The sequence below is a fragment of the Eucyclogobius newberryi genome, unplaced genomic scaffold (genome assembly GCF_026437365.1).
Source record: "Eucyclogobius newberryi isolate DKJ021-1_F unplaced genomic scaffold, fEucNew1.0.hap1 SCAF_2, whole genome shotgun sequence".
Classification (NCBI taxonomy): domain Eukaryota; kingdom Metazoa; phylum Chordata; class Actinopteri; order Gobiiformes; family Gobiidae; genus Eucyclogobius; species Eucyclogobius newberryi.
This window is the reverse complement of record NW_027315834.1, coordinates 49,206,828-49,267,775: the sequence shown is the minus strand read 5'-3', so window position 1 is coordinate 49,267,775 and position 60,948 is coordinate 49,206,828. Positions and strand designations below refer to the sequence as shown.

The 60,948-nt window shown below is 47.7% G+C and overlaps 1 protein-coding gene across 1 annotated transcript; it reads left to right on the top strand.

Annotated features, from left to right (window-relative positions):
• The first annotated feature begins 15,457 nt into the window (after positions 1–15,457).
• Positions 15,458–32,928, top strand: mbd2 (methyl-CpG binding domain protein 2). Its single transcript, XM_072453329.1, has 7 exons — positions 15,458–15,747; positions 22,448–22,601; positions 23,847–23,987; positions 26,378–26,468; positions 28,739–28,913; positions 30,860–30,978; positions 32,153–32,928. Exons 1-6 carry the CDS (start codon positions 15,638–15,640, stop codon positions 30,966–30,968), a joined length of 780 nt encoding a protein of 259 aa, XP_072309430.1. The 5' UTR covers positions 15,458–15,637; the 3' UTR covers positions 30,969–30,978; positions 32,153–32,928.
• Positions 32,929–60,948: the final 28,020 nt, after the last annotated feature.

The following is a 60,948-nucleotide window of genomic DNA, read 5'->3' as shown; positions in this document are numbered from 1 at the left end:
CAGTCGTGTCTCCAGCCGTGTCTCCAGCCGTGTCTCCAGTTGTGTCTCCAGCCGTGTCTCCAGTCGTGTCTCCAGTCGTGTGTCCAGTCGTGTCTCCAGCCGTGTGTCCAGCCGTGTCTCCAGCCGTGTCTCCAGTCGTGTGTCCAGTCGTGTCTCCAGTCGTGTCTCCAGTCGTGTCTCCAGTTGTGTCTCCAGTCGTGTCCCCAGTCGTGTCTCCAGTCGTGTCTCCAGTCGTGTGTCCAGTCGCGTCTCCAGCCGTGTCTCCAGTTGTGTGTCCAGTCGTGTCTCCAGCCGTGTCTCCAGTTGTGTCTCCAGTCGTGTCTCCAGTCGTGTCTCCAGCCGTGTCTCCAGTCGTGTGTCCAGCCGTGTCTCCAGTCGTGTCTCCAGTCGTGTCTCCAGTCGTGTCTCCAGTTGTGTCTCCAGCCGTGTCTCCAGCCGTGTCTCCAGCCGTGTCTCCAGTCGTGTCTCCAGTCGTGTGTCCAGTTGTGTCTCCATTTGTGTGTCCAGTTGTGTGTCCAGCCGTGTCTCAAGTCGTGTCTCCAGTGGTGTGTCCAGTTGTGTCTCCAGCCGTGTGTCCAGGCTTGTGTCCAGCCGTGTGTCCAGCCGTGTCTCCAGTCGTGTCTCCAGTCTTGTCTCCAGTTGTGTCTCCAGTTGTGTCTCCAGCCGTGTCTCCAGTCTTGTCTCCAGTCGTGTCTCCAGTCGTGTCTCCAGCCGTGTCTCCAGTCGTGTGTCGTGTCTCCAGTCTTGTCTCCAGCCGTGTCTCCAGTCTTGTCTCCAGTCGTGTCTCCAGTCGTGTCTCCAGCCGTGTGTCCAGCCATGTCTCCAGTTGTGTCTCCAGCCGTGTCTCCAGTCTTGTCTCCAGCCGTGTCTCCAGTCGTGTCTCCAGTCGTGTCTCCAGTCGTGTGTCCAGTTGTGTCTCCAGCCGTGTCTCCAGTCGTGTCTCCAGTGGTGTGTCCAGTTGTGTCTCCAGCCGTGTGTCCAGGCTTGTGTCCAGTCGTGTGTCCAGTCGTGTCTCCAGCCGTGTCTCCAGTCGTGTGTCCAGTTGTGTCTCCAGTCGTGTGTCCAGTTGTGTCTCCAGCCGTGTCTCCAGTCGTGTGTCCAGTTGTGTCTCCAGCCGTGTCTCCAGTCGTGTCTCCAGCCGTGTGTCCAGGCTTGTGTCCAGTTGTGTCTCCAGTCGTGTGTCCAGTCGTGTCTCCAGCCGTGTCTCCAGTCGTGTGTCCAGTTGTGTCTCCAGTCGTGTGTCCAGTTGTGTCTCCAGTCGTGTCTCCAGCCGTGTCTCCAGCCGTGTGTCCAGGCTTGTGTCCAGTCGTGTCTCCAGTCGTGTGTCCAGTTGTGTCTCCAGTCGTGTCTCCAGCCGTGTCTCCAGCCGTGTCTCCAGTTGTGTCTCCAGTCGTGTCTCCAGCCGTGTCTCCAGTCGTGTCTCCAGTCGTGTCTCCAGTCGTGTCTCCAGTCGTGTCTCCAGCCGTGTCTCCAGTCGTGTCTCCAGTCGTGTCTCCAGTCGTGTGTCCAGTCGTGTGTCCAGTCGTGTCTCCAGTCGTGTCTCCAGTCATGTGTCCAGTCGTGTCTCCAGTCGTGTCTCCAGTCGTGTGTCCAGTCGTGTCTCCAGTCGTGTCTCCAGTCGTGTCTCCAGTCGTGTCTCCAGCCGTGTCTCCAGCCGTGTCTCCAGTCGTGTGTCCAGCCGTGTCTCCAGCCGTGTCTCCAGCCGTGTCTCCAGTCGTGTCTCCAGTCGTGTGTCCAGTCGTGTCTCCAGTCGTGTCTCCAGTTGTGTCTCCAGTCGTGTCTCCAGTCGTGTCTCCAGTGGTGTGTCCAGTTGTGTCTCCAGCCGTGTGTCCAGGCTTGTGTCCAGCCGTGTGTCCAGTCGTGTCTCCAGCCGTGTCTCCAGTCGTGTCTCCAGTCTTGTCTCCAGTCGTGTCTCCAGTTGTGTCTCCAGCCGTGTCTCCAGTCTTGTCTCCAGTCGTGTCTCCAGCCGTGTCTCCAGTTGTGTCTCCAGCCGTGTCTCCAGTCTTGTCTCCAGTCTTGTCTCCAGCCGTGTCTCCAGTCTTGTCTCCAGTCGTGTCTCCAGTCGTGTCTCAGGCCGTGTCTCCAGTCTTGTCTCCAGCCGTGTCTCCAGTCGTGTCTCCAGTCGTGTGTCCAGTCGTGTCTCCAGTCGTGTCTCCAGTCGTGTCTCCAGCCGTGTCTCCAGTCACGTGTCCAGTTGTGTCTCCATTTGTGTGTCCAGTTGTGTGTCCAGCCGTGTCTCCAGTCGTGTCTCCAGTGGTGTGTCCAGTTGTGTCTCCAGCCGTGTGTCCAGTTGTGTCTCCAGTCGTGTCTCCAGCCGTGTCTCCAGCCGTGTGTCCAGGCTTGTGTCCAGTCGTGTCTCCAGTCGTGTGTCCAGTTGTGTCTCCAGTCGTGTCTCCAGCCGTGTCTCCAGCCGTGTCTCCAGTCGTGTGTCCAGTTGTGTCTCCAGCCGTGTCTCCAGCCGTGTGTCCAGCCGTGTCTCCAGCCGTGTCTCCAGTCGTGTGTCCAGTCGTGTCTCCAGTCGTGTCTCCAGTCGTGTGTCCAGTCGTGTCTCCAGTCGTGTCTCCAGTCGTGTCTCCAGTCGTGTCTCCAGTCGTGTCTCCAGTCGTGTCTCCAGTCTTGTCTCCAGTTGTGTCTCCAGTTGTGTCTCCAGCCGTGTCTCCAGTCTTGTCTCCAGTCGTGTCTCCAGTCGTGTCTCCAGCCGTGTCTCCAGTCGTGTGTCGTGTCTCCAGTCTTGTCTCCAGCCGTGTCTCCAGTCTTGTCTCCAGTCGTGTCTCCAGTCGTGTCTCCAGCCGTGTCTCCAGTTGTGTCTCCAGCCGTGTCTCCAGTCTTGTCTCCAGCCGTGTCTCCAGTCGTGTCTCCAGTCGTGTCTCCAGTCGTGTGTCCAGTCGTGTCTCCAGCCGTGTCTCCAGTCGTGTGTCCAGTTGTGTCTCCAGTCGTGTGTCCAGTTGTGTCTCCAGCCGTGTCTCCAGTCGTGTGTCCAGTTGTGTCTCCAGCCGTGTCTCCAGTCGTGTGTCCAGTTGTGTCTCCAGCCGTGTCTCCAGTCGTGTCTCCAGTGGTGTGTCCAGTTGTGTCTCCAGCCGTGTGTCCAGGCTTGTGTCCAGTCGTGTGTCCAGTCGTGTCTCCAGCCGTGTCTCCAGTCGTGTGTCCAGTTGTGTCTCCAGTCGTGTGTCCAGTTGTGTCTCCAGTCGTGTCTCCAGCCGTGTTTCCAGCCGTGTGTCCAGTTGTGTCTCCAGTCGTGTCTCCAGCCGTGTCTCCAGCCGTGTGTCCAGGCTTGTGTCCAGTCGTGTCTCCAGTCGTGTGTCCAGTTGTGTCTCCAGTCGTGTCTCCAGCCGTGTCTCCAGCCGTGTCTCCAGTCGTGTCTCCAGTCGTGTCTCCAGCCGTGTCTCCAGTCGTGTCTCCAGTTGTGTCTCCAGCCGTGTCTCCAGTCGTGTCTCCAGTCGTGTCTCCAGTCTTGTCTCCAGTTGTGTCTCCAGTTGTGTCTCCAGCCGTGTCTCCAGTCTTGTCTCCAGTCGTGTCTCCAGTCGTGTCTCCAGCCGTGTCTCCAGTCGTGTGTCGTGTCTCCAGTCTTGTCTCCAGCCGTGTCTCCAGTCTTGTCTCCAGTCGTGTCTCCAGTGGTGTGTCCAGTTGTGTCTCCAGCCGTGTGTCCAGGCTTGTGTCCAGTCGTGTGTCCAGTCGTGTCTCCAGCCGTGTCTCCAGTCGTGTGTCCAGTTGTGTCTCCAGTCGTGTGTCCAGTTGTGTCTCCAGCCGTGTCTCCAGTCGTGTGTCCAGTTGTGTCTCCAGCCGTGTCTCCAGTCGTGTCTCCAGCCGTGTGTCCAGGCTTGTGTCCAGTTGTGTCTCCAGTCGTGTGTCCAGTCGTGTCTCCAGCCGTGTCTCCAGTCGTGTGTCCAGTTGTGTCTCCAGCCGTGTGTCCAGGCTTGTGTCCAGTTGTGTCTCCAGTCGTGTGTCCAGTCGTGTCTCCAGCCGTGTCTCCAGTCGTGTGTCCAGTTGTGTCTCCAGTCGTGTCTCCAGTCGTGTGTCCAGTTGTGTCTCCAGTCGTGTCTCCAGCCGTGTCTCCAGCCGTGTCTCCAGTTGTGTCTCCAGTCGTGTCTCCAGCCGTGTCTCCAGTCGTGTCTCCAGTCGTGTCTCCAGTTGTGTCTCCAGCCGTGTCTCCAGCCGTGTCTCCAGTCGTGTCTCCAGCCGTGTCTCCAGTCGTGTCTCCAGTCGTGTCTCCAGTCGTGTGTCCAGTCGTGTGTCCAGTCGTGTCTCCAGTCGTGTCTCCAGTCGTGTGTCCAGTCGTGTCTCCAGTCGTGTCTCCAGTCGTGTGTCCAGTCGTGTCTCCAGTCGTGTCTCCAGTCGTGTCTCCAGCCGTGTCTCCAGCCGTGTGTCCAGCCGTGTCTCCAGCCGTGTCTCCAGCCGTGTCTCCAGTCGTGTCTCCAGTCGTGTGTCCAGTCGTGTCTCCAGTCGTGTCTCCAGTTGTGTCTCCAGTCGTGTCTCCAGTCGTGTCTCCAGTGGTGTGTCCAGTTGTGTCTCCAGCCGTGTGTCCAGGCTTGTGTCCAGCCGTGTGTCCAGTCGTGTCTCCAGCCGTGTCTCCAGTCGTGTCTCCAGTCTTGTCTCCAGTCGTGTCTCCAGTTGTGTCTCCAGCCGTGTCTCCAGTCTTGTCTCCAGTCGTGTCTCCAGCCGTGTCTCCAGTTGTGTCTCCAGCCGTGTCTCCAGTCTTGTCTCCAGTCTTGTCTCCAGCCGTGTCTCCAGTCTTGTCTCCAGTCGTGTCTCCAGTCGTGTCTCAGGCCGTGTCTCCAGTCTTGTCTCCAGCCGTGTCTCCAGTCGTGTCTCCAGTCGTGTGTCCAGTCGTGTCTCCAGTCGTGTCTCCAGTCGTGTCTCCAGCCGTGTCTCCAGTCACGTGTCCAGTTGTGTCTCTAGTCGTGTGTCCAGTTGTGTCTCCAGCCGTGTGTCCAGTTGTGTCTCCAGTCGTGTCTCCAGCCGTGTCTCCAGCCGTGTGTCCAGGCTTGTGTCCAGTCGTGTCTCCAGTCGTGTGTCCAGTTGTGTCTCCAGTCGTGTCTCCAGCCGTGTCTCCAGCCGTGTCTCCAGTCGTGTCTCCAGCCGTGTCTCCAGCCGTGTCTCCAGTTGTGTCTCCAGCCGTGTCTCCAGCCGTGTCTCCAGCCGTGTGTCAAGCCGTGTCTCCAGCCGTGTCTCCAGTCGTGTGTCCAGTCGTGTCTCCAGTCGTGTCTCCAGTCGTGTGTCCAGTCGTGTCTCCAGTCGTGTCTCCAGTCGTGTGTCTAGTCGTGTCTCCAGTCGTGTCTCCAGTCGTGTCTCCAGTTGTGTCTCCAGTCGTGTCTCCAGTCGTGTCTCCAGTCGTGTCTCCAGTCTTGTCTCCAGTTGTGTCTCCAGTTGTGTCTCCAGCCGTGTCTCCAGTCTTGTCTCCAGTCGTGTCTCCAGTCGTGTCTCCAGCCGTGTCTCCAGTCGTGTGTCGTGTCTCCAGTCTTGTCTCCAGCCGTGTCTCCAGTCTTGTCTCCAGTCGTGTCTCCAGTCGTGTCTCCAGCCGTGTGTCCAGCCGTGTCTCCAGTTGTGTCTCCAGCCGTGTCTCCAGTCTTGTCTCCAGCCGTGTCTCCAGTCGTGTCTCCAGTCGTGTCTCCAGTCGTGTGTCCAGTTGTGTCTCCAGCCGTGTCTCCAGTCGTGTCTCCAGTGGTGTGTCCAGTCGTGTGTCCAGTCGTGTCTCCAGCCGTGTCTCCAGTCTTGTCTCCAGCCGTGTCTCCAGTCGTGTCTCCAGTCGTGTCTCCAGTCGTGTGTCCAGTTGTGTCTCCAGCCGTGTCTCCAGTCGTGTCTCCAGTCGTGTCTCCAGTCGTGTGTCCAGTTGTGTCTCCAGCCGTGTCTCCAGTCGTGTGTCCAGTTGTGTCTCCAGTCGTGTGTCCAGTTGTGTCTCCAGCCGTGTCTCCAGTCGTGTGTCCAGTTGTGTCTCCAGCCGTGTCTCCAGTCGTGTGTCCAGTTGTGTCTCCAGCCGTGTCTCCAGTCGTGTCTCCAGTGGTGTGTCCAGTTGTGTCTCCAGCCGTGTGTCCAGGCTTGTGTCCAGTCGTGTGTCCAGTCGTGTCTCCAGCCGTGTCTCCAGTCGTGTGTCCAGTTGTGTCTCCAGTCGTGTGTCCAGTTGTGTCTCCAGTCGTGTCTCCAGCCGTGTTTCCAGCCGTGTGTCCAGTTGTGTCTCCAGTCGTGTCTCCAGCCGTGTCTCCAGCCGTGTGTCCAGGCTTGTGTCCAGTCGTGTCTCCAGTCGTGTGTCCAGTTGTGTCTCCAGTCGTGTCTCCAGCCGTGTCTCCAGCCGTGTCTCCAGTCGTGTCTCCAGTCGTGTCTCCAGCCGTGTCTCCAGTCGTGTCTCCAGTTGTGTCTCCAGCCGTGTCTCCAGTCGTGTCTCCAGTCGTGTGTCCAGTCGTGTCTCCAGTCGTGTCTCCAGTTGTGTCTCCAGTCGTGTCTCCAGTCGTGTCTCCAGTGGTGTGTCCAGTTGTGTCTCCAGCCGTGTGTCCAGGCTTGTGTCCAGCCGTGTGTCCAGTCGTGTCTCCAGCCGTGTCTCCAGTTGTGTCTCCAGTCTTGTCTCCAGTCGTGTCTCCAGTTGTGTCTCCAGCCGTGTCTCCAGTCTTGTCTCCAGTCGTGTCTCCAGCCGTGTCTCCAGTTGTGTCTCCAGCCGTGTCTCAAGTTGTTTCTCCAGTCGTGTCTCCAGTCGTGTCTCCAGTCTTGTCTCCAGTCGTGTCTCCAGCCGTGTCTCCAGTCTTGTCTCCAGTCGTGTCTCCAGCCGTGTCTCCAGTTGTGTCTCCAGCCGTGTCTCCAGTCTTGTCTCCAGTCGTGTCTCCAGTCGTGTCTCCAGCCGTGTCTCCAGTTGTGTCTCCAGTTGTGTCTCAGGCCGTGTCTCCAGTCTTGTCTCCAGCCGTGTCTCCAGTCGTGTCTCCAGTCGTGTGTCCAGTCGTGTCTCCAGTCGTGTCTCCAGTCGTGTCTCCAGCCGTGTCTCCAGTCATGTGTCCAGTTGTGTCTCCAGTCGTGTCTCCAGTCGTGTGTCCAGTTGTGTCTCCATTTGTGTGTCCAGTTGTGTGTCCAGCCGTGTCTCCAGTCATGTGTCCAGTTGTGTCTCCAGTCGTGTCTCCAGTGGTGTGTCCAGTTGTGTCTCCAGCCGTGTGTCCAGTTGTGTCTCCAGTCGTGTCTCCAGCCGTGTCTCCAGTCGTGTCTCCAGCCGTGTCTCCAGCCGTGTCTCCAGTTGTGTCTCCAGCCGTGTCTCCAGTCGTGTCTCCAGTCGTGTGTCCAGTCGTGTCTCCAGCCGTGTGTCCAGCCGTGTCTCCAGCCGTGTCTCCAGTCGTGTGTCCAGTCGTGTCTCCAGTCGTGTCTCCAGTCGTGTCTCCAGTTGTGTCTCCAGTCGTGTCCCCAGTCGTGTCTCCAGTTGTGTCTCCAGTCGTGTGTCCAGTCGCGTCTCCAGCCGTGTCTCCAGTTGTGTGTCCAGTCGTGTCTCCAGTCGTGTCTCCAGTTGTGTCTCCAGCCGTGTCTCCAGCCGTGTCTCCAGTTGTGTCTCCAGTCGTGTCTCCAGTCGTGTCTCCAGCCGTGTCTCCAGTCGTGTGTCCAGCCGTGTCTCCAGTCGTGTGTCCAGTCGTGTCTCCAGTCGTGTCTCCAGTCGTGTCTCCAGTTGTGTCTCCAGCCGTGTCTCCAGCCGTGTCTCCAGCCGTGTCTCCAGTCGTGTCTCCAGTCGTGTGTCCAGTTGTGTCTCCATTTGTGTGTCCAGTTGTGTGTCCAGCCGTGTCTCAAGTCGTGTCTCCAGTGGTGTGTCCAGTTGTGTCTCCAGCCGTGTGTCCAGGCTTGTGTCCAGCCGTGTGTCCAGCCGTGTCTCCAGTCGTGTCTCCAGTCTTGTCTCCAGTTGTGTCTCCAGTTGTGTCTCCAGCCGTGTCTCCAGTCTTGTCTCCAGTCGTGTCTCCAGTCGTGTCTCCAGCCGTGTCTCCAGTCGTGTGTCGTGTCTCCAGTCTTGTCTCCAGCCGTGTCTCCAGTCTTGTCTCCAGTCGTGTCTCCAGTCGTGTCTCCAGCCGTGTGTCCAGCCATGTCTCCAGTTGTGTCTCCAGCCGTGTCTCCAGTCTTGTCTCCAGCCGTGTCTCCAGTCGTGTCTCCAGTCGTGTCTCCAGTCGTGTGTCCAGTTGTGTCTCCAGCCGTGTCTCCAGCCGTGTCTCCAGTGGTGTGTCCAGTTGTGTCTCCAGCCGTGTGTCCAGGCTTGTGTCCAGTCGTGTGTCCAGTCGTGTCTCCAGCCGTGTCTCCAGTCGTGTGTCCAGTTGTGTCTCCAGTCGTGTGTCCAGTTGTGTCTCCAGCCGTGTCTCCAGTCGTGTGTCCAGTTGTGTCTCCAGCCGTGTCTCCAGTCGTGTCTCCAGCCGTGTGTCCAGGCTTGTGTCCAGTTGTGTCTCCAGTCGTGTGTCCAGTCGTGTCTCCAGCCGTGTCTCCAGTCGTGTGTCCAGTTGTGTCTCCAGCCGTGTGTCCAGGCTTGTGTCCAGTTGTGTGTCCAGGCTTGTGTCCAGTCGTGTCTCCAGTCGTGTGTCCAGTTGTGTCTCCAGTCGTGTCTCCAGCCGTGTCTCCAGCCGTGTCTCCAGTTGTGTCTCCAGTCGTGTCTCCAGCCGTGTCTCCAGTCGTGTCTCCAGTCGTGTCTCCAGTTGTGTCTCCAGTCGTGTCTCCAGCCGTGTCTCCAGTCGTGTCTCCAGTCGTGTCTCCAGTTGTGTCTCCAGCCGTGTCTCCAGTCGTGTCTCCAGTCGTGTCTCCAGTCGTGTGTCCAGTCGTGTCTCCAGTCGTGTCTCCAGTCGTGTGTCCAGTCGTGTCTCCAGTCGTGTCTCCAGTCGTGTGTCCAGTCGTGTCTCCAGTCGTGTCTCCAGTCGTGTCTCCAGCCGTGTCTCCAGCCGTGTCTCCAGTCGTGTGTCCAGCCGTGTCTCCAGCCGTGTCTCCAGCCGTGTCTCCAGTCGTGTCTCCAGTCGTGTGTCCAGTCGTGTCTCCAGTCGTGTCTCCAGTTGTGTCTCCAGTCGTGTCTCCAGTCGTGTCTCCAGTGGTGTGTCCAGTTGTGTCTCCAGCCGTGTGTCCAGGCTTGTGTCCAGCCGTGTGTCCAGTCGTGTCTCCAGCCGTGTCTCCAGTCGTGTCTCCAGTCTTGTCTCCAGTCGTGTCTCCAGCCGTGTCTCCAGTTGTGTCTCCAGCCGTGTCTCCAGTCTTGTCTCCAGTCTTGTCTCCAGCCGTGTCTCCAGTCTTGTCTCCAGTCGTGTCTCCAGTCGTGTCTCAGGCCGTGTCTCCAGTCTTGTCTCCAGCCGTGTCTCCAGTCGTGTCTCCAGTCGTGTGTCCAGTCGTGTCTCCAGCCGTGTCTCCAGTCACGTGTCCAGTTGTGTCTCTAGTCGTGTCTCCAGTTGTGTCTCCATTTGTGTGTCCAGTTGTGTCTCCAGCCGTGTGTCCAGTTGTGTCTCCAGTCGTGTCTCCAGCCGTGTCTCCAGCCGTGTGTCCAGGCTTGTGTCCAGTCGTGTCTCCAGTCGTGTGTCCAGTTGTGTCTCCAGTCGTGTCTCCAGCCGTGTCTCCAGTCGTGTGTCCAGTTGTGTCTCCAGCCGTGTCTCCAGTCGTGTCTCCAGCCGTGTGTCCAGGCTTGTGTCCAGTTGTGTCTCCAGTCGTGTGTCCAGTCGTGTCTCCAGCCGTGTCTCCAGTCGTGTGTCCAGTTGTGTCTCCAGCCGTGTGTCCAGGCTTGTGTCCAGTTGTGTCTCCAGTCGTGTGTCCAGTCGTGTCTCCAGCCGTGTCTCCAGTCGTGTGTCCAGTTGTGTCTCCAGTCGTGTGTCCAGTTGTGTCTCCAGTCGTGTCTCCAGCCGTGTCTCCAGCCGTGTGTCCAGGCTTGTGTCCAGTCGTGTCTCCAGTCGTGTGTCCAGTTGTGTCTCCAGTCGTGTCTCCAGCCGTGTCTCCAGCCGTGTCTCCAGTTGTGTCTCCAGTCGTGTCTCCAGCCGTGTCTCCAGTCGTGTCTCCAGTCGTGTCTCCAGCCGTGTCTCCAGCCGTGTCTCCAGTCGTGTCTCCAGCCGTGTCTCCAGTCGTGTCTCCAGTCGTGTCTCCAGTCGTGTGTCCAGTCGTGTGTCCAGTCGTGTCTCCAGTCGTGTCTCCAGTCGTGTGTCCAGTCGTGTCTCCAGTCGTGTCTCCAGTCGTGTGTCCAGTCGTGTCTCCAGTCGTGTCTCCAGTCGTGTCTCCAGTCGTGTCTCCAGCCGTGTCTCCAGCCGTGTCTCCAGTCGTGTGTCCAGCCGTGTCTCCAGCCGTGTCTCCAGCCGTGTCTCCAGTCGTGTCTCCAGTCGTGTGTCCAGTCGTGTCTCCAGTCGTGTCTCCAGTTGTGTCTCCAGTCGTGTCTCCAGTCGTGTCTCTAGTGGTGTGTCCAGTTGTGTCTCCAGCCGTGTGTCCAGGCTTGTGTCCAGCCGTGTGTCCAGTCGTGTCTCCAGCCGTGTCTCCAGTCGTGTCTCCAGTCTTGTCTCCAGTCGTGTCTCCAGTTGTGTCTCCAGCCGTGTCTCCAGTCTTGTCTCCAGTCGTGTCTCCAGCCGTGTCTCCAGTTGTGTCTCCAGCCGTGTCTCCAGTCTTGTCTCCAGTCTTGTCTCCAGCCGTGTCTCCAGTCTTGTCTCCAGTCGTGTCTCCAGTCGTGTCTCAGGCCGTGTCTCCAGTCTTGTCTCCAGCCGTGTCTCCAGTCGTGTCTCCAGTCGTGTGTCCAGTCGTGTCTCCAGTCGTGTCTCCAGTCGTGTCTCCAGCCGTGTCTCCAGTCACGTGTCCAGTTGTGTCTCTAGTCGTGTCTCCAGTTGTGTCTCCATTTGTGTGTCCAGTTGTGTGTCCAGCCGTGTCTCCAGTCGTGTCTCCAGTGGTGTGTCCAGTTGTGTCTCCAGCCGTGTCTCCAGCCGTGTCTCCAGCCGTGTGTCCAGGCTTGTGTCCAGTCGTGTCTCCAGTCGTGTGTCCAGTTGTGTCTCCAGTCGTGTCTCCAGCCGTGTCTCCAGCCGTGTCTCCAGTCGTGTCTCCAGCCGTGTCTCCAGCCGTGTCTCCAGTTGTGTCTCCAGCCGTGTCTCCAGCCGTGTCTCCAGCCGTGTGTCCAGCCGTGTCTCCAGCCGTGTCTCCAGTCGTGTGTCCAGTCGTGTCTCCAGTCGTGTCTCCAGTCGTGTGTCCAGTCGTGTCTCCAGTCGTGTCTCCAGTCGTGTGTCCAGTCGTGTCTCCAGTCGTGTCTCCAGTCGTGTCTCCAGTTGTGTCTCCAGTCGTGTCTCCAGTCGTGTCTCCAGTCGTGTCTCCAGCCGTGTCTCCAGTCGTGTCTCCAGTCGTGTGTCCAGTCGCGTCTCCAGCCGTGTCTCCAGTCGTGTGTCCAGTCGTGTCTCCAGTCGTGTCTCCAGTTGTGTCTCCAGCCTTGTCTCCAGCCGTGTCTCCAGTCGTGTCTCCAGTCGTGTGTCCAGTCGTGTCTCCAGCCGTGTGTCCAGTCGTGTGTCCAGTCGTGTCTCCAGTCGTGTCTCCAGTCGTGTGTCCAGTCGTGTCTCCAGTCGTGTGTCCAGTTGTGTCTCCAGTCTTGTCTCCAGCCGTGTCTCCAGCCGTGTCTCCAGTCGTGTCTCCAGTCGTGTGTCCAGTCGTGTCTCCAGCCGTGTCTCCAGTCGTGTGTCCAGTCGTGTCTCCAGTCGTGTCTCCAGTCGTGTCTCCAGCCGTGTCTCCAGCCGTGTCTCCAGTCGTGTCTCCAGTCGTGTCTCCAGCCGTGTCTCCAGTTGTGTGTCCAGTCGTGTGTCCAGTTGTGTCTCCAGTCGTGTCTCCAGCCGTGTCTCCAGCCGTGTGTCCAGGCTTGTGTCCAGTCGTGTCTCCAGTCGTGTGTCCAGTTGTGTGTCCAGCCGTGTCTCCAGTCGTGTCTCCAGGCTTGTGTCCAGTCGTGTCTCCAGCCGTGTCTCCAGTCGTGTGTCCAGTTGTGTCTCCAGTCGTGTCTCCAGTCGTGTCTCCAGCCGTGTCTCCAGTCGTGTCTCCAGTCTTGTCTCCAGCCGTGTCTCCAGTCATGTCTCCAGTCTTGTCTCCAGTCTTGTCTCCAGTCGTGTGTCCAGTCGTGTCTCCAGTCATGTGTCCAGTCGTGTCTCCAGTCGTGTCTCCAGTTGTGTCTCCAGTCGTGTCTCCAGTCGTGTGTCCAGTTGTGTCTCCATTTGTGTGTCCAGTTGTGTGTCCAGCCGTGTCTCCAGTCGTGTGTCCAGTCGTGTGTCCAGTTGTGTCTCCAGTCGTGTCTCCAGCCGTGTCTCCAGCCGTGTGTCCAGTTGTGTCTCCAGCCGTGTCTCCAGTCGTGTCTCCAGCCGTGTCTCCAGCCGTGTGTCCAGTTGTGTCTCCAGCCGTGTCTCCAGTCGTGTCTCCAGTCGTGTGTCCAGCCGTGTCTCCAGTCGTAAGAGTCCAGATATATATATATATATTAATATATATATATATATTGTATATATAAATATATATATATATATATATATATATATATATATATATATATACATATATTATATATATAATAGATATATATATATATTAATGATACGTTTGTCCCGATGTGAGAGTCAAACCTGGGTTTGAGGCTGAAGGATCATGGTGTGGACATGGACAGACGCTCTCGCCATCGTTTCCACAGTGACGGGATCTGAGGACTGTGTGACATTGAAGCGCGATTTGGACCCGAGGAGCTCCTCCCCACGCCCGAAGAACCTGAGGAGAACCTGAGGAGAACCTGAGGAGAACCTGAGGAGAACCTGAGGAGAACCTGAGGAGAAGAGAGAACCTGAGGAGAACCTGAGGAGAACCTGAGGAGAACCTGAGGAGAAGAGAGAACCTGAGGAGAACCTGAGGAGAACCTGAGGAGAACCTGAGGAGAACCTGAGGAGAAGAGAGAACCTGAGGAGAACCTGAGGAGAACAGAGAACCTGAGGAGAACATGAGGAGAAGAGAGAACCTGAGGAGAACCTGAGGAGAACCTGAGGAGAACCTGAGGAGAACCTGAGGAGAAGAGAGAACCTGAGGAGAACATGAGGAGAAGAGAGAACCTGAGGAGAACCTGAGGAGAACCTGAGGAGAACCTGAGGAGAACCTGAGGAGAACTTGAGGAGAACCTGAGGAGAACCTGAGGAGAAGAGAGAACCTGAGGAGAACCTGAGGAGAACCTGAGGAGAACCTGAGGAGAACCTGAGGAGAACCTGAGGAGTACCTCAGGAGAAGAGAGAACCTGAGGAGAACCTGAGGAGAACCTGAGGAGAACCTGAGGAGAAGAGAGAACCTGAGGAGAACCTGAGGAGAACCTGAGGAGAAGAGAGAACCTGAGGAGAACATGAGGAGAAGAGAGAACCTGAGGAGAACCTGAGGAGAACCCGAGGAGTACCTGAGGAGAAGAAAGAACCTGAGGAGAACCTGAGGAGAACCTGAGGAGAAGAGAGAACCTGAGGAGAACCTGAGGAGAACCTGAGGAGAACCTGAGGAGAAGAGAGAACCTGAGGAGAACCTGAGGAGAAGAGAGAACCTGAGGAGAACCTGAGGAGAACCTGAGGAGAACCTGAGGAGAAGAGAGAACCTGAGGAGAACCTGAGGAGAACCTGAGGAGAACCTGAGGAGAAGAGAGAACCTGAGGAGAACCTGAGGAGAACCTGAGGAGAACCTGAGGAGAACCTGAGGAGAACCTGAGGAGAAGAGAGAACCTGAGGAGAACCTGAGGAGAACCTGAGGATAACCTGAGGAGAACCTGAGGAGAAGAGAGAACCTGAGGAGAACCTGAGGAGAACCTGAGGAGAACCTGAGGAGAACCTGAGGAGAACCTGAGGAGAAGAGAGAACCTGAGGAGAACCTGAGGAGAACCTGAGGAGAAGAGAGAACCTGAGGAGAACCCGAGGAGAACCTGAGGAGAAGAAAGAACCTGAGTAGAACCTGAGGAGAACCTGAGGAGAACCTGAGGAGAACCTGAGGAGAAGTCCTCTCTCTGCACTCAGGGGTCCTCTCTCTGCACTCAGGGGTCCTCTCTCTGCACTCAGGGGTCCTCTCTCTGCACTCAGGGGTCCTCTCTCTGCACTCAGGGGTCCTCTCTCTGCACTCAGGGGTCCTCTCTCTGCACTCAGGGGTCCTCTCTCTGCACTCAGGGGTCCTCTCTCTGCACTCAGGGGTCCTCTCTCTGCACTCAGGGGTGCCTTGTGTTCAAACTTGAACCTTTAGGGCGGAAGTTGTCATCAAATTTGTAATCTTGGCTGTGATTGGCCAATACAAGGGTGAGTTCGTTTTGATCTAACGCGTTACAAACGTGGGTTTGAGTCCAGGACGCCCCGTCATAGAGGACATGGTCCACTCGGACTCACTGTCCCCAGCGTCCCCCGGGACATGGGAGGAGTCTCCTGGAGGTGTGAGGTGAAGACCCTCCTGACAGACTCCCACAATGCACTTGGACCAAGTCTGTCCGGCTTCCTCCTCCACCAGAGGATCCAACTCACCACCAGGTGGTGCTCTACAGCTCCGCCCCTCTCTTCACCCGAGTGTCCAGGACACAGGCCGGAGGTCAGAGGTCAGAGGACACGACAACAAAGTGGATCATTGACCTCCTGTGTCCTGGTGTCATGTGACCTGATGGACCTTGTGCTTGAACATGGTGTTTGTTCTGGACGATCCGTGACTCAGACGTCCAGTAACTGACCGCTCAGGTTCAGGTCGGGGCTCCGCCCCTCTCCAGGAGTCACCGTCATTGTCCACGTGGGCGTTGAAGTCCCCCAGTCGAACAACAGAGTCCCCGGTCAGTGCACTGTCCAGTTCCCCTCCCAAGGACTCTGAGAAGACCGTGTCCTCTGCCCGGCTGTCCCCCCGGCTGTCCCACCTGACCCTCTCTTCCACTGAAACAGATCAACTTAAGGACATTTTTATAACACTGATGTAAAAAAAGTGTTAAAAAAATAAAATCGGTCAGTTTCAGTTGTTTCTTTTGTTCCCGTTTTAACCGAAACGATCACGAAATTACGTGAACAAACACGTGACACTGAAAATAAGGATTTCAAAACGAAATAAATACGTTTGTTTGAAGCTGTTTGATGAGACGCGGCTGACGTCATCGCGTCAGGGCGCGCGCCTCTTGTGTACGTGCCGTGCGTGGGTGACGCAGAGGGCGTGTGCGCGTGCGCGCCTACGTCATCGCGCCGTCGCTTCCAGATCAGATCAGCGCGGATCAGCCGTTACACCTCAGCGCGGAAAAACAGCCTAAACGGGACTAAACGGGACAAAACCGAGCCGAAGCGGACCGACCGGGACCAAACACGAGCGTAGAGGCAAGTTTGATCCGTGTGTGACCGGAACCGGACCAGAACCGAGCCAAGTTTGTGAACTTGTACCGGAAATACGCCACGGAACCGGGCGGAGAGAGAGCGGGGTCTGAGAGCGACTGCAACCGGGCCGAAGTGTGACCAGAACCGGGCCGAAGTGTGACCAGAACCACCGGGCCGAAGTGTGACCAGAACCACCGGGCCGAAGTGTGACCAGAACCACCGGGCCGAAGTGTGACCAGAACCACCGGGCCGAAGAGTGACCAGAACCGGCTCGGAACTTGGCTGTGGACCTCAGTGTTTCATGTCCAACTTTTAACCAGTTTATTCTCCTGGTCCAGTCCTAGTCCCGGGCTAAAGCCGAGTATAACCGGTCCAGACCCGGTCCAGACCCGGTCCAGATGGAGAAGAGGAGGACCGAGTGCCCGGCGCTGCCCCCCGGGTGGAAGAAGGAAGAAGTGATCCGTAAGTCGGGCCTGAGCGCCGGGAAGAGCGACGTGTATTATTACAGGTAATAATCCAGTTATTACAACATTTACTCATATTAAAGTTATCTTTTCAAAATAAGTCATTTCAAGTTTCTTCCTGTTCCACTTTTGGAGGTTATTAATAAAAGCATGTTTTTTTTTTTTGCCAAAGCTGAATATAAAATGATAAAAGCAGAATTAGTTTGTGAAAAGTTCAAATCAATAACTTCAAATGAAAAAATATAAAAGTGTTAAACTGTGAGTCAGAGCCAGACACAGGAAGTGACATCATCAGCGCTGGTTTCACTTTGATTCTGAGTCAGTTTGAGAAATACTTCAGCCTTTACGGGAACACAAGTCCCCACAGGACCCCACAGGACCCACAGGACTCCACAGGACCCCACAGGACCCACAGGACCTGACAGGACCCCACAGGACCTGACAGGACCCCACAGGACCCACAGGACCTGACAGGACCCCACAGGACCTGACAGGACCCCACAGGACCTGACAGGACCCCACAGGACCTGACAGGACCCACAGGACCCCAAAGGACCCACAGGACCTGACAGGACCCCACAGGACCCCACAGGACCCACAGGACCCCACAGGACCCCACAGGACCCCACAGGACCCCACAGGACCCACAGGACCTGACAGGACCCCACAGGACCTGACAGGACCCCACAGGACCCCACAGGACCCACAGGACCTGACAGGACCCCACAGGACCCCACAGGACCCCACAGGACCCCACAGGACCTGACAGGACCCCACAGGACCCCACAGGACCCACAGGACCCCACAGGACCCCACAGGACCTGACAGGACCCCACAGGACCCCACAGGACCCCACAGGACCCCACAGGACCTGACAGGACCCCACAGGACCTGACAGGACCCCACAGGACCCCACAGGACCCACAGGACCTGACAGGACCCCACAGGACCCCACAGGACCCCACAGGACCCCACAGGACCTGACAGGACCCCACAGGACCCCACAGGACCCCACAGGACCCCGCAGGACCAGACAGGACCCCACAGCAGGGTATCGCGGTATCGCAAAATGCGACGCAATTTCTCTCAAATGCGATGCGTTCGTCAGAAAAAAGTGCTTTTGTGTCGCAGCTTTTGCGATTCAAAAATGTGTTCAATTGTATCACCAAAGCGCCTAAAAGTACTGATCACTGTCAATCCATCGTCAATAATGTCATGACACATGTAGGACGCTGTGTGGACATGACACATGTGGACGCTGTGTGGACATGACACATGTGGACGCTGTGTGGACATGACACATGTAGGACGCTGTGTTGTCATGACACATGTAGGACGCTGTGTGAACATGACACATGTAGGACGCTGTGTGGACATGACACATGTGGACGCTGTGTGGATATGACACATGTAGGACGCTGTGTGGACATGACACATGTAGGACGCTGTGTTGTCATGACACATGTAGGACGCTGTGTGGACATGACACATGTAGGACGCTGTGTGGACATGACACATGTAGGACGCTGTGTGGACATGACACATGTAGGACGCTGTGTGGACATGACACATGTAGGACGCTGTGTTGTCATGACACATGTAGGACGCTGTGTGGACATGACACATGTAGGACGCTGTGTGGACATGACACATGTGGACGCTGTGTGGACATGACACATGTGGACGCTGTGTGGACATGACACATGTGGACGCTGTGTGGACATGATATGTAGGACGCTGTGTTGTCATGACACATGTAGGACGCTGTGTGGACATGACACATGTAGGACGCTGTGTTGTCATGACACATGTTGGACGCTGTGTTGTCATGACACATGTAGGACGCTGTGTGGACATGACACATGTAGGGCGCTGTGTTGTCATGACACATGTAGGACGCTGTGTTGTCATGACACATGTAGGACGCTGTGTGGACATGACACATGTAGGGCGCTGTGTTGTCATGACACATGTAGGACGCTGTGTTGTCATGACACATGTAGGACGCTGTGTTGTCATGACACATGTAGGACGCTGTGTGGACATGACACATGTAGGACGCTGTGTTGTCATGACACATGTAGGACGCTGTGTGGACATGACACATGTAGGACGCTGTGTGGACATGACACATGTAGGACGCTGTGTTGTCATGACACATGTAGGACGCTGTGTTGTCATGACACATGTAGGACGCTGTGTGGACATGACACATGTAGGACGCTGTGTTGTCATGACACATGTAGGACGCTGTGTTGTCATGACACATGTAGGACGCTGTGTTGTCATGACACATGTAGGACGCTGTGTGGACATGACACATGTAGGACGCTGTGTTGTCATGACACATGTAGGACGCTGTGTTGTCATGACACATGTAGGATGCTGTGTGGACATGACGAGTCCCGCTGCTGTCTCAGATCGAGTCTGAAAGTGGGAGGAGCCACAGGTAAAGTTAGCGTCACAGATTCAGACTCTGAGGTCAGAGGTCAATAGCTCCTAAACACAAAAGTCTTTGCAGATCATTCACATAAACACTCATATTTACACTGCAGTGACACGACCTCGTTTTGGGCTCAGTGAATCACACGGATCTGAATGTGCAGAGCAGAGAGCTTAGGGACCGTCATCAAATAGCAAAACGATAAATGGAAACATTTTATAGCTGGAATGGAAAGTGAAATAGAGCGGTACAATTTGAATAACACATAAAATACAACATGATGGAAACACCACAGCAACCTTTATTTTTCCATCAGAAGCTTAACACATATTTTTTGTGGGTGTAAAGACAATTAATATGTAAATGAGACTCATGCAAATAGTCATCTGATGATGATGATGATGATGATGATGGTGATGATGGTGATGATGAGGATGATGGTGATGATGATGATGAGGATGATGATGGTGATGATGATGATGATGAGGATGATGGTGATGATGAGGAGGAGGATGATGATGATGGTGATGATGAGGATGATGATGGTGATGATGGTGATGGTGATGATGGTGATGATGAGGATGATGGTGATGATGATGATGAGGATGATGATGGTGATGATGATGATGATGAGGATGATGATGGTGATGATGAGGAGGAGGATGATGATGATGGTGATGATGAGGATGATGATGGTGATGATGGTGATGGTGATGATGAGGATGATGGTGATGATGATGATGAGGATGAGGAGGATGATGATGATGGTGATGATGGTGATGGTGATGATGGTGATGATGAGGATGATGGTGATGATGATGATGATGAGGATGATGATGGTGATGATGAGGAGGAGGATGATGATGATGGTGATGATGAGGATGATGATGGTGATGATGATGAGGATGATGATGATGAGGATGAGGATGATGATGATGGTGATGATGATGAGGATGATGAGGATGATGAGGATGAGGATGATGATGATGATGAGTAAATGAGGCCATATGACTTTGTGTTGATTAATTTCTTCAACAACTAATTTTATTTAGTTATATTCTGTTTAAAAAAAAAAGTTTTAAAAGTTCATTTGTTAGGATTTTTTTTAAATATAATGTTTACAAATACATTTTAAATAAATAATCGTGTTTATATCAATGGAAAATATTGATTGTTAGTCACTTTCGTGTTTTGCTATGCAATTATCAAATTGCTAAATATATTTGAAAAAATTAACGGATTGTTTAGCAGCTGCTGCACAAGCGAAAATCCTTAATCTGACCCCTGCACATGACCCCACATGACCCCACATGACCTGACATGACCCCTGCACATGACCCCACATGACCTGACATGACCCCTGCACATGACCCCACATGACCCCACATGACCTGACATGACCCCTGCACATGACCCCACATGACCCCACATGACCTGACATGACCCCTGCACATGACCCCACAGGACCCCACATGACCTGACATGACCCCTGCACATGACCCCACATGACCCCACATGACCTGACATGACCCCTGCACATGACCCCACATGACCCCACATGACCTGACATGACCCCTGCACATGACCCCACATGACCTGACATGACCCCTGCACATGACCCCACATGACCCCACATGACCCCTGCACATGACCCCACATGACCCCACATGACCTGACATGACCCCTGCACATGACCCCACAGGACCCCACATGACCTGACATGACCCCTGCACATGACCCCACATGACCCCACATGACCTGACATGACCCCTGCACATGACCCCACATGACCTGACATGACCCCTGCACATGACCCCACATGACCCCACATGACCTGACATGACCCCTGCACATGACCCCACATGACCCCACATGACCTGACATGACCCCTGCACATGACCCCACAGGACCCCACATGACCTGACATGACCCCTGCACATGACCCCACATGACCCCACATGACCTGACATGACCCCTGCACATGACCCCACATGACCCCACATGACCTGACATGACCCCTGCACATGACCCCACATGACCTGACATGACCCCTGCACATGACCCCACATGACCCCACATGACCCCTGCACATGACCCCACATGACCCCACATGACCTGACATGACCCCTGCACATGACCCCACAGGACCCCACATGACCTGACATGACCCCTGCACATGACCCCACATGACCCCACATGACCTGACATGACCCCTGCACATGACCCCACATGACCCCACATGACCTGACATGACCCCTGCACATGACCCCACAGGACCCCACATGACCTGACATGACCCCTGCACATGACCCCACATGACCCCACATGACCCCACATGACCTGACATGACCCCTGCACATGACCCCACATGACCTGACATGACCCCTGCACATGACCCCACATGACCCCACATGAACTGACATGACCCCACAGGACCCCACATGACCTGACATGACCCCTTTACATGACCCCACATGACCTGACATGACCCCACAGGACCCCACATGACCCACATGACCTGACATGACCCCTGCACATGACCCCACATGACCTGACATGACCCCACAGGACCCCACATGACCTGACATGACCCCTGCACATGACCCCACGTGACCTGACATGACCCCTGCACATGACCCCACATGACCTGACATGACCCCTGCACATGACCCCACATGACCTGACATGACCCACATGACCTGACATGACCCCTGCACAGGACCCTACATGACCTGACATGACCCACATGACCTGACATGACCCCTGCAATGGACCCCATATGACCTGACATGACCCCATATGACCTGACCCCACAGGACCCAACATGACCTGACATGACCCCACATGACCTGACATGACCCCACAGGACCCCACATGACCTGACATGACCCACAGGACCCCACATGACCTGACATGACCCCACAGGACCCCACAGGACCCCACATGACCTGACATGACCCAACATGACCTGACATGACCCCTGCACAGGAACCCACATGACCTGAAATGACCCCTGCACATGACCCCACATGACTTGACATGACCCCACAGGACCCCACATGACCCACATGACCTGACATGACCCCTGCACATGACCCCACATGACCTGACATGACCCCACATGACCCACCTGACATGACCCCTGCACAGGACCCCACATGACCTGACATGACCCCACAGGACCCCACATGACCTGACATGACCCCTGCACAGGACCCCACATGACCTGACATGACCCCACAGGACCCCACATGACCTGACATGACCCCTGCACAGGACCCCACATGACCTGACATGACCCCACAGGACCCCACATGACCTGACATGACCCCTGCACAGGACCCCACATGACCTGACATGACCCCTGGTCTCTCTCTCTGGTCCCTCTCTGGTCTCTCTCTCTGGTCTCTCTCTGGTCTCTCTCTCTAGTCTCTCTCTGGTCCCTCTCTGGTGTCTCTCTGGTCTCTCTCTGGTCTCTCTCTAGTCTCTCTCTGGTCCCTCTCTGGTGTCTCTCTGGTCTCTCTCTGGTCTCTCTCTGGTCTCTCTCTGGTCTCTCTCTGGTCTCTCTCTGGTCTCTCTCTGGTCTCACCTGGTCTCTCTCTAGTCTCTCTCTGGTCTCTCTCTGGTCTCTCTCTGGTCTCTCTCTGGTCTCACCTGGTCTCTCTCTAGTCTCTCTCTGGTCTCTCTCTGGTCTCTCTCTGGTCTCACCTGGTCTCTCTCTAGTCTCTCTCTGGTCTCTCTCTGGTCCTTCTCTGGTCTCTCTCTGGTCTCTCTCTAGTCTCTCTCTGGTCTCTCTCTGGTCTCTCTCTGGTCTCTCTCTGGTCTCTCTCTGGTCTCTCTCTGGTCTCTCTCTGGTCTCACTCTGGTCTCTCTCTGGTCTCTCTCTGGTCTCTCTCTGGTCTCACTCTGGTCTCTCTCTGGTCTCTCTCTGGTCTCTCTCTGGTCTCTCTCTGGTCTCACCTGGTCTCTCTCTGGTCTCTCTCTGGTCTCTCTCTGGTCTCTCTCTGGTCTCACCTGGTCTCTCTCTAGTCTCTCTCTGGTCTCTCTCTGGTCTCTCTCTGGTCTCACCTGGTCTCTCTCTAGTCTCTCTCTGGTCTCTCTCTGGTCCTTCTCTGGTCTCTCTCTGGTCTCTCTCTAGTCTCTCTCTGGTCTCTCTCTGGTCTCTCTCTGGTCTCTCTCTGGTCTCTCTCTGGTCTCTCTCTGGTCTCTCTCTGGTCTCACTCTGGTCTCTCTCTGGTCTCTCTCTGGTCTCTCTCTGGTCTCTCTCTGGTCTCACCTGGTCTCTCTCTGGTTTCTTTCAGTCCGTCAGGTAAAAAGTTCCGTTCGAAGCCTCAGCTGGTGAGGTTCTTGGGTTCTTCGTTGGACTTGTCGTGTTTCGACTTCAGGACGGGAAAAGTGTCTGGAAAACTGCACAAGAGTAAACAGAGGACGAGACATGACCCCGGAGTCTCTAAGGTGACGACCTTTCACCTCCTGCACATCACACACATGACCCCGGAGTCTCTAAGGTGACGACCTTTCACCTCCTGCACATCACACACATGACCCCGAAGTCTCTAAGGTGACGACCTTTCACCTCCTGCACATCACCCACATGACCCCGGAGTCTCTAAGGTGATGATCTTTCACCTCCTGCACATCACACACATGACCCCGGAGTCTCTAAGGTGACGACCTTTCACCTCCTGCACATCACACACATGACCCCGGAGTCTCTAAGGTGACGACCTTTCACCTCCTGCACATCACACACATGACCCCGGAGTCTCTAAGGTGACGACCTTTCACCTCCTGCACATCACACACATGACCCCGAAGTCTCTAAGGTGACGACCTTTCACCTCCTGCACATCACCCACATGACCCCGGAGTCTCTAAGGTGATGATCTTTCACCTCCTGCACATCACACACATGACCCCGGAGTCTCTAAGGTGACGACCTTTCACCTCCTGCACATCACACACATGACCCCGGAGTCTCTAAGGTGACGACCTTTCACCTCCTGCACATCACACACATGACCCCGGAGTCTCTAAGGTGACGACCTTTCACCTCCTGCACATCACACACATGACCCCGGAGTCTCTAAGGTGACGACCTTTCACCTCCTGCACATCACACACATGACCCCGGAGTCTCTAAGGTGACGACCTTTCACCTCCTGCACATCACACACATGACCCCGGAGTCTCTAAGGTGACGACCTTTCACCTCCTGCACATCACACACATGACCCCGGAGTCTCTTAGGTGACGACCTTTCACCTCCTGCACATCACACACATGACCCCGGAGTCTCTAAGGTGACGACCTTTCACCTCCTGCACATCACACACATGACTCCGGAGTCTCTAAGGTGACGACCTTTCACCTCCTGCACATCACACACATGACCCCGGAGTCTCTAAGGTGACGACCTTTCACCTCCTGCACATCACACACATGACCCCGGAGTCTCTAAGGTGACGACCTTTCACCTCCTGCACATCACACACATGACCCCGGAGTCTCTAAGGTGACGACCTTTCACCTCCTGCACATCACACACATGACCCCGGAGTCTCTAAGGTGACGACCTTTCACCTCCTGCACATCACACACATGACCCCGAAGTCTCTAAGGTGACGACCTTTCACCTCCTGCACATCACCCACATGACCCCGGAGTCTCTCCATGATATTCTAATGTTTCCTGTTTCAGAGCGGGAAACCAGACCTGAACACAGCTCTTCCCATCAGACAAACAGCCTCCATCTTTAAACAACCCGTCACCAAGGTAACCAGTCACCCTGACAACAAGGTGAAGAGCGACCAGCAGAGGGCGACAGAGCAGCCCAGGCAGGTGAGGCATCATGGGTAATGCAGGTGAGGCATCATGGGTAATATAGGTGAGGCATCATGGGTAATGTAGGTGAGGCATCATGGGTAATGTAGGTGAGACATCATGGGTAATGCAGCTGAGGCATCATGGGTAATGTAGGTGAGGCATCACGGGTAATGCAGGTGAAGCATCATGGGTAATGCAGCTGAGGCATCATGGGTAATGTAGGTGAGGCATCATGGGTAATAGGTGAGGCATCATGGGTAATGTAGGTGAGGCATCATGGGTAATGTAGGTGAGGCATCACGGGTAATGTAGGTGAGGCATCACGGGTAATGTAGGTGAGGCATCATGGGTAATGTTGGTGAGGCATCATGGGTAATGTAGGTAGTAGTCTTGTGCAGGTGCAGCAGTCTTGTGCAGGTGCAGTAGTCTTGTGCAGGTGCAGTAGTCTTGTGCAGGTGCAGCAGTCTTGTGCAGGTGCAGTAGTCTTGTGCAGGTGCAGTAGTCTTGTGCAGGTGCAGTAGTCTTGTGTAGGTGCAGTAGTCTTGTGCAGGTGCAGTAGTCTTGTGCAGGTGCAGTAGTCTTGTGTAGGTGCAGCAGTCTTGTGCAGGTGCAGCAGTCTTGTGCAGGTGCAGTAGTCTTGTGCAGGTGCAGTAGTCTTGTGCAGGTGCAGTAGTCTTGTGCAGGTGCAGCAGTCTTGTGCAGGTGCAGTAGTCTTGTGCAGGTGCAGCAGTCTTGTGCAGGTGCAGTAGTCTTGTGCAGGTGCAGCAGTCTTGTGCAGGTGCAGTAGTCTTGTGTAGGTGCAGCAGTCTTGTGCAGGTGCAGTAGTCTTGTGCAGGTGCAGTAGTCTTGTGCAGGTGCAGTAGTCTTGTGCAGGTGCAGCAGTCTTGTGCAGGTGCAGTAGTCTTTGCAGGTGCAGTAGTCTTGTGCAGGTGCAGTAGTCTTGTGCAGGTGCAGTAGTCTTGTGTAGGTGCAGCAGTCTTGTGCAGGTGCAGCAGTCTTGTGCAGGTGCAGTAGTCTTGTGCAGGTGCAGTAGTCTTGTGCAGGTGCAGTAGTCTTGTGCAGGTGCAGCAGTCTTGTGCAGGTGCAGTAGTCTTGTGCAGGTGCAGTAGTCTTGTGCAGGTGCAGTAGTCTTGTGCAGGTGCAGTAGTCTTGTGCAGGTGCAGCAGTCTTGTGCAGGTGCAGTAGTCTTGTGCAGGTGCAGTAGTCTTGTGCAGGTGCAGTAGTCTTGTGCAGGTGCAGTAGTCTTGTGCAGGTGCACAAGAAACAGGAGTGAGGGGCCACGGGCCATACAGGAGTGAGGGGCCATACAGGAGTGAGGGGCCATACAGGAGTGAGGGGCCACACAGGAGTGAGGGGCCACACAGGAGTGAGGGGCCACACAGGAGTGAGGGGCCACACAGGAGTGAGGGGCCACACAGGAGTGAGGGGCCATACAGGAGTGAGGGGCCACACAGGAGTGAGGGGCCATACAGGAGTGGGGGGGGGCATACAGGAGTGGGGGGCCATACAGGAGTGGGGGGGCCATACAGGAGTGAGGGGCCATACAGGAGTGAGGGGCCACACAGGAGTGAGGGGTCACACAGGAGTGAGGGGCCATACAGGAGTGAGGGGCCATACAGGAGTGAGAGGCCACACAGGAGTGAGGGGCCATACAGGAGTGAGGGGCCATACAGGAGTGAGGGGGCCACACGAGTGAGGGGCCATACAGGAGTGGGGGGGGCATACAGGAGTGAGGGACCACACAGGAGTCAGGGGCCACACAGGAGTGAGGGGCCACACAGGAGTGAGGTCCTGTGTGGCCACACAGGAGTGAGGGGCCACACAGGAGTGAGGGGCCACACAGGAGTGAGGTCCTGTGTGGCCACACAGGAGTGAGGGGCCACACAGGAGTGAGGGGCCACACAGGAGTGGGTGCTGACCAGCAAAGACTCAAAACACAGAGTCGTCCAGTGGATGGTGATGTCATAAATTGGGTTAAGTCTTTCTAAAGGTCAGAGGTGGCGCCAATAAGAGAACGTTTCAGTTTTTGTACGTTTAATTTGTCTCCAGACCTTGGACAAATATCATGATGAACATGCATCATATGGAGTTTGTAAAGTTCTGGTTTGGTCAAATATAATAGAAAATCATCTGCAGCAACTTTATGTTCCGTCCAGTCGACTGTAAAACTGTGAATTGATTTTAATCGTCTCATAAATTTGGCCAATGGTTCAAACACAAAGCAAATATGAGGAGAGACCAGGCACAGCCCTGTCTGACCCCTCTGTCCACAGTCAGTGAGTCTGTCATGTGACCATTAAAAGCACAACATTATAAACAGCAGAAACTGAAGAAACAGAAGAAGTTTGTTCTTTGCACTTTCATCTTCATCTTTTGATTTGTTTGTTGTTTGTTGTTTGTTGCAGTTGTTTTGGGAGAAGAGACTGAAAGGCCTGAGGTCTTCAGACGTCACACAAGAACCTGTGAGGACCTTCCACCTGCCGTCAGGACTGCAGTGTGAGTACTGCTCGTGCTGCAGCATCACTATGTTCATATACATTTACACACTTTCACCTTCAAACGTGACATTCCATTCTAATGTCATAACTATCAAATCAAATCAAATCAATTTATTTTTGTAAGGCCCAAAATCACAACAACAGTTGCCTCTGAGGGCCACAACTACTGTAGTATTAAATATCTTTATGAAATATTTCCTTTAAGTAAAAGTGTCTCTGATCTGGATGTTTGAGAGTGGTGCAGGTGCAGCTGGTACAGCAGGTGCAGCAGGTGCAGCAGGTGTAGCAGGTGCAGCTGGTACAGCAGGTGCAGCAGGTAAAGCAGGTGCAGCAGGTGAAGCAGGTACAGCAGGTGCAGCAGGTGCAGCAGGTGCAGCAGGTACAGCAGGTACAGCAGGTACAGCAGGTGCAGCAGGTGCAGCAGGTGCAGCAGGTGAAGCAGGTACAGCAGGTGCAGCAGGTGAAGCAGGTGTAGCTGGTACAGCAGGTGCAGCAGGTGCAGCAGGTAAAGCAGGTGCAGCAGGTGCAGCAGGTAAAGCAGGTGCAGCAGGTGCAGCAGGTAAAGCAGGTGCAGCAGGTGAAGCAGGTGTAGCTGGTACAGCAGGTGCAGCAGGTGCAGCAGGTGTAGCTGGTACAGCAGGTGCAGCAGGTGCAGCAGGTGTAGCTGGTACAGCAGGTGCAGCAGGTGTAGCTGGTACAGCAGGTACAGCAGGTGCAGCTGGTGTAGCAGGTGCAGCAGGTGCAGCAGGTGAAGCAGGTGTAGCTGGTACAGCAGGTGCAGCAGGTGCAGCAGGTGCAGCAGGTGAAGCAGGTGTAGCTGGTACAGCAGGTGCAGCAGGTGAAGCAGGTACAGCAGGTGCAGCAGGTGAAGCAGGTACAGCAGGTGCAGCAGGTGTAGCTGGTAAAGCAGGTACAGCAGGTGCAGCAGGTGAAGCAGGTACAGCAGGTGCAGCAGGTGAAGCAGGTACAGCAGGTGCAGCAGGTGTAGCTGGTAAAGCAGGTACAGCAGGTGCAGCAGGTGAAGCAGGTACAGCAGGTGCAGCAGGTACAGCAGGTACAGCAGGTGCAGCAGGTGAAGCAGGTACAGCAGGTGCAGCAGGTGTAGCTGGTACAGCAGGTGAAGCAGGTACAGCAGGTGCAGCAGGTACAGCAGGTACAGCAGGTGCAGCAGGTGAAGCAGGTACAGCAGGTGCAGCAGGTGTAGCTGGTAAAGCAGGTACAGCAGGTGCAGCAGGTGAAGCAGGTACAGCAGGTGCAGCAGGTGAAGCAGGTACAGCAGGTGCAGCAGGTGTAGCTGGTAAAGCAGGTACAGCAGGTGCAGCAGGTGAAGCAGGTACAGCAGGTGCAGCAGGTGTAGCTGGTACAGCAGGTGCAGCAGGTGCAGTTGGAGTGTTTGTGATTTGCCACTTTTACTTTCCTTTTTTTTATAATTAGGTGTTTAAATTTTTCTTTATGATGAACTTTTAACAAAAAATTTAGAAACATTAAAAACAACAAAAACAAAACAAGAGCAGAGAGAATGACAGACATGAATCAATAAAAACTGAAACAAACGTCTCTCTTTGTCCACAGAAAACTCTAACCCATTTTAAATGTTATAATTGTCATGACTTGGTTTAATTTCTTGGTGAAAATCACTCGTTATTTATAAAAACCTATAAAAGTCCTGTTTTTCTATCAATGTTCTTATCCATTTTGATGAAAATGCATCACATTAGTTATGTAAATGTAAATATAACAGAACAACATCTGAAACAGGCAACTTTATGTTCCGTACCATCGATTGTAACTGTGAATTGTTTTTGATTGTCTAATGAATTGGGCCAATTGTTCCAAATACAGAGCAAACATGAGGAGAGACCAGGCACAGCCCTGTCTGACCCCTCTGTCCAGAGCAAACATGAGGAGAGACCAGGCACAGCCCTGTCTGACCCCTCTGTCCAGAGCAAACATGAGGAGAGACCAGGCACAGCCCTGTCTGACCCCTCTGTCCAGAGCAAACATGAGGAGAGACCAGGCACAGCCCTGTCTGACCCCTCTGTCACTCTCTGCTCTACATGTGATGATGTCATCAGACCTTTAAACACATTTTAACACAGTAAAAGTGTAAATCTGTCTTTGTTACTTTAGGTCTTTATTTGCTTTAGAGTCGGTTTAGTCCAGACAAACGTCTCATGAGACAAATACAATGACATGACACTACTGCAGTCTGTCTCCCACAGGGGGCGTGGCTCTGGGAGGGCATCTGACTGTGTGTGTGCTCCTCAGGCATCGGGCCGGCCCCGTCCCAGGACTGTCTGCTCTGGGCCATCGCCTCGGCCCTTCACCTGAGCTCGGGGCCCATCAGTGGACAAAGCTCCAGCGCCGAGAAGAACCCGAGCGTCTGGACCAACACCACCCAACCACCATGTCGAGGCTTCACTGTGACCGAGCAGCACATCAGGTCTGAACTAGGCTGAACCAGGCTAAACCAGGTCTGAACCAGGCTAAACCAGGTCTGAACCAGGTCTGAACCAGGCTAAACCAGGCTGAACCAGGCTAAACCAGGTCTGAACCAGGCTAAACCAGGCTAAACCAGGCTGAACCAGGCTGAACCAGGTCTGAACCAGGTCTGAACCAGGCTAAACCAGGCTGAACCAGGCTAAACCAGGTCTGAACCAGGCTAAACCAGGTCTGAACCAGGCTGAACCAGCCTAAACCAGGTCTGAACCAGGCTAAACCAGGCTAAACCAGGTCTGAACCAGGCTGAACCAGGCTAAACCAGGTCTGAACCAGGCTAAACCAGGTCTGAACCAGGCTGAACCAGGCTAAACCAGGTCTGAACCAGGCTGAACCAGGCTAAACCAGGCTAAACCAGGCTAAACCAGGTCAAAACCAGGCTGAACCAGGTCTGAACCAGGCTGAACCAGGCTAAACCAGGTCTGAACCAGGCTAAACCAGGGCTGAACCAGGCTAAACCAGGCTAAACCAGGTCTGAACCAGGCTGAACCAGGCTAAACCAGGGCTGAACCAGGCTGAACCAGGCTAAACCAGGCTGAACCAGGCTGAACCAGGTCTGAACCAGTCTGAACCAGGCTGAACCAGTCTGAACCAGGCTGAACCAGGCTAAACCAGGTCTGAACCAGGCTAAACCAGGTCTGAACCAGGCTAAACCAGGCTGAACCAGGCTAAACCAGGTCTGAACCAGGCTGAACCAGCCTAAACCAGGTCTGAACCAGGCTAAACCAGGCTAAACCAGGTCTGAACCAGGCTGAACCAGGCTAAACCAGGTCTGAACCAGGCTAAACCAGGTCTGAACCAGGCTGAACCAGGCTAAACCAGGCTGAACCAGGCTAAACCAGGCTAAACCAGGCTAAACCAGGTCAAAACCAGACTGAACCAGGCTGAACCAGGTCTGAACCAGGCTGAACCAGGCTAAACCAGGTCTGAACCAGGCTAAACCAGGGCTGAACCAGGCTAAACCAGGTCTGAACCAGGCTGAACCAGGCTAAACCAGGGCTGAACCAGGCTGAACCAGGCTAAACCAGGCTAAACCAGGTCAAAACCAGGCTGAACCAGGCTGAACCAGGTCTGAACCAGGCTGAACCAGGCTAAACCAGGTCTGAACCAGGCTAAACCAGGCTAAACCAGGTCTGAACCAGGCTAAACCAGGCTGAACCAGGCTAAACCAGGTCTGAACCAGGCTGAACCAGCCTAAACCAGGTCTGAACCAGGCTAAACCAGGCTAAACCAGGTCTGAACCAGGCTGAACCAGGCTAAACCAGGTCTGAACCAGGCTAAACCAGGTCTGAACCAGGCTGAACCAGGCTAAACCAGGTCTGAACCAGGCTGAACCAGGCTAAACCAGGCTAAACCAGGCTAAACCAGGTCAAAACCAGACTGAACCAGGCTGAACCAGGTCTGAACCAGGCTGAACCAGGCTAAACCAGGTCTGAACCAGGCTAAACCAGGGCTAAACCAGGGCTGAACCAGGCTAAACCAGGCTAAACCAGGTTGAACCAGGCTAAACCAGGTCTGAACCAGGCTGAACCAGGCTAAACCAGGTCAAAACCAGGCTGAACCAGGTCTGAACCAGGCTGAACCAGGTCTGAACCAGGCTGAACCAGGCTAAACCAGGTCTGAACCAGGCTAAACCAGGCTAAACCAGGTCTGAACCAGGCTGAACCAGGCTAAACCAGGTCTGAACCAGCCTGAACCAGGCCTGAACCAGGCCTAAACCAGGACTAAACCAGGACTAAACCAGGTCTAAACCAGGACTAAACCAGGCCTAAACCAGGTCTAAACCAGGACTAAACCGGGACTAAACCGGGACTAAACCGGGACTAAACCGGGACTAAACCGGGACTAAACCAGGACTAAACCAGGACTAAACCAGGTCTGTGTCTTCAGGGAGCAGGAGCAGGTAGTGAACCAGGTTCGCCGCAGTTTGGAGGAGGCCCTCACCGCAGACTCTTTGGCCCGAAGCGCCGAGAGCACGAGAGAGAGAAGAGCACGCTGACCAATCACAGGTGAGCTCCTGCTGACCAATCACATAACATTGTATAATACATTGTGTTGTTTAAAGACACAACATGAAGCTATTGTCAGGAATCATTACATCCAACATGTGAGGGACATGTGAGGGACATGTGAGGGACATGTGAGGGACATGTGAGGGACATGTGAGGGACATGTGAGGGACATGTGAGGGACATGTGAGGGGCATGTGAGGGACATGTGAGGGGCATGTGAGGGACATGTGAGGGACATGTGAGGGACATGTGAGGGACATGTGAGGGGCATGTGAGGGACATGTGAGGGGCATGTGAGGGGCATGTGAGGGACATGTGAGGGACATGTGAGGGGCATGTGAGGGGCATGTGAGGGACATGTGAGGGGCATGTGAGGGACATGTGAGGGACATGTGAGGGGCATGTGAGGGACATGTGAGGGACATGTGAGGGGCATGTGAGGGACATGTGAGGGGCATGTGAGGGGCATGTGAGGGACATGTGAGGGACATGTGAGGGGCATGTGAGGGACATGTGAGGGACATGTGAAGGAATGAAGGAAACCAGGACTAAACCAGGACTAAACCAGGTCTAAACCAGGTCTAAACCAGGACTAAACCAGGTCTAAACCAGGACTAAACCAGGACTAAACCAGATCTAAACCAGGACTAAACCAGGTCTAAACCAGGTCTAAACCAGGTCTAAACCAGGACTAAACCAGGTCTAAACCAGGTCTAAACCAGGACTAAACCAGGTCTAAACCAGGACTAAACCAGGACTAAACCAGGACTAAACCAGGTCTAAACCAGGTCTAAACCAGGACTAAACCAGGACTAAACCAGGTCTAAACCAGGACTAAACCAGGACTAAACCAGGACTAAACCAGGTCTAAACCAGGACTAAACCAGGTCTAAACCAGGTCTAAACCAGGTCTAAACCAGGTCTAAACCAGGACTAAACCAGGTCTAAACCAGGTCTAAACCAGGACTAAACCAGGTCTAAACCAGGTCTAAACCAGGTCTAAACCAGGTCTAAACCAGGACTAAACCAGGACTAAACCAGGTCTAAACCAGGACTAAACCAGGTCTAAACCAGGACTAAACCAGGTCTAAACCAGGTCTAAACCAGGACTAAACCAGGTCTAAACCAGGTCTAAACCAGGTCTAAACCTTCTCTTTTTTCTTTGTCACAGGAACGTTTTCATCTTAATCAAAAACAAGGACAAAACCTACAGCCTTAAACCTGACCTGCCACTTCAAAGAGGCTCCGCCTTCTTCGCCCAGGCTCCACCCCCATCACACAGACTCCATCCCCTGGTCGCCACGGAGATGAGAAGAGAATTCAGCCACAGGATGGAGCACAAACGCAGACTCGTGGTTCTGAAGAGTTAGACACGCCCCCTTTTCCACTCCTAACACTTTGGATGAACTTGGACACGTGTTGGACATGTGTTGAACTTGGACACGTGTTGGACATGTGTTGGACACGTGTTGAACTTGGACACGTGTTGGACTGTGCACGTGGAGCTCCTCCAGGGTCGTGAAGACGCCACAGAAAAAGTGTTAGAAAAGACGTGACGTGACTGTGAAAAGCTCCGTGACCTTTGACCTTTGGACCAGTTTTAAAATGTTCTTTGGGTTCGTCAGAATCAGGTCGAAGTGAGAATAATCCTCAGCCAGAAATAAAAATGTTAATAACAATAATAATCCAGAAACGCCGTTGACTTTGTCCTTAAACGATGCATTTATATTCAAACTGAATCATTTTGATGCCAAGCACTTCTCAACCAATCAGAGCTCAGGACAGACAGGAGGCGGGGCTTAGTGTGTCATTTTAATAGATTTATACAAATGTGTGTTTTACTTTTGCTGCTTTGGTTCATCAGGGTTTTGATTCGATCATGAATTAATTATGAAACATATTTAAATATGATATAAAATAAAAGTGTCGACTGTAGTAAAAGCACAACTTTGTCACACAAATGAAGTCTTTTATTATGAAACATGATGAAAGCTGCGCTCTGATTGGCTGCGTTCTTCCCGTTTGCTGTTTGGCTGGAGCAGTGCATCATGGGAGTGCCACACTGGGGTCATTCTTTCATCTCACACTTGGTGGTGGTCAGCCACAACTGCCCTGGGGCGGTTTGACGGACACAAGGCTGCCAATCTGCCACACCCACTGCCACACCCGCTGCCACACCCACCGCCACACCCACTGCCACACCCGCTGCCACACCCGCTGCCACACCCACCGCCACACCCACCGCCACACCCACTGCCACACCCACTGCCACACCCGCTGCCACACCCGCTGCCACACCCACCATCACACCCACTGCCACACCCACCGCCACACCCACTGCCACGCCCGCTCGTTTTCCTCATGAACTGTTTCGCTCTCGACGAAAGACGGTTTCAGACACTTCTCTAAACTTCTGACCTCTGACCTCTGACCTCTGCTCCCACTGGAGGTCCTGGTGATGGTGGGGGGGCTGTGGGCTGTTACTGCTCCACCTCCTGTAGACAGACTCCTCCCCCTCCCAGATGAGCCCGATGAGGGCGGTGTCGTCATGGCGATGAGGGTGGTGTCGTCATGGTGATGAGGGTGGTGTCGTCATGGCGATGAGGGCGGTGTCGTCATGGCGATGAGGGCGGTGTCGTCATGGAGATGAGGGCGGTGTCGTCATGGCGATGAGGGCGGTGTCGTCATGGTGAAGAGGGTGGTGTTGTCATGGTAATGAGGGCGTGTTGTCATGGTGATGAGGGAGGTGTCGTCATGGTGATGAGGGTGGTGTCGTCATGGTGATGAGGGGGTGTTGTCATGGTGATGAGGGCGGTGTCGTCATGGTGATGAGGGCGGTGTTGTCATGGTGATGAGGGTGGTGTCGTCATGGTGATGAGGGGGTGTTGTCATGGTGATGAGGGTGGTGTCGTCATGGCGATGAGGGAGGTGTCGTCATGGTGATGAGGGGGTGTTGTCATGGTGATGAGGGCGGTGTCGTCATGGTGATGAGGGGGTGTTGTCATGGTGATGAGGGTGGTGTCGTCATGGCGATGAGGGAGGTGTCGTCATGGTGATGAGGGGGTGTTGTCATGGTGATGAGGGTGGTGTCGTCATGGTGATGAGGGGGTGTTGTCATGGTGATGAGGGTGGTGTCGTCATGGTGATGAGGGCGGTTTCGTCATGGCGATGAGGGGGTGTTGTCATGGTGATGAGGGCGGTGTCGTCATGGTGATGAGGGGGTGTTGTCATGGTGATGAGGGTGGTGTCGTCATGGTGATGAGGGCGGTTTCGTCATGGCGATGAGGGGGTGTTGTCATGGTGATGAGGGCGGTGTCGTCATGGTGATGAGGGCGGTGTCGTCATGGTGATGAGGGCGGTGTCGTCATGGTGATGAGGGTGGTGTCGTCATGGTGATGAGGGGGTGTTGTCATGGTGATGAGGGGGTGTCATCATGGTGATGAGGGTGGTGTCGTCATGGCGATGAGGGTGGTGTCGTCATGGTGATGAGGGGGTGTCATCATGGTGATGAGGGCGGTGTCGTCATGGCGATGAGGGCGGTGTCCTCGGTGTCGTCATGGCGATGAGGCCTCCTGCTCCTGTTATTCCTCCTACAAGTGTTAAAAGGTCGTTTTATTTCTTCTCCAGTTCCCTCAGAAAACTTCCCTTTCACAGATCTACTTCCTGTTTTGTGCAGAGTACTTCCTGTTTGAGGTTTGTTGCTTCACAGGAACAGAAACAACCTTTTTCTTCTGGTGTCCGACATTTTATTTTATTTTTACAGGATTATTATGATGATTATTTATTTAGCGCTTTTCCACCTTCAAAGAGCTTCACTTGAGCGTGAAGTGTCTTGCCAAAGGACTTGAGAGTTTCTCTAGCGCCTCCTGTGGCGCCTGGTATTACTGCAGACTCATGTACTGACCTTAGCTTCAGAGAGAGTTCAGGTGTTTGTTCAGACTCACAGTCAATTTATTTTGTAACGCTCAAAATCACAGCAGCAGTTTCCTCTGAGGGTGACAGTGGAGGCCACAGGTCTGAAGACCTCCTGTCTGGTACCACAGGTCTGAAGACCTCCTGTCTGGTACCACAGGTCTGAAGACCTCCTGTCTGGTACCACAGGTCTGAAGACCTCCTGTCTGGTACCACAGGTCTGAAGACCTCCTGTCTGGTACCACAGGTCTGAAGACCTCCTGTCTGGTACCCCAGGTCTGAAGACCTCCTGTCTGGTACCCCAGGTCTGAAGACCTCCTGTCTGGTACCACAGGTCTGAAGACCTCCTGTCTGGTACCACAGGTCTGAAGACCTCCTGTCTGGTACCACAGGTCTGAAGACCTCCTGTCTGGTACCTGTGCCTAAGACACCGCGCCCCAAAGACCTCAACAGCTTCAGGCCGGTGGCTCTCACGTCCCACCTGATGAAGACACTGGAGCGGCTGGTCCTGGACCACCTCCGCTCCACCGTGAGCTCAGCCATGGACCCGCTGCAGTTTGCATATCGGTCTGGCATCGGAGTGGAGGACGCCGTCATCTCCTGCTGCACCGCTCTCTCTCTCACCTGGAGAAGCCTGGCAGCTCTGTGAGGATCCTGTTCTTTCATCTCTCCAGCGCCTTCAACACCATCAGCTCCTGAGGGACAAGCTGGAGACGGCTCCTGAGGGACAAGCTGGAGACGGCTCCTGAGGGACAAGCTGGAGACGGCTCCTGAGGGACAAGCTGGAGACGGCTCCTGAGGGACAAGCTGGAGACGGCTCCTGAGGAGTATGACCTGCAGAGTGGATCCTGGACTACCTCACAGACCGACCCCAGTTTGTGAGAGACTGTGTCTGACACTCGGACCTGCAGTGTGAGGGACCTGCAGTGTGGGGGACCTGCAGTGTGGGGGACCTGCAGTGTGGGGGACCTGCAGTGTGGGGGACCTGCAGTGTGTGGGGGACCTGCAGTGTGGAGGACCTGCAGTGTGGGGGACCTGCAGTGTGGAGGACCTGCAGTGTGGGGGCGCCCCAGGGAACTGTCCTCGCGCCCTTTCTCTTCACCCTTTACACTGCAGACTTCAGACACGACATGGACAGCTGTGTCCTGCAGAAGTTCTCTAACGACTCTGCCATCATCGGACTCATCACGGACGATGATGTGGAGGACAGAGGACAGAGGACAGAGGACAGAGGACAGAGGACTGGAGCAGGACTTTGTGGAACCACCTCCTCATCAACGCGGGGAAGACCAAGGAGATGGTGGTGGATTTCCGCAGACGCCACCCCACTGCCCCCTCACCAGTGAACATCCAGGGACGGGACATTGAGAGAGTGGACTCATACAAGTACCTGGGTGTTCATCTGAACCACAAACTGGACTGGACTCATAACACAGACGCACTGTACAGGAAGAGCCAGAGTCGGCTCTACCTCCTGAGGAGACTCAGGTCTTTTGGAGTGACAGGGCCACTCCTGACAGGGCCACTCCTGACAGGGCCACTCCTGACAGGGCCACTCCTGAAGACCTTCTCCTCCTCTGTGGTGCATCAGCTCCTGTAGGTGTGGTCTGCTGGAGCAGCAGCATCACAGAGAGGGAGAGGAAGAAGCTGGACACAGCTCCGTCCTGGGCTGTCCTCTGGACTCGGTGCAGGAGGTGGGGGACAGAAGGGTCCTGGCTAAACTCACATCTATGCTGGACCATGAGTGTCCCCCCCTGCAGGACACTCTGTCCCCTGCAGGACACTCACTCTGTCCCCTGCAGGACACTCTGTCCCCTGCAGGACACTCACTCTGTCCCCTGCAGGACACTCACTCTGTCCGCTGCAGGACACTCTGTCCCCTGCAGGACACTCTGTCCCCTCTGGAGAGCAGCTTCAGTGACTGATCCACCCTCGCTGTGTGAAGGAGACGTTTCACGTCCTTCTGCTGCTGTCACTCTACAACAAACACTGTTCGTCCTGAACACTCACAATTACTGACGTGACACATGCAATGGTATTTATTTATTTTTAGGCCTGAGCGCCACAAGCTGCGAGAGGCCTATTAATCTCGTAACTTTCGCACTTTCGCTCTCTACATTCTGGCTATTTCCCTTTTCTAAAATAAAAGAATGTGCGCGTCAGCGCCCCCAAATGTACCAAAAATGCATTGAGAGATGGGAAATGACCCAAAAAATTCTGATGGTAGAATCATGAAATTTGGCGCAGAGGTAGATGGCGACAAGAGAAGTAAAAAATATTATTACGGCAACGCCGTCCGCCCAACCAAATGTCGGCCATATTGCTTCAAAAATGGCTAAACATGACTCGGGAGTTTTTCCAGACGTGGTACTTTTATGAACTCCTCTCAGGGCGTTGGCTCTAAAAAGCTGAAATTGTGTGAAAATGGTGCTGAGAAGTGGGACATCAAAAGTTATTCAAATGACTTTGACCCTGTCACAGTTTCTGTGGGTTTGGGCGAAGCCACAAACTGTAGCTAGAATTTCATAAATCTCCCAAATTTAACATTTCTGCCGTTTGCACAGATAAAGTCCAAATTGCGTCAAATTAGAATCAGTTGTTAAACTCTTTGCCCTAAACCTACTTGAAGTGAAATAAATTAATTTGGCGCCACAGCGCCCCCTACAGAGTTTATATGGAGGTTAAATGTTTAGTTTTGCAAAATTTTATGAAATTTGACACAAAACTCAATTTTGGCCCCATCAAAAAGTCAATGACTCATGTCATAATTGTTATATCGTTGCCGTAGCGATGACCGAAACCTCCCATGTTATTCCAATGGGGAAATCGCCAGAACATGTTTACACTTTAGACTTTCACAAACTCCTCCCCCTCAGGGCGTTGACTCCTCCCCCTCAGGGCGTTGACTCCTCCCCCTCAGGGCGTTGACTCCTCCCCCTCAGGGCGTTGACTCCTCCCCCTCAGGGCGTTGACTCCTCCCCCTCAGGGCGTTGACTCCTCCCCCTCAGGGCGTTGACTCCTCCCCCTCAGGGCGTTAGACATATGAACCTGATGAAATGTGGTGAGACTCATGTTCAGGGGTAAAAGTTATTCACATTTTTATTGTAAGAGTCACGTGTCTGTGCGGCTTCATTCTGCTGAGAATTCAGAATAAAATTGCTTTTTGATGTAAAACAAAGAGAAGATGTGACAGCGTCACAGATTCAGCAGTAGGCGTAATAAAAGGACAATTGGGGCGCGTTAGCCACGCCCCCTCCTCTTGCGGCGTGGCGGCGGCGTGGCGAGGGACGATCATAGCCGCTTGCGGCTATATTTTATTTCATCTTTATTATTTTCCCCTCCATCCCTTGTTGGGAAATGGGAGTTTTTCTAATAAGAGTGTTTTTCAAACTTATATAATTGATCTGTTCTTTTCCTCTGGATCTACTGCGTTGCAACAATGAAATTTCATCATGTCTGGATAATAAAGGAATATCTTATCTTATCTTAATCTAGACGTTACAAATGCAGGAGACGTTTCAGCTTCACTTTTAGGCCGGATTCTTCTGATTTGATCTTTATTACACAGATGAAAGAGTCTGTTTTATGAGTTTTAAATGAGACTCTGAGGTTTCTAACTATAGAACTTCCAGTTACTCGAGTGTCACATGACCGTTCAGGGGGCGTGTCATCGCTGAGGAGATAAAACCTGTTGTAGCTCACGGTGCTCTAAGGTTCGTTTAGCGCCTCGTTCCCTCTGAACTGTCACAAATTGGTCCCTCTTCTGTTCCTGGTCCAGTCCCGGCTGCACAGGAGGCCCTCAGGGGCTGGTCTTAGCCTCGCTAGTTTTAATCCATGAAATACTGAACAAAGTGAGATGTGTTTATGAGGCTGAAATAATTTAATTTGTGGATTAACGATGGAAAGTAGCGAATGAAAAACTCTGAAAACACGATACACTCACAAAGGAAGTGATGTCACAAAGGAAGTGATGTCACACAGGAAGTGACGTCACACAGGAAGTGATGTCACACAGGAAGTGATGTCACACAGGAAGTGATGTCACACCGGAAGTGATGTCACCGGGAAAAAAAGCAGCAGCGTAACAGTCTGGACAGTCAATACTGATGACATGAAGGGTCAATGGGAAAGAGAGGCGAGAGCAGGAGACAGACTGTTGGAGAGGATGTGGCAGCAGGAGACAGACTGTTGGAGAGGATGTGGCAGCAGGAGACAGACTGTTGGAGAGGATGTGGCAGCAGGAGACAGACTGTTGGAGAGGATGTGGCAGCAGGAAGCAGACTGTTTGGGCCTCATGTTTCATGCAGACAGACTCAGTGGATACTTTTGATGGTGAGATAAAAGACCATCACAAAGAAATAGATGATACAAACAAAACAAAGGATCAAGGACTGGACAGAGAGAGGGACAGACATCAGGCAAATGGAACAAATAATATCCAGACTTCATTTGGAAATGGACAAATTAACAGACTTTGGACCAAATGAGACTCTTATTTGAATTTAAGTGTTCCGATGACTTCATTTCTCTTATTGAGTGTGTGCTGATGTCATAAAGCTGCTGATGTCATCAAGCTGCTGATGTCATAAAGCTGCTGATGTCATCAAGCTGCTGATGTCATAAAGCTGCTGATGTCATCAAGCTGCTGATGTCATAAAGCTGCTGATGTCATAAAGCAGTCAGACTTTATAACAAAAACTGTTAGTCCTGAACACTCGTAATACTGACCTAACCATGTGCAATTCTGTCATATGTGCAATTACTGTTGGAATTCATGTGCAATCCATGTGCTGTCGTGATCACATGACATGGTATTTATGTATTTATTTATTTATTTGTCTATGGGAGTTTTTTTTATAGGAGATCTTCTACTGAAAGTGTTTTTCAGACTTCCTATAAGTGATCTGTTCTTCTGTATCTACCTCTGTATCTACCTGCGTTGCAACAATGAAATTTCCCCATGTGGGACAATAAAGGAATATCTTATCTTATATGTTCTTGTGTGTTTCACCTCTTTACGATCGCTCTCACCGTCTCAGGGGCTGTTGCTTTAGGGGCTGTTGCTTTAGGGGCTGTTGCTTTGGGGGCTGTTGCTTTGGGGGCTGTTGCTTTGGGGGCTGTTGCTTTAGGGGCTGTTGCTTTAGGGGCTGTTGCTTTAGCGGCTGTTGCTTTAGGGGCTGTTGCTTTAGCGGCTGTTGCTTTAGGGGCTGTTGCTTTAGGGGCTGTTGCTTTAGGGGCTGTTGCTTTAGGGGCTGTTGCTTTGGGGGCTGTTGCTTTGGGGGCTGTTGCTTTGGGGGCTGTTGCTTTAGGGGCTGTTGCTTTAGGGGCTGTTGCTTTAGCGGCTGTTGCTTTAGGGGCTGTTGCTTTAGCGGCTGTTGCTTTAGGGGCTGTTGCTTTAGGGGCTGTTGCTTTAGGGGCTGTTGCTTTAGGGGCTGTTGCTTTGGGGGCTGTTGCTTTGGGGGCTGTTGCTTTGGGGGCTGTTGCTTTAGGGGCTGTTGCTTTAGGGGCTGTTGCTTTAGGGGCTGTTGCTTTAGCGGCTGTTGCTTTAGGGGCTGTGGCTTTAGGGGCTGTTGCTTTAGGGGCTGTTGCTTTAGGGGCTGTTGCTTTAGGGGCTGTTGCTTTAGCGGCTGTTGCTTTGGGGGCTGTGGCTTTAGGGGCTGTGGCTTTAGGGGCTGTTGCTTTAGGGGCTGTTGCTTTAGGGGCTGTTGCTTTAGCGGCTGTTGCTTTAGGGGCTGTTGCTTTAGGGGCTGTTGCTTTAGGGGCTGTTGCTTTAGCGGCTGTTGCTTTAGGGGCTGTTGCTTTAGGGGCTGTTGCTTTAGGGGCTGTTGCTTTAGGGGCTGTTGCTTTAGCGGCTGTTGCTTTAGGGGCTGTTGCTTTAGGGGCTGTTGCTTTAGGGCCTGTTGCTTTAGGGGCTGTTGCTTTAGCGGCTGTTGCTTTAGGGGCTGTTGCTTTAGGGGCTGTTGCTTTAGGGGCTGTTGCTTTAGGGGCTGTTGCTTTAGCGGCTGTTGCTTTAGGGGCTGTTGCTTTAGGGGCTGTTGCTTTAGGGGCTGTTGCTTTAGGGGCTGTTGCTTTAGCGGCTGTTGCTTTAGGGGCTGTGGCTTTAGGGGCTGTTGCTTTAGGGGCTGTTGCTTTAGGGGCTGTTGCTTTAGGGGCTGTTGCTTTAGGGGCTGTTGCTTTATGGGCTGTTGCTTTAGGGGCTGTTGCTTTAGGAGCTGTTGCTTAAGCGGCTGTTGCTTTAGGGGCTGTGCTTTAGGGGCTGTTGCTTTAGCGGCTGTTGCTTTAGGGGCTGTTGCTTTAGGGGCTGTTGCTTTAGGGGCTGTTGCTTTAGCGGCTGTTGCTTTAGGGGCTGTTGCTTTAGGGGCTGTTGCTTTAGCGGCTGTTGCTTTAGGGGCTGTTGCTTTAGGGGCTGTTGCTTTGGGGGCTGTTGCTTTGGGGGCTGTTGCTTTGGGGGCTGTTGCTTTGGGGGCTGTTGCTTTAGGGGCTGTTGCTTTAGGGGCTGTTGCTTTGGGGGCTGTTGCTTTAGGGGCTGTTGCTTTAGGGGCTGTTGCTTTAGGGGCTGTTGCTTTGGGGGCTGTTGCTTTGGGGGCTGTTGCTTTAGGGGCTGTTGCTTTAGGGGCTGTTGCTTTGGGGGCTGTTGCTTTGGGGGCTGTTGCTTTGGGGGCTGTTGCTTTAGGGGCTGTTGCTTTAGGGGCTGTTGCTTTAGGGGCTGTTGCTTTAGCGGCTGTTGCTTTAGGGGCTGTGGCTTTAGGGGCTGTTGCTTTAGGGGCTGTTGCTTTAGGGGCTGTTGCTTTAGGGGCTGTTGCTTTAGCGGCTGTGGCTTTGGGGGCTGTGGCTTTAGGGGCTGTGGCTTTAGGGGCTGTTGCTTTAGGGGCTGTTGCTTTAGGGGCTGTTGCTTTAGGGGCTGTTGCTTTAGCGGCTGTTGCTTTAGGGGCTGTTGCTTTAGGGGCTGTTGCTTTAGGGGCTGTTGCTTTAGCGGCTGTTGCTTTAGGGGCTGTTGCTTTAGGGGCTGTTGCTTTAGGGGCTGTTGCTTTAGGGGCTGTTGCTTTAGCGGCTGTTGCTTTAGGGGCTGTTGCTTTAGGGGCTGTTGCTTTAGGGCCTGTTGCTCTAGGGGCTGTTGCTTTAGCGGCTGTTGCTTTAGGGGCTGTTGCTTTAGGGGCTGTTGCTTTAGGGGCTGTTGCTTTAGGGGCTGTTGCTTTAGCGGCTGTTGCTTTAGGGGCTGTTGCTTTAGGGGCTGTTGCTTTAGCGGCTGTTGCTTTATGGGCTGTTGCTTTAGGGGCTGTTGCTTTAGGGGCTGTTGCTTAAGCGGCTGTTGCTTTAGGGGCTGTGCTTTAGGGGCTGTTGCTTTAGCGGCTGTTGCTTTAGGGGCTGTTGCTTTAGGGGCTGTTGCTTTAGGGGCTGTTGCTTTAGGGGCTGTTGCTTTGGGGGCTGTTGCTTTGGGGGCTGTTGCTTTAGGGGCTGTTGCTTTAGCGGCTGTTGCTTTAGGGGCTGTTGCTTTAGGGGCTGTTGCTTTAGCGGCTGTTGCTTTAGGGGCTGTTGCTTTAGGGGCTGTTGCTTTAGGGGCTGTTGCTTTAGCGGCTGTTGCTTTAGGGGCTAATGCTTTAGGGGCTGTTGCTTTGGGGGCTGTTGCTTTGGGGGCTGTTGCTTTGGGGGCTGTTGCTTTGGGGGCTGTTGCTTTAGGGGCTGTTGCTTTGGGGGCTGTTGCTTTGGGGGCTGTTGCTTTGGGGGCTGTTGCTTTAGGGGCTGTTGCTTTAGGGGCTGTTGCTTTAGGGGCTGTTGCTTTGGGGGCTGTTGCTTTGGGGGCTGTTGCTTTAGGGGCTGTTGCTTTAGGGGCTGTTGCTTTGGGGGCTGTTGCTTTGGGGGCTGTTGCTTTAGGGGCTGTTGCTTTAGGGGCTGTTGCTTTAGGGGCTGTTGCTTTGGGGGCTGTTGCTTTGGGGGCTGTTGCTTTAGGGGCTGTTGCTTTAGGGGCTGTTGCTTTGGGGGCTGTTGCTTTAGGGGCTGTTGCTTTGGGGGCTGTTGCTTTGGGGGCTGTTGCTTTGGGGGCTGTTGCTTTAGGGGCTGTTGCTTTAGGGGCTGTTGCTTTAGGGGCTGTTGCTTTAGCGGCTGTTGCTTTAGGGGCTGTGGCTTTAGGGGCTGTTGCTTTAGGGGCTGTTGCTTTAGGGGCTGTTGCTTTAGGGGCTGTTGCTTTAGCGGCTGTGGCTTTGGGGGCTGTGGCTTTAGGGGCTGTGGCTTTAGGGGCTGTTGCTTTAGGGGCTGTTGCTTTAGGGGCTGTTGCTTTAGGGGCTGTTGCTTTAGCGGCTGTTGCTTTAGGGGCTGTTGCTTTAGGGGCTGTTGCTTTAGGGGCTGTTGCTTTAGCGGCTGTTGCTTTAGGGGCTGTTGCTTTAGGGGCTGTTGCTTTAGGGGCTGTTGCTTTAGGGGCTGTTGCTTTAGCGGCTGTTGCTTTAGGGGCTGTTGCTTTAGGGGCTGTTGCTTTAGGGCCTGTTGCTCTAGGGGCTGTTGCTTTAGCGGCTGTTGCTTTAGGGGCTGTTGCTTTAGGGGCTGTTGCTTTAGGGGCTGTTGCTTTAGGGGCTGTTGCTTTAGCGGCTGTTGCTTTAGGGGCTGTTGCTTTAGGGGCTGTTGCTTTAGCGGCTGTTGCTTTATGGGCTGTTGCTTTAGGGGCTGTTGCTTTAGGGGCTGTTGCTTAAGCGGCTGTTGCTTTAGGGGCTGTGCTTTAGGGGCTGTTGCTTTAGCGGCTGTTGCTTTAGGGGCTGTTGCTTTAGGGGCTGTTGCTTTAGGGGCTGTTGCTTTAGGGGCTGTTGCTTTGGGGGCTGTTGCTTTGGGGGCTGTTGCTTTAGGGGCTGTTGCTTTAGCGGCTGTTGCTTTAGGGGCTGTTGCTTTAGGGGCTGTTGCTTTAGCGGCTGTTGCTTTAGGGGCTGTTGCTTTAGGGGCTGTTGCTTTAGGGGCTGTTGCTTTAGCGGCTGTTGCTTTAGGGGCTAATGCTTTAGGGGCTGTTGCTTTGGGGGCTGTTGCTTTGGGGGCTGTTGCTTTGGGGGCTGTTGCTTTGGGGGCTGTTGCTTTAGGGGCTGTTGCTTTGGGGGCTGTTGCTTTGGGGGCTGTTGCTTTGGGGGCTGTTGCTTTAGGGGCTGTTGCTTTAGGGGCTGTTGCTTTAGGGGCTGTTGCTTTGGGGGCTGTTGCTTTGGGGGCTGTTGCTTTAGGGGCTGTTGCTTTAGGGGCTGTTGCTTTGGGGGCTGTTGCTTTGGGGGCTGTTGCTTTAGGGGCTGTTGCTTTAGGGGCTGTTGCTTTAGGGGCTGTTGCTTTGGGGGCTGTTGCTTTGGGGGCTGTTGCTTTAGGGGCTGTTGCTTTAGGGGCTGTTGCTTTGGGGGCTGTTGCTTTAGGGGCTGTTGCTTTGGGGGCTGTTGCTTTAGGGGCTGTTGCTTTGGGGGCTGTTGCTTTAGGGGCTGTTGCTTTGGGGGCTGTTGCTTTGGGGGCTGTTGCTTTGGGGGCTGTTGCTTTGGGGGCTGTTGCTTTAGGGGCTGTTGCTTTGGGGGCTGTTGCTTTGGGGGCTGTTGCTTTGGGGGCTGTTGCTTTAGGGGCTGTTGCTTTAGGGGCTGTTGCTTTAGGGGCTGTTGCTTTGGGGGCTGTTGCTTTAGGGGCTGTTGCTTTGGGGGCTGTTGCTTTAGGGGCTGTTGCTTTAGGGGCTGTTGCTTTGGGGGCTGTTGCTTTAGGGGCTGTTGCTTTGGGGGCTGTTGCTTTAGGGGCTGAGGCGTTGAACAGCGCCTCATTCACAAAAAAATCTTTGGATTTTTATTAATTTTCAATGTCTTTAGAGGCAAAAAGTGTTCGATCGATCGGATGAAAAACCTAAAGGACAAGTACGATTTTGAAAAAAAAAAAGTCAAAGATGGCGGCGCCACTTTGATTCAACATGGCTGACTTCCTGTTTATCATAGAGCGATGCTGCAGGTGCGTTTCACTCGTCACAGGTCAGAGGTCAAAGGGCAGAGGTCAGAGGGCAGAGGGCAGAGGTCAGAGGGCAGAGGTCAGAGGGCAGAGGGCAGAGGTGACAGTGGCTCTATCAATGTCCCAAGTCTCATGTGCCGAGGCCAAAGATGAAGAGTTTCATTCTTATTCATGTTCTTCATGTTCAGACTCTGAACATGGATGAAAGTCACACATGGGACAAACATCCGCCCAAACTCCACGCCCCCAGGGCCACGCCCCCAGGGCCGCGCCCCAGGGCCACGCCCCCAGGGCCGCGCCCCGGGGCAACGCCCCCAGGGCCGCGCCCCGGGGCCACGCCCAGGGCCGCGCCCCGGGGCAACGCCCCCAGGGCCGCGCCCCGGGGCCACGCCCCCAGGGCCACGCCCCCAGGGCCGCGCCCCAGGGACACGTCCCCAGGGAAAGAACAATAGACTCCAGCATTCCATTCCATGGCTCAAGCCTGTCAAGAATAAAGTCTTTCCTACACACATGTAGTACTTTTACACACTTTTACACACATGTAGTACTTTTACTAACATGTAGTACTTTTACACACATGTAGTACTTTTACACACATGTAGTACTTTTACGCACATGTAGTACTTTTACACATGTAGTACTTTTACATATGTAGTACTTTTACACACATGTAGTACTTTTACACACATGTAGTACTTTTAAACATGTAGTACTTTTAAATATATGTAGTACTTTTACATATGTAGTACTTTTACACACATGTAGTACTTTTACATATGTAGTACTTTTACACAAATGTCGTACTTTTACACATGTAGTACTTTTACATATGTAGTACTTTTACACACATGTAGTACTTTTACATATGTAGTACTTTTACACACATGTAGTACTTTTACACACATGTAGTCCTTTTTTTTACACAGATGTGGTATTTTTACACATGTAGTACTTTTACACACATGTAGTACTCTTACACAAATATAATACTTCTACACACATGTAGTCCTTTTTTTACACAGATGTGGTACTTTTACACATGTAGTACTTTTACACACATGTAGTACTCTTACACAAATGTAATACTTCTACACACATGTAGTACTTTTACACACATGTAGTACTTTTACACACGTAGTACTTTTACATATGTAGTACTTTTACAAACATGTAGTACTATTACACACATGTAGTACTTTTACACACATGTAGTACTTTTACACATATGTAGTACTTTTACACACATGTAGTACTTTTACACATGTAGTACTTTTACATACATGTAGTACTTTTACACATGTAGTACTTTTACACACATGTGGTACTTTTACATATGTAGTACTTTTACACACATGTAGTACTTTTACACACATGTAGTACCTTTACACACATGTAGTACTTTTACACACATGTTGTACTTTTACACATCTACGTAGTACTTTTACACACATTTAGAACTTTTACACATGTATTACTTTTACATATGTAGTACTTTTACAAACATGTAGTACTTCTACACACATGTAGTACTTTTACACACATGTAGTACTTTTAAACACATGAAGTACTTTTACACACATGTAGTACTTTTACACATGTAGTACTTTTAAATACATGTAGTACTTTTACACATGTAGTACTTTTACACACATGTAGTACTTTTACACATGTAGTACTTTTACTTACATGTAGTACTTTTACATATGTAGTACTTTTACACACATGTAGTACTTTTAAATATGTAGTACTTTTACACACATGTCGTACTTTTACACATGTAGTACTTTTACACATGTAGTACTTTTATATACATGTAGTACTTTTACATATGTAGTACTTTTACACACATGTAGTACTTTTACACACATGTAGTACTTCTACACACATGTAGTACTTTTCACACATGTAGTACTTTTACACACATGTAGTCACATGTAGTATTTTTACACACATGTAGTACTTTTACACATGTAGTACTTTTACATACATGTAGTACTTTTACATATGTAGTACTTTTACACACATGTAGTACTTTTACATATCTTGTACTTTTACACACATGTAGTACTTTTATACATGTAGTACTTTTACACACATGTAGTACTTTTAAACACATGTACTACTTTTACACATGTAGTACTTTTACATATGTAGTACTTTTACACACATGTAGTACTTTTATACATGTAGTACTTTTACACACATGTAGTACTTTTACACACATGTAGTACTTTTATACATGTAGTACTTTTACACATATATAATACTTTTACGTATGTAGTACTTTTACACACATGTAGTACTTTTACATATGTAGTACTTTTACACAAATGTCGTACTTTTACACATGTAGTACTTTTACATATGTAGTACTTTTACACACATGTAGTACTTTTACATATGTAGTACTTTAACACACATGTAGTACTTCTACACACATGTAGGACTATTACACACATGTAGTACTTTTACACACATGTATTACTTTTACATTTGTAGTACTTTTACACACATGTAGTACTTCTACACACATGTAGTACTATTACACACATGTAGTACTTTTCACACATGTAGTACTTTTACACACATGTAGTCACATGTAGTACTTTTACACACATGTAGTACTTTTACACATGTAGTACTTTTACGTACATGTAGTACTTTTACATATGTAGTACTTTTACACACATGTAGTACTTTTACATATGTAGTACTTTTACACACATGTAGTACTTTTATACATGTAGTACTTTTACACACATGTAGTACTTTTACACACATGTAGTACTTCTACACACATGTAGTACTATTACACACATGTAGTACTTTTCACACATGTAGTACTTTTACACACATGTAGTCACATGTAGTACTTTAACACACATGTAGTACTTTTACACATGTAGTACTTTTACATATGTAGTACTTTTACACACATGTAGTACTTTTACACACATGTAGTACTTTTACACACATGTAGTACTTTTACACATGTAGTACTTTTACATATGTAGTACTTTTACACACATGTAGTACTTTTACACACATGTAGTACTTTTAAACATGTAGTACTTTTAAATATATGTAGTACTTTTACATATGTAGTACTTTTACACACATGTAGTACTTTTACATATGTAGTACTTTTACACAAATGTCGTACTTTTACACATGTAGTACTTTTACATATGTAGTACTTTTACACACATGTAGTACTTTTACATATGTAGTACTTTTACACACATGTAGTACTTTTACATTTGCAGTACTTTTACACACGTAGTACTTTTACATATGTAGTACTTTTACACAAATGTCGTACTTTTACACATGTAGTACTTTTACATATGTAGTACTTTTACACACATGTAGTACTTCTACACACATATAGGACTATTACGCACATGTAGTACTTTTACACACATGTAGTACTTTTACATTTGCAGTACTTTTACACACATGTAGTACTTTTACATATGTAGTACTTTTACACACATGTAGTACTTCTACACACATGTAGTACTATTACACACATGTAGTACTTTTATCACATGTAGTATTTTTACACACATGTAGTCACATGTAGTATTTTTACACACATGTAGTACTTTTACACATGTAGTACTTTTACATACATGTAGTACTTTTACATATGTAGTACTTTTACACACATGTAGTACTTTTACATATGTAGTACTTTTACACACATGTACTTTTACACATGTAGTACTTTTACACACATGTAGTACTTCTACACACATGTAGGACTATTACACACATGTAGTACTTTTACACACATGTAGTACTTTTACATACATGTAGTACTTTTACATATGTAGTACTTTTACACACATGTAGTACTTCTACACATATGTAGTACTATTACACACATGGAGTACTTTTCACACATGTATTACTTTTACACACATGTAGTCACATGTACTACTTTTACACACATGTAGTACTTTTACACATGTAGTACTTTTACATACATGTAGTACTTTTACATATGTAGTACTTTTACACACATGTAGTACTTTTACATATGTTGTACTTTTACACACATGTAGTACTTTTACACACATGTAGTACTTTTACACACATGTAGTACTTTTACACATGTAGTACTTTTACATATGTAGTACTTTTACACACATGTAGTACTTTTACACACATGTAGTACTTTTAAACATGTAGTACTTTTAAATATATGTAGTACTTTTACATATGTAGTACTTTTACACACATGTAGTACTTTTACATATGTAGTACTTTTACACAAATGTCGTACTTTTACACATGTAGTACTTTTACATATGTAGTACTTTTACACACATGTAGTACTTTTACATATGTAGTACTTTTACACACATGTAGTACTTTTACATTTGCAGTACTTTTACACACGTAGTACTTTTATATATGTAGTACTTTTACACAAATGTCGTACTTTTACACATGTAGTACTTTTACATATGTAGTACTTTTACACACATGTAGTACTTCTACACACATATAGGACTATTACGCACATGTAGTACTTTTACACACATGTAGTACTTTTACATTTGCAGTACTTTTACACACATGTAGTACTTTTACATATGTAGTACTTTTACACACATGTAGTACTTCTACACACATGTAGTACTATTACACACATGTAGTACTTTTATCACATGTAGTATTTTTACACACATGTAGTCACATGTAGTATTTTTACACACATGTAGAACTTTTACAAATTGTAGTACTTTTACATACATGTAGTACTTTTACATATGTAGTACTTTTACACACATGTAGTACTTTTACATATGTAGTACTTTTACACACATGTACTTTTACACATGTAGTACTTTTACACACATGTAGTACTTCTACAGACATGTAGGACTATTACACACATGTAGTACTTTTACACACATGTAGTACTTTTACATTTGCAGTACTATTACACACATGTAGTACTTTTACACACATGTAGTACTTTTACATACATGTAGTACTTTTACATATGTAGTACTTTTACACACATGTAGTACTTCTACACACATGTAGTACTATTACACACATGGAGTACTTTTCACACATGTATTACTTTTACACACATGTAGTCACATGTACTACTTTTACACACATGTAGTACTATTACACACATTTAGTACTTTTATCACATGTAGTATTTTTACACACATGTAGTCACATGTAGTATTTTTACACACATGTAGAACTTTTACAAATTGTAGTACTTTTACATACATGTAGTACTTTTACATATGTAGTACTTTTACACACATGTAGTACTTTTACATATGTAGTACTTTTACACACATGTACTTTTACACATGTAGTACTTTTACACACATGTAGTACTTCTACACACATGTAGGACTATTACACACATGTAGTACTATTACATATGTAGTACTTTTACACACATGTAGTACTTCTACACACATGTAGTACTATTACACACATGTAGTACTTTTCACATATGTAGTACTTTTACACACATGTAGTCACATGTAGTATTTTTACACACATGTAGTACTTTTACACATGTAGTACTTTTACATACATGTAGTACTTTTACATATGTAGTACTTTTACACACATGTAGTACTTTTACATATGTTGTACTTTTACACACAAGTAGTACTTTTATACATGTAGTACTTTTACACACATGTAGTACTTTTACACACATGTAGTACTTTTACACATGTAGTACTTTTACATATGTAGTACTTTTACACACATGTAGTACTTTTATACATGTAGTACTTTTATACATGTAGTACTTTTACACACATGTAGTACTTTTACACACATGTAGTACTTTTACACATGTAGTACTTTTACATATGTAGTACTTTTACACACATGTAGTACTTTTATACATGTAGTACTTTTACACACATGTAGTACTTTTACACACATGTAGTACTTTTATACATGTAGTACTTTTACACACATATAATACCGTATGTAGTACTTTTACACACATGCAGTACTTTTACATATGTAGTACTTTTACACAAATGTCGTACTTTTACACATGTAGTACTTTTACATATGTAGTACTTTTACACACATGTAGTACTTTTACATATGTAGAACTTTTACACACATGTAGTACTTCTACACACATGTAGGACTATTACACACATGTAATACTTTTACACACATGTATTACTTTTACATTTGTAGTACTTTTACACACATGTAGTACTTTTACATATGTAGAACTTTTACACACATGTAGTACTTCTACACACATGTAGGACTATTACACACATGTAATACTTTTACACACATGTATTACTTTTACATTTGTAGTACTTTTACACACATGTAGTACTTTTACACACATGTAGTACTTTTACATATGTAGTACTTTTACACACATGTAGTACTTTTACATATGTAGTACTTTTACACACATGTCGTACTTTTACACATGTAGTACTTTTACACACATGTAGTACTTCTACACACATGTAGTACTTCTACACACATGTAGTACTATTACACACATGTAGTACTTTTCACACATGTAGTACTTTTACACACATGTAGTCACATGTAGTATTTTTACACACATGTAGTACTTTTACACATGTAGTACTTTTACACACATGTAGTACTTTTACATATGTAGTACTTTTACACACATGTAGTACTTCTACACACATGTAGTACTATTACACACATGTAGTACTTTTATCACATGTAGTATTTTTACACACATGTAGTCACATGTAGTATTTTTACACACATGTAGAACTTTTACAAATTGTAGTACTTTTACATACATGTAGTACTTTTACATATGTAGTACTTTTACACACATGTAGTACTTTTACATATGTAGTACTTTTACACACATGTACTTTTACACATGTAGTACTTTTACACACATGTAGTACTTCTACACACATGTAGGACTATTACACACATGTAGTACTTTTACACACATGTAGTACTTTTACATTTGCAGTACTATTACACACATGTAGTACTTTTACATATGTAGTACTTTTACACACATGTAGTACTTCTACACACATGTAGTACTATTACACACATGTAGTACTTTTATCACATGTAGTATTTTTACACACATGTAGTCACATGTAGTATTTTTACACACATGTAGTACTTTTACACATGTAGTACTTTTACATACATGTAGTACTTTTACATATGTAGTACTTTTACACACATGTAGTACTTTTACATATGTTGTACTTTTACACACAAGTAGTACTTTTATACATGTAGTACTTTTACACACATGTAGTACTTTTACACACATGTAGTACTTTTACACATGTAGTACTTTTACATATGTAGTACTTTTACACACATGTAGTACTTTTATACATGTAGTACTTTTATACATGTAGTACTTTTACACACATGTAGTACTTTTACACACATGTAGTACTTTTACACATGTAGTACTTTTACATATGTAGTACTTTTACACACATGTAGTACTTTTATACATGTAGTACTTTTACACACATGTAGTACTTTTACACACATGTAGTACTTTTATACATGTAGTACTTTTACACACATATAATACCGTATGTAGTACTTTTACACACATGTAGTACTTTTACATATGTAGTACTTTTACACAAATGTCGTACTTTTACACATGTAGTACTTTTACATATGTAGTACTTTTACACACATGTAGTACTTTTACATATGTAGAACTTTTACACACATGTAGTACTTCTACACACATGTAGGACTATTACACACATGTAATACTTTTACACACATGTATTACTTTTACATTTGTAGTACTTTTACACACATGTAGTACTTTTACATATGTAGAACTTTTACACACATGTAGTACTTCTACACACATGTAGGACTATTACACACATGTAATACTTTTACACACATGTATTACTTTTACATTTGTAGTACTTTTACACACATGTAGTACTTTTACACACATGTAGTACTTTTACATATGTAGTACTTTTACACACATGTAGTACTTTTACATATGTAGTACTTTTACACACATGTCGTACTTTTACACATGTAGTACTTTTACACACATGTAGTACTTCTACACACATGTAGTACTTCTACACACATGTAGTACTATTACACACATGTAGTACTTTTCACACATGTAGTACTTTTACACACATGTAGTCACATGTAGTATTTTTACACACATGTAGTACTTTTACACATGTAGTACTTTTACACACATGTAGTACTTTTACATATGTAGTACTTTTACACACATGTAGTACTTCTACACACATGTAGTACTATTACACACATGTAGTACTTTTATCACATGTAGTATTTTTACACACATGTAGTCACATGTAGTATTTTTACACACATGTAGAACTTTTACAAATTGTAGTACTTTTACATACATGTAGTACTTTTACATATGTAGTACTTTTACACACATGTAGTACTTTTACATATGTAGTACTTTTACACACATGTACTTTTACACATGTAGTACTTTTACACACATGTAGTACTTCTACACACATGTAGGACTATTACACACATGTAGTACTTTTACACACATGTAGTACTTTTACATTTGCAGTACTATTACACACATGTAGTACTTTTACATATGTAGTACTTTTACACACATGTAGTACTTCTACACACATGTAGTACTATTACACACATGTAGTACTTTTATCACATGTAGTATTTTTACACACATGTAGTCACATGTAGTATTTTTACACACATGTAGAACTTTTACAAATTGTAGTACTTTTACACACATGTAGTACTTTTACATATGTAGTACTTTTACACACATGTACTTTTACACATGTAGTACTTTTACACACATGTAGTACTTCTACACACATGTAGGACTATTACACACATGTAGTACTTTTACACACATGTAGTACTTTTACATTTGCAGTACTATTACACACATGTAGTACTTTTACATATGTAGTACTTTTACACACATGTAGTACTTCTACACACATGTAGTACTATTACACACATGTAGTACTTTTCACATATGTAGTACTTTTACACACATGTAGTCACATGTAGTATTTTTACACACATGTAGTACTTTTACACATGTAGTACTTTTACATACATGTAGTACTTTTACATATGTAGTACTTTTACACACATGTAGTACTTTTACATATGTTGTACTTTTACACACAAGTAGTACTTTTATACATGTAGTACTTTTACACACATGTAGTACTTTTACACACATGTAGTAATTTTACACATGTAGTACTTTTACATATGTAGTACTTTTACACACATGTAGTACTTTTATACATGTAGTACTTTTACACACATGTAGTACTTTTACACACATGTAGTACTTTTATACATGTAGTACTTTTACACACATATAATACCGTATGTAGTACTTTTACACACATGTAGTACTTTTACATATGTAGTACTTTTACACAAATGTCGTACTTTTACACATGTAGTACTTTTACATATGTAGTACTTTTACACACATGTAGTACTTTTACATATGTAGAACTTTTACACACATGTAGTACTTCTACACACATGTAGGACTATTACACACATGTAATACTTTTACACACATGTATTACTTTTACATTTGTAGTACTTTTACACACATGTAGTACTTTTACATATGTAGAACTTTTACACACATGTAGTACTTCTACACACATGTAGGACTATTACACACATGTAATACTTTTACACACATGTATTACTTTTACATTTGTAGTACTTTTACACACATGTAGTACTTTTACACACATGTAGTACTTTTACATATGTAGTACTTTTACACACATGTAGTACTTTTACATATGTAGTACTTTTACACACATGTCGTACTTTTACACATGTAGTACTTTTACACACATGTAGTACTTCTACACACATGTAGTACTTCTACACACATGTAGTACTATTACACACATGTAGTACTTTTCACACATGTAGTACTTTTACACACATGTAGTCACATGTAGTATTTTTACACACATGTAGTACTTTTACACATGTAGTACTTTTACATACATGTAGTACTTTTACATATGTAGTACTTTTACACACCTGTAGTACTTCTACACACATGTAGTACTATTACACACATGTAGTACTTTTATCAAATGTAGTATTTTTACACACATGTAGTCACATGTAGTATTTTTACACACATGTAGAACTTTTACAAATTGTAGTACTTTTACATACATGTAGTACTTTTACATATGTAGTACTTTTACACACATGTAGTACTTTTACATATGTAGTACTTTTACACACATGTACTTTTACACATGTAGTACTTTTACACACATGTAGTACTTCTACACACATGTAGGACTATTACACACATGTAGTACTTTTACACACATGTAGTACTTTTACATTTGCAGTACTATTACACACATGTAGTACTTTTACATATGTAGTACTTTTACACACATGTAGTACTTCTACACACATGTAGTACTATTACACACATGTAGTACTTTTCACATATGTAGTACTTTTACACACATGTAGTCACATGTAGTATTTTTACACACATGTAGTACTTTTACACATGTAGTACTTTTACATACATGTAGTACTTTTACATATGTAGTACTTTTACACACATGTAGTACTTTTACATTTGTTGTACTTTTACACACAAGTAGTACTTTTATACATGTAGTACTTTTACACACATGTAGTACTTTTACACACATGTAGTACTTTTACACATGTAGTACTTTTACATATGTAGTACTTTTACACACATGTAGTACTTTTATACATGTAGTACTTTTACACACATGTAGTACTTTTACACACATGTAGTACTTTTATACATGTAGTACTTTTACACACATATAATACCGTATGTAGTACTTTTACACACATGTAGTACTTTTACATATGTAGTACTTTTACACAAATGTCGTACTTTTACACATGTAGTACTTTTACATATGTAGTACTTTTACACACATGTAGTACTTTTACATATGTAGAACTTTTACACACATGTAGTACTTCTACACACATGTAGGACTATTACACACATGTAATACTTTTACACACATGTATTACTTTTACATTTGTAGTACTTTTACACACATGTAGTACTTTTATCACATGTAGTATTTTTACACACATGTAGTCACATGTAGTATTTTTACACACATGTAGAACTTTTACAAATTGTAGTACTTTTACATACATGTAGTACTTTTACATATGTAGTACTTTTACACACATGTAGTACTTTTACATATGTAGTACTTTTACACACATGTACTTTTACACATGTAGTACTTTTACACACATGTAGTACTTCTACACACATGTAGGACTATTACACACATGTAGTACTTTTACACACATGTAGTACTTTTACATTTGCAGTACTATTACACACATGTAGTACTTTTACATATGTAGTACTTTTACACACATGTAGTACTTCTACACACATGTAGTACTATTACACACATGTAGTACTTTTCACATATGTAGTACTTTTACACACATGTAGTCACATGTAGTATATTTACACACATGTAGTACTTTTACACATGTAGTACTTTTACATACATGTAGTACTTTTACATATGTAGTACTTTTACACACATGTAGTACTTTTACATTTGTTGTACTTTTACACACAAGTAGTACTTTTATACATGTAGTACTTTTACACACATGTAGTACTTTTACACACATGTAGTACTTTTACACATGTAGTACTTTTACATATGTAGTACTTTTACACACATGTAGTACTTTTATACATGTAGTACTTTTACACACATGTAGTACTTTTACACACATGTAGTACTTTTATACATGTAGTACTTTTACACACATATAATACCGTATGTAGTACTTTTACACACATGTAGTACTTTTACATATGTAGTACTTTTACACAAATGTCGTACTTTTACACATGTAGTACTTTTACATATGTAGTACTTTTACACACATGTAGTACTTTTACATATGTAGAACTTTTACACACATGTAGTACTTCTACACACATGTAGGACTATTACACACATGTAATACTTTTACACACATGTATTACTTTTACATTTGTAGTACTTTTACACACATGTAGTACTTTTACATATGTAGAACTTTTACACACATGTAGTACTTCTACACACATGTAGGACTATTACACACATGTAATACTTTTACACACATGTATTACTTTTACATTTGTAGTACTTTTACACACATGTAGTACTTTTACACACATGTAGTACTTTTACACACATGTAGTACTTCTACACACATGTAGTACTTCTACACACATGTAGTACTATTACACACATGTAGTACTTTTCACACATGTAGTACTTTTACACACATGTAGTCACATGTAGTATTTTTACACACATGTAGTACTTTTACACATGTAGTACTTTTACATACATGTAGTACTTTTACATATGTAGTACTTTTACACACATGTAGTACTTCTACACACATGTAGTACTATTACACACATGTAGTACTTTTATCACATGTAGTATTTTTACACACATGTAGTCACATGTAGTATTTTTACACACATGTAGAACTTTTACAAATTGTAGTACTTTTACATACATGTAGTACTTTTACATATGTAGTACTTTTACACACATGTAGTACTTTTACATATGCAGTACTTTTACACACATGTACTTTTACATATGTAGTACTTCTACACACATGTAGGACTATTACACACATGTAGTACTTTTACACACATGTAGTACTTTTACATTTGCAGTACTATTACACACATGTAGTACTTTTACATATGTAGTACTTTTACACACATGTAGTACTTTTACATATGTAGTACTTTTACACACATGTACTTTTACACATGTAGTACTTTTACACACATGTAGTACTTCTACACACATGTAGGACTATTACACACATGTAGTACTTTTACACACATGTAGTACTTTTACATACATGTAGTACTTTTACATATGTAGTACTTTTACACACATGTAGTACTTCTACACACATGTAGTACTATTACACACATGGAGTACTTTTCACACATGTATTACTTTTACACACATGTAGTCACATGTACTACTTTTACACACATGTAGTACTTTTACACATGTAGTACTTTTACATACATGTAGTACTTTTACATATGTAGTACTTTTACACACATGTAGTACTTTTACATATGTTGTACTTTTACACACATGTAGTACTTTTACACACATGTAGTACTTTTACACACATGTAGTACTTTTACACATGTAGTACTTTTACATATGTAGTACTTTTACACACATGTAGTACTTTTACACACATGTAGTACTTTTAAACATGTAGTACTTTTAAATATATGTAGTACTTTTACATATGTAGTACTTTTACACACATGTAGTACTTTTACATATGTAGTACTTTTACACAAATGTCGTACTTTTACACATGTAGTACTTTTACATATGTAGTACTTTTACACACATGTAGTACTTTTACATATGTAGTACTTTTACACACATGTAGTACTTTTACATTTGCAGTACTTTTACACACGTAGTACTTTTATATATGTAGTACTTTTACACAAATGTCGTACTTTTACACATGTAGTACTTTTACATATGTAGTACTTTTACACACATGTAGTACTTCTACACACATATAGGACTATTACGCACATGTAGTACTTTTACACACATGTAGTACTTTTACATTTGCAGTACTTTTACACACATGTAGTACTTTTACATATGTAGTACTTTTACACACATGTAGTACTTCTACACACATGTAGTACTATTACACACATGTAGTACTTTTATCACATGTAGTATTTTTACACACATGTAGTCACATGTAGTATTTTTACACACATGTAGAACTTTTACAAATTGTAGTACTTTTACATACATGTAGTACTTTTACATATGTAGTACTTTTACACACATGTAGTACTTTTACATATGTAGTACTTTTACACACATGTACTTTTACACATGTAGTACTTTTACACACATGTAGTACTTCTACACACATGTAGGACTATTACACACATGTAGTACTTTTACACACATGTAGTACTTTTACATTTGCAGTACTATTACACACATGTAGTACTTTTACACACATGTAGTACTTTTACATACATGTAGTACTTTTACATATGTAGTACTTTTACACACATGTAGTACTTCTACACACATGTAGTACTATTACACACATGGAGTACTTTTCACACATGTATTACTTTTACACACATGTAGTCACATGTACTACTTTTACACACATGTAGTACTATTACACACATTTAGTACTTTTATCACATGTAGTATTTTTACACACATGTAGTCACATGTAGTATTTTTACACACATGTAGAACTTTTACAAATTGTAGTACTTTTACATACATGTAGTACTTTTACATATGTAGTACTTTTACACACATGTAGTACTTTTACATATGTAGTACTTTTACACACATGTACTTTTACACATGTAGTACTTTTACACACATGTAGTACTTCTACACACATGTAGGACTATTACACACATGTAGTACTATTACATATGTAGTACTTTTACACACATGTAGTACTTCTACACACATGTAGTACTATTACACACATGTAGTACTTTTCACATATGTAGTACTTTTACACACATGTAGTCACATGTAGTATTTTTACACACATGTAGTACTTTTACACATGTAGTACTTTTACATACATGTAGTACTTTTACATATGTAGTACTTTTACACACATGTAGTACTTTTACATATGTTGTACTTTTACACACAAGTAGTACTTTTATACATGTAGTACTTTTACACACATGTAGTACTTTTACACACATGTAGTACTTTTACACATGTAGTACTTTTACATATGTAGTACTTTTACACACATGTAGTACTTTTATACATGTAGTACTTTTATACATGTAGTACTTTTACACACATGTAGTACTTTTACACACATGTAGTACTTTTACACATGTAGTACTTTTACATATGTAGTACTTTTACACACATGTAGTACTTTTATACATGTAGTACTTTTACACACATGTAGTACTTTTACACACATGTAGTACTTTTATACATGTAGTACTTTTACACACATATAATACCGTATGTAGTACTTTTACACACATGTAGTACTTTTACATATGTAGTACTTTTACACAAATGTCGTACTTTTACACATGTAGTACTTTTACATATGTAGTACTTTTACACACATGTAGTACTTCTACACACATGTAGGACTATTACACACATGTAATACTTTTACACACATGTATTACTTTTACATTTGTAGTACTTTTACACACATGTAGTACTTTTACATATGTAGAACTTTTACACACATGTAGTACTTCTACACACATGTAGGACTATTACACACATGTAATACTTTTACACACATGTATTACTTTTACATTTGTAGTACTTTTACACACATGTAGTACTTTTACACACATGTAGTACTTTTACACACATGTAGTACTTTTACACACATGTAGTACTTTTACATATGTAGTACTTTTACACACATGTCGTACTTTTACACATGTAGTACTTTTACACACATGTAGTACTTCTACACACATGTAGTACTTCTACACACATGTAGTACTATTACACACATGTAGTACTTTTCACACATGTAGTACTTTTACACACATGTAGTCACATGTAGTATTTTTACACACATGTAGTACTTTTACACATGTAGTACTTTTACATACATGTAGTACTTTTACATATGTAGTACTTTTACACACATGTAGTACTTCTACACACATGTAGTACTATTACACACATGTAGTACTTTTATCACATGTAGTATTTTTACACACATGTAGTCACATGTAGTATTTTTACACACATGTAGAACTTTTACAAATTGTAGTACTTTTACATACATGTAGTACTTTTACATATGTAGTACTTTTACACACATGTAGTACTTTTACATATGTAGTACTTTTACACACATGTACTTTTACACATGTAGTACTTTTACACACATGTAGTACTTCTACACACATGTAGGACTATTACACAC

Bases quoted from the DNA above. Each gene is read 5' to 3' on its own strand.
- mbd2 (XM_072453329.1), top strand. From the start codon at position 15,638: ATGGAGAAGAGGAGGACCGAGTGCCCGGCGCTGCCCCCCGGGTGGAAG. The intron at 23,988-26,377 runs GTGAGGCATCAT...TGTTTGTTGCAG, and splicing joins CGACAGAGCAGCCCAGGCAG to TTGTTTTGGGAGAAGAGACT. The intron at 26,469-28,738 runs GTGAGTACTGCT...TGTGCTCCTCAG, and splicing joins CCTGCCGTCAGGACTGCAGT to GCATCGGGCCGGCCCCGTCC.